Source organism: Mauremys mutica, chromosome 17 (assembly GCF_020497125.1).
Source record: "Mauremys mutica isolate MM-2020 ecotype Southern chromosome 17, ASM2049712v1, whole genome shotgun sequence".
NCBI classification, from domain to species: domain Eukaryota; kingdom Metazoa; phylum Chordata; order Testudines; family Geoemydidae; genus Mauremys; species Mauremys mutica.
The window spans coordinates 17,405,769-17,474,817 of record NC_059088.1 but is presented as its reverse complement, the minus strand read 5'-3'; the positions used below and the strand labels follow the sequence as shown (position 1 = coordinate 17,474,817).

The following is a 69,049-nucleotide window of genomic DNA, read 5'->3' as shown; positions in this document are numbered from 1 at the left end:
TCTCTTCCCAGCTGGGCATCTGGTATCACCTCCCCCAAGCCTTGCCTCTGTCCATTGTCTTCTATCCAGGTAAACAGGGACGCCTGGGCCTCCTCTCCTCTCAGCCATCCTTTGTCCCCTTCTGGCTGGAACCAGCTGGTCAGGTCACCGTGGGCCTCTCTTCGCAGCCCATTGTCTTCCCACTGGCCAGAACCGTCTTTGACTCCCGAGCTGGGCCTCTCGGTCACCAGGTCACCAGTCGCTGGCATATCCATTCTCCAGGCCATTGGCTGGGGTTCCAAGTTCCCTCGCTGGTCCTCTGTAACAACAAACTCCCTCTCCCATCATCTCTTTAAACCGGTAACACCCACAGAAACTGCATCCCACACTGCATGCAAACCATTGAAAAAAACAAGACCCCCTCCCCCCCCCACACACACTTCATCACAACTCTCCTCCCTTCAAGTCTGAACTGAGCGGGGTCACTTAGCCAGTGACTGGGGTAGTTCAGGGCCCCCACCCCGTGATAAAGCAGCGGCTGTAACATTGGCACTCCCCCTCCCATGGACCACGTCCATGTTATAACCCTGGAGGAGCAGGCTCTATCGCCACAGCTTGGCATTAGCCCCTTTCATTTGGTGCAGCCATGTCAGGGGTGAGTGGTCAGTATACACAGTGAAGCGCTGCCCAAACAGATACGGCTGCAGCTTTTTGACAGCCCACACCATGGCCAGACATTCCTTCTCTATGGCTGCATAGTGCTGCTCCTGGGGCAGCAGCTTCTTGCTCAGGTACACAATGGGGTGTCTCTCCTGCCTTAGTGTCAGTTTGCATCAGCACCGCCCCCAGCCCTGTGTCTGAGGCCTCGGTGAACACCAGGAAGGGTTTGTTAAAATCTGGAATTACCAGCACTGGGCTTTGGATGAGTGTCCCCTTTAGTGCACAGTGAGCCCTCTGGCACTGCTCGGTCCAGACCACCTTGTCCAGCTTTGCCTTCCTACAAAGCTCTGTGAGGGGAGCTGCCAGAGAGCTAAAGTGGGGCACAAACCTCCAGTAGTACCCCGCCATCCCAGTGAAAGGCTGGACCTGCTTCTTAGTCTGGGGACCAGGCCAATCCTGGATTGCCTCCACTTTGGCTGCCTCCAGCTTCAGGTGGCCACTCCCCACCTTGTGGTCAAGGTATGACACCTCTGCCATCCCCACCTTCCACTTTCCAGCTTTTATGGTCAGTCCAACATCCTGGAGGCAACCCAGCACGCTCTTCATCTGGGACACATGTTCTTCCCAGGTCTGGCTAAAGACACAGATATCGTCAATATACGCCAGAGCAAAGTCCTCCACCCCCCTTAGTAACTGATCCACCAGGCACTGGAAGGTGGCAGGTGCCCCCTTGAGACCGAAAGGCAGGACCCGGAACTCGAAGAGCCCTATTGCGGTGGTGAACGCAGACTTTGCCCGGCCTTCTGGGTCCAAAGGCACCTGCCAGTAGCCTTTGGTAAGATCCATGGTAGTGAAGTACTGGGCGCCCCCTCCCCCCCCAGCTTGTCTCAGATCTCATCGGTCCTAGGCATGGGGTAGGCATTGGACATGGTGATGGCATTGAGCTTCCGATAGTCCTCACAGAACTGAATCGACCCGTCCTTCTTGGGAACCAGCACCATGGGTGAGGCCCAAGGGCTGGAGGATGGCTGGATCACCCCTAAAGCCAGCATGTCTCTGACCTCTCTCTCCAGGTCCTGGGCTGTTTTCCCAGTGACCTTGAATGGGGCCTGTGACAGGTTGGGTCACAGAAATCCCCTTGGGATTGCCACCTGAGGTACTGAGACTACCGATGAGCCTTTTTTCCCTGGCAGCTTGGGACTTCAGTACCCTGTCTTGTTGAGACAGACACACTAGCCTGCTACAAACACAGACCAGGTCTGAACCACGTCCCCCACAAGCTGCAGACTTAACTGAAAATGGCTTAAGAAGTGCTCCTGTCTGTAGCACCCAGATACTCAGTTCCCAATGACGTCCAAACCCCAAATAAATCTGTTTTACTCTGTATAAGCTTTATACAGAGTAAACTCATAAATTGTTCATCCTCTATAACACTGATAGAGAGCTATCCACAGCTGTTTGCTCCCCCAGGAATTAATTACTTGATCTGGGTTAATTAATAAGCAAAAAGTGATTTTTTTAAAATATAAAAAGTAGGATTTAAGTGGTTCCAAGTAATAACTGACAGAACAAAGTAAATTACCAAGCAAAATGAAACAAAAACACGCAAGTCTAAGCCTAATACAGTAGGAAACTAAATGCAGGTAAATCTCTCCCTCAGCGATGTTCCAATAAGTTTCTTTGACAGACTAGACTCCTTCCTAGTCTGGGTCCATAAATCACTCACACCCCTGTAGTTACTGTCCTTTGTTCCAGTTTCTTTCAGGCATCTCTTTGGGGTGGAGAGGCTATCTTTTGAGCCAGTTGAAGACAAAATGCAGTGGTTTCCAGTGCCTTATATAGACTTTCTCTTGTGAGTGGAAACCCCTTTGTTCTCCTGTGTAAAATTCCCTCAACAAGATGGAGTTTGCAGTCACCTGGGCAAGTCACATGTCCATGCATGACTCAGTACTTTACAGGCCAACACCATTGTTTACATGTTAATTTGAACGTTCCCAGGAAAGCTCAGATGTGGATTGGCATCTCTCAAAGTCCATTGTCAGTTAGTCCTTTCTCAAGAAGCTGACCAAATCCTTCACTGAGGCTACTTAGAATCAAACAAGTACATAGCCAATATTCATAACTTTGAATACAAAAATGATACACACATACAGACAGCATCATCATAACCAGCAAACTACAACCTTCCCATAGACACCACACTTGGCTTCCTCTGTATGAGAACTGGTGCAACCATAGGACTCTGGTTGCAACAATGATCTATTCGGTCACAGTTTAAGAACATAAGAATGGCCATACTCATAGAATCATAGAATATCAGGGTTGGAAGGGACCTCAGGAGATCATCTAGTCCAACCCCCTGCTCAAAGCAGGACCAATTCCCAACTAAATCATCCCAGCCAGGGCTTTGTCAAGCCTGACCTTAAAAACCTCTAAGGAAGGAGAGTCCACCACCTTCCCTAGGTAACCCATTCCAGTGCTTCACCACCCTCCTAGTGAAATAGTTTTTCCTAATATCCAACCTAAGCCTCCCACACTGCAAAGTGAGACCATTACTCCTTGTTCTGTCATCAGGTACCACTGAGAACAGTCTAGATCCATCCTCTTTGGAACCCCCTTTCGGTAGTTGAAAGCAGTTATCAAATCCCCCCTCATTCTTCTCTTCTGCAGACTAAACAATCCCAGTTCCCTCAGCCTCTCCTCATAAGTCATGTGTTCCAGCCCCCTAATCATTTTTGTTGCCCTCCACTGGACTCTTTCCAATTTTTCCACATCCTTCTTGTAGTGTGGGGCCCAAAACTGGACACAGGTCCATCCAGCCCAGTATCCTGTCTACCGACAGTGACCAATGCCAGGTGTTCCAGAGGGAGTGAACCTAACAGGTAATGATCAAGTGATCTCTCTCCTGCCATCCATCTCCACCCTCTGACAAACAGAGGCTAGGGACCCCATTCCTTACCCATCCTGACTAATAGCCATTAATGGACTTAACCTCCATGAATTTATCCAGTTCTCTTTTAAACTCTGTTATAGTCCTAGCCTTCACAACCTCCTCAGGCAAGGAGTTCCACAGGTTGACTGTGCACTGTGTGAAGAAGAACTTCCTTTTATTTGTTTTAAACCTGCTGCCCATTAATTTAATTTGGTGGTCCCTAATTCTTATATTATGGGAACAAGTAAATAACTTTTCCTTATTAACTTTCTCCACATCACTCATGATTTTATATACCTCTATCATATCCCCCCTTAGTCTCCTCTTTTCCAAGCAGAAAAGTCCTAGCCTCTTTAATCTCTCCTCATATGGGACCTGTTCCAAACCCCTAATCATTTTAGTTGCCCTTCTCTGAACCTTTTCTAGTACCAGTATATCTTTTTTGAGATGAGGAGACCACATCTGTACGCAGTATTCAAGATGTGGGCGTGTAGTGGGGTGGTTACCCCCGCTGCTGCCCTGAAGGGCTTAAAACAGCCCAGGAGAGGGCTCTGGCTGGGGCAAGAAGCCTGGGCTGATTGGGGAAAGTAGGCTCAGCTGTGGCCAAGCCCCAATCAGGCCCAGCTGGTCCCTATAAGAGGCGGTGAGCCAGAAGCCCAAGCAGTCTCTCTCTGCCTTTAGAGGGAGAAGGGCCTGGCTGCAGGAAGCTAGAGACAAAGTACCTGAGTGGAGCAGGGCTGGGGACCAGGGGCGGCAGGTTTGTATAATTTTTGGCAGTGCCTAGAATGGGTCTGGGTCCAAGTCCCACCTCCCCCCTCCTCCCCCCACACCTGCCTTGTAAGCTGATCTATATTTTTTTAAATAATGTAAAAATGGACTGGAAACAATAAGCGTTTACAGTTTCCCTCTATTGCACAATATCACTATTGTAAGAATTTTTTTTAACTGAATATCAACTTTATTAATACTCTTTTGAATACAGAAACAACCCAGCACTCTTGGATCAATAACCCTGAAAAGCAAATACTTTCTAAAATTAAAACAAAATGTAGCCCCTTCTTTTGTGATATTCTTCAGGAGGCAGCCAACACTTTTTGTTCTTGTTTGGTGGGGGATGGGGCTGCTCCTTGCCCAGCCTGTGGCAGGAGTGGTGACTGCTGATTGGGGGGGCGGGAAGGGCAGGGTATCATGACACTCCCCAAGCCCCAGGTGCAGGAAGCCCCCCATATCTCCCTTCTGGTGGGTGCTGGGGGCAGGGGAGGGGGTGGAGCTGCCATCACGTGAGCACCTCCTCCCCTGCTGCTGCCCCTCACCGTAGCCTCACTGGGGTTGGGGGATGGGGCTGCCCCTTGCCAAGCATGGGGCAGGAATTGTTACTGCGGGTGGGGGGGCAGGGTGTCATGAGTCCGACACTCACCCAAGCCCCAGCTGCTCAGGTCCAGACTCCAGGAAGCCCCCTCAGAGTCGGAGTTGTCTCCTGGTGGGTGTCAGGGGGAGGGGCATCATATGTGCCCCTCCTCCCTCTGCAGGCTCAGCAGCCTTGTAGCCAGCAGCGGCCAGTGAGGGAGCGCAGCGCAGAGTGGCAGGGCAGCTGCCTGCTGCCTAGGATGCAGGCAGGGACGCTTGGGGGAGGGATGCGGGTGCAGCAGGCAGGGCCAGGGGATGCTTTGGGGGAGGCATGTGGGGGCGGTAGGTGGGGCTGTCGGAGAGACCTGGCCCCAAACATTGGTGGAGCGGGGCCCCTGGGCCCTGAATATTGCTGGAGCATGGGCACCATGGGCCCATATAACTTGCCACCCCTGCTGGGGAAAGGCTGAGGAGCTCCAGCCTGGAAAGCCCCAGGCTGCGGCCTAGCATTGGGCTAACAGGTACTGAGGGTTGCAGAGGGCACCCCAGGGTAGGCCAAGGCAGCAGGTCCAAACCCTCCTTGCCAGCGATGAGTGGCTGATACTGCAGTCTGCCCCAGGACGTGGGGCTAGATGATGACTGGCAGTAGCCTGATACTGAGGCAAGGTGGGGATAGAGGGTGGGGGTTCCCTGGAGAGGGGAGACCCTAAGACTGAGGGGTTACTGCCAGGGTGCAGCACCCCAGGTAAAAAGGCACCGGGTCCAGGGAGGGACACAGGGGCCTGAGGACAGGCAGATCACCAGCCTGCAGAGGGTGCTCCGGAGCTGGAAACGAACTAATTCCCGGAAGTCACCAGCAGGAGGTGCCGCGGGGGTGAGTCTGCGCCACCTTACAGGGTGTACCATGGATTTATATGAAGGCAATAAGATATTCTCCATCTTATTCTCTAACCCTTTTTGGATGATTCCTAACATCCTGTTTGCTTTTTTTGATTGCCGCTGTGCACTGAGTGGACGTCGTCAGAGAACTATCCACGATGACTCCAAGATCTCTTTCCTGATTAGTTGTAGCTAAATTAGCCCCCATCATATTGTATGTATAGTTGAGGTTATTTTTCCCAATGTGCATTACTTTACATTTAGCCACATTAAATTTCATTTGCCATTTTGTTGCCCAATCGCTTAGTTTTGTGAGATCTTTTTGAAGTTCTTCTTTGAAGTTTGTCAATAACATCACAGGGAACACCAGATGGGAGCGCTGGCTCCTGTGTCCACCCGCTGAACAGCCAAGTTAGTGAACCCAAGCTGGTTGGAGAACAGCTGCCGGTATGAATGCAGCACCTTTCTGATCTCCGCCTGCTGGGCAGGGGTTAGCTGGTCTGAGAGGGTCAGCCCCCACCTCATGGAGGAGTCCCACCAGGGGATCTTCTCCCTTCTCCTCCCACTGCCCACACACAGCCAGCACCAACTTCTCCCTTCCCAGTATGGCTTCATCATGTTGACATGGTACACCCGGTGGCTGTGTGCCCGGTTGGACATGTGAAAGTAGAATGGATTAGATTGTAAAGTAGAATGGATTAAAGAAAATGCTGTATGTTCCTTTAAGCAGGAATGAGGAATGTTGAGATAAAGTTGTCAGGAAGAGAAACATTAAGGTATGGAACAATGGGTCCACTTAAGCTAATCGGGGGACATTAGCAGGAGATCGGTAAGAGTGGATAAGGAAATAAGATGTGTGTCTAGCCCCAGGTAAACTTATCAGTTCTGTTCCCTTTGTTATCTTGTTAAGTTCGTGCCCTTTCTATTTGTATAAATAAAGTAGCTTAAGCCTTGCATGGCACTCACACGCTATCTGGGTGTATTGGCAGAGTACTTTGCTAATAAAACTAAGGGTACGTCTACACTACGGGACTATTCCAAATTTGCATAAACCGGTTTTGTAAAACAGATTGTATAAAATCGAGTGCGCACGGCCACACTAAACACATTAAATAGGTGGTGTGCGTCCACGGTCCGAGGCTAGCATCGACTTCTGGAGCGTTGCACTGTGGGTAGCTATTCCATAGCTATCCCATAGTTCCCGCAGCCTCCCCCGCCCCTTGGAATTTCCGGGTTGAGATCCCAGTGCCTGATGGGGCAAAAATCATTGTCGCGGGTGGTGCTGGGTAAATGTCATCAGTCACTCCTTCCTCTGGGAAAGCAACGGCAGACAAGCATTTCGTGGCTTTTTTCCCTGGATTGCCCTGGCAGATGCCATAGCATGGCAATCATGAAGCCTGTTTTGCCTTTTGTGACTGTCACCGTATGTGTACTAGATGCCGCTGACAGAGGCGATTCAGCAGCGCTACACAGCAGCATGCTTTTGCTTTTGCATGACAGCAGAGATGGTTACTAGCCATACTGTACCATCTACCAATCCATAAATTGGTAAAAAGATGATCATGGTTACCAGTCCTTTTGCACTGCACCATCTGTTGCTGTCATAAGTGCCCCTGGCTGCTCTTAGCCAGGGGCGCAAAAGTCAAAATTGGGAATGACTCCCTGAGTCAATCCCTCCTTTTTGATATCTAAAAATAGAATCAGTCCTGTCTAGAATTTGGGCAAGTGTACTAGAGAACCACTGTATCATAGAACCAGAGAGCACAGCTGCTCTGTGTCAGATCCAGCAGAAATTATGAGCTGTATGCTATTCACAGGGGGTGCTCCTGCAACAACCCCACCTGTTGATTCCATTCTTCCCCCAGCCTTCCTGGGCTACCGTAGCATTGTCCTCCCACTTGTGTGATGAAGTAATAAAGAATGCAGGAATAAGACACAGTGACTTGTTAGTGAGAAATGAGTGGAAGGCAGCCTCCAGCTGCTATGATAGTCCAGACAGGACATTAAGAAGTGGGGAGGAGAGGAGCCCAGCATCGCGCTGCTAGTCCAGGGGCAATTGAATCTTTTCTTTACACATGAAGGGTGGGGGCTGATGGAGCTCAGCCCCCTGTTGCTATGATGAGAACGGTTACCAGCCATACTGCACCATCTACCAGGAAAAATTAGGGCCAGGCGCCCTTGATAGACCTAACGGATGCTAGTCGGCATGGTTACCAGTCCTTTTGCACTGCCCCATGTGCTAATAGGCTGATGATGACGATGGGTATCAGTCTTACTGCACCATCAGCCACCCAGGGCGGGGGGGGGGAGGGGGAGCAAGGATGTTGGTGTTGAGTGCTGCAGCATCGCGTCTGTCTGCAGCATTCAGTAAAGATAGGGTGACATGTAAAAGAGTCAAGAGAGGATTGTTTTCCCTTTCACTTCTGGGGGTGGGGGGTGGGGATGCGTAAATTGCCGAGCTATGCCCTGACCCACCGCGGACACTGTTTTTGACCCTAGAAGCATTTGGAGCTCAGCCAAGAATGCAAATGCTTTTCGGATACTGCAGTAACTGTGGGATAGCTTGAGTCCTCCAATCCATGAGTGTCCATTTGATTCTTTGGCTTTCCGTTACGCTTGTCACGCAGCAGTGCGCTGAGTCCCTGCTATGGCGTCTGTCTGGAGATTTTTTTAAAATGATTTTGAATTTCGTCTTCTGTAACGGAGCGCTGATAGAACAGATTTGCCTGCCCTTACTGCGATCACATCCGCATGGTCCATGCTGGAGCTCTTTTTTTTATTTTGATTTCGGACTGCATCGCCACCCGTGCTGATCGGAGCTCCACGCTGGGCACACAGGAAATATTCAAAAGTTCGTGGGGCTTTTCCTGTCTACCTGGCCACTGCATCTGAGTTCAGATTGCTGTCCAGAGCGGTCAGTGGTGCACTGTGGGATACCGCCCGGAGGCCAATACTGTCGATTTGCGGCCACACTAAACCTAATCCGATATGGTAATACCGATACTAGCGCTACTCCTCTCGTTAGGGAGGAGTACAGAAACCGGTTTAAAGAGCCTTTTATATCGATATAAAGGGCCTCTCAGTGTGGACGGGTGTGGCGTTAAATCGATTTTACGCTCCTAAAACCAGTTTAAACGCCTAGTGTAGACCAGGCTAGAGTGGTCTGACAAATTGTGAGTCCTGAGTCTGACTTTGACAGACAGTTCCACTACATAGTTCACCTCGTTTACCTGTCTGATGACCTTGAAGGGGCCATCCCAGGCAGCTTGTTCTTCCTCACTGGGGTGATACGCATCACCTGGTCCCCGACAGCATAGGAGCAGGTATGTGCTGAGCAGTCATACCAGACCTTCTGCTTCCTCTGTTCCCTGGCTAGGTTTCCCCTGGCCAAGCCCATGAGCTTTTCCTGGAAAGTCAGTACATTCTCCATCACTGATTCTCCATCAAGGGAGGCCTTTCCCTCCCACTTATCCCTCATCAAGTCAAGGGGTCCCCTCACTCTCCTCCCATACAGCAACTCGAATGGAGAAAACCCTGTGGATTCCTGGGGCACTTCCTTGTATGCGAACAGGGGGTGGGGTAAATACTTGTCCCAGTCCTGCGGGTGCTGGTCCATAAAGGTTTTCAGCATCATCTTTAGGGTCCCATTGAACCTCTCCACCAGCCCCTTGGACTGAGGGTGATACACCAAGGCCCAGGTGTGTCAGAACCCACACTTCTCCCACAAGCACTAGAGCAGGGGTGACATGAAGTTGGAGCCCCAGTCTGTAAGGACCTCCTTGGGGAAACCCCACTCTGCTGAAAATGGTCATCAGCATGTCTGCCACAGTGTCTGCCTCACTAGAGGACAAGGCCACTGCCTCGGGGTAGCGCATAGCGAAATCTACCACCGCCAGAATGTATTTCTTCCCCGACCAAGTTGCCCTGCTGAGCAGGGCCGCCCAGAGGATTCCGGGGGCCCGGGGTCTTTGGCGGCGGGGGGGGGCCCTTCCGTTCCGGGACCCGCCGCCGAAGTGCCCCGAAGACCCGTGGCGGGGCCCCCCCACCGCCGAATTACCGCCGAAGCCGGACCCGCCACCAAAGTGCAGCTCGGTCTTCGGCAGTAATTCGGCGGCGGGGGGCCCCCGCCGCGGGTCTTCAGGGCACTTCGGTGGCGGGTCCCAGAACGGAAGGGCCCCCCGCCGCCGAATTACCGCCGAAGACCGAGCTGAACTTCAGCGGCGGGTCCTGCTCCGTCTTCGGCGGTAATTCGCCAGTGGGGGGTCCTTCCACCCCGGAGCGGAAGGACCCCCCGCCAGCGAAGACCAGGAGCAGAAGCAGCTCCTGCGCCCGGCCCCGCAAGAGTTTTCCGGCCCCCCCGGAGGGAGTGAAGGACCCCGCTCCAGGGCCCCCGAAAAACTCTGGTGGGGGCCCCTGTGGGGCTTGGGGCCTGGGGCAAATTGCCCCTCTTGCCCCCCCCTCTGGGCGGCCCTGCTGCTGAGGGGCCCCACTATGTCCATCGGCAACTCCTGGAAAGGCTCTCTATGATGGGCAAAGGTCTCAGAGCTGCTATACACTTATCCTGGGCCTTCCCCACCCTCTGGCAGGAGTCACAGGACCTGCAATACTGTTTGACAGCATCAAAGACCCTGGGCCAGTAAAAGTTCTGCAGCAGCTGGATGCCCTGATGCCCCGAAAGGGAGATATCATGGGCCAAGTACAACAGTCTGCAGCGGTAACTCTGGGGAACCACCAACTACCTCCTGGCTTTCCAAGGTTGTTTGCCCCAAACCAGCCCATTCCCAGTACAGGAATCCCTTCTCCCACAGGAATCTCTCCCGGTGGTCCTCCCCTGGGATCCTGCACTGCTGTGGCCCTCAGCTTCTCTAAAGAGAGATCCTCCTGCAGCTCCCTCTGAATTTGGCTGCTGGGTTTGAGGGTACAGCCCTGGTTGATGGTGCCTCAGTTTTCCCACCTTGGGACAGAGGCTCCAGCCCAGCTCTGTCAAGCCCTACCCTTGGTGTTTTGGTCCCCTCCTTCAGGGGAGGTCCTGTGTCCCTTGCTGGCTCGGGCACTGGGGAAGCACCAGGGTGCTCTGAGTGCCATCTGGCCAGTTCTCCAAGTCATTACCCATTAGTACCTCGGTAGGCAGGTGACTGTGCACCCCCAACCTCTTTGGGTCCCTCCTTAGCCTCCCCATTTCAGGTGTATCCTTGCTACAGGCACCTTGATGGGGGGCCCATACACTCCCCTCAGGGTCAAGTATGCATCGGGCACTAGCTCGTCTGGGTCCACCATGCCAGTGTCATCTCTGTGTCCGTGTCCCAGAAGCCCTGGACGCAACTTTCCCCCACCTCAATAGGGATGATGTAGTGATTGTCCCCTGGGGCCTGCCCCACGCTCACCCGGCAGATTGAGTACAGGCGCTCTGCACCCGGAGCCCCACCTTCCCCTGCTGGCCTCGCCTGGTGGTCCCCTCCCCCTGGCACAGCCCTATTGACTGTGGCCCCCTGGACCAGCGGTGCCCCCTCTCAGTGGGCTTCCACCCAGTTGACACCCCGTGGGTTCTGCTTGGATGCCATTTCCTTCATCTTCAGGCATTGCACCACCTTGTGTCCCTTTTGGCCACAGTAATCACATTTCAGGTCTCTCAAGTCTCAGGAGGGGGGTCGGCTGCCCCTGGCATTCACGGGCACCCCTGAGTTGGGCTTCCTGGAGTCCCAACTTTGAGAGGTCTTTGGGTGACTCCCCTTCTGAGTCCCCGAGGTGGGTCTCCCTCTTGCCCCCAATCTGTTTACAAACTCATCCGTCAGTGCCCCTGCACTGCGCAGATCTTCAGGTTTCCAGTCCATTAACCACATCTTAAGGTCTTGAGGGCAGATGTCATACAGCTGCTCCAATCCCACCAGTTTATATACATCCTCTGCAGTAGTGGCCCCTGTGCCCTTCCCCTACTTATGGAGATATTCCCCCAGGAGGTTGGTGACCTCCTTGTAAGTGACACCTGGGGTCTTGCGTACACCCCAGAATCATTTCCTTTACGCCTCAGGGGTCAGTTCAAACGTCACCAGCAAAGCCTGTTTGAACAGGTCATAGTCCCCCGTCTCAATACCATCCATTTGGCTCAATGCCTCTGTCATAACTATAAAGGGAAGGGTAACAACCCTCCTGTATGCAATACTATAAAATCCCACCTGGCCAGAGGCACCAAAATCCTTATACCTGTAAAAGGTTAAGAAGCTCAGGTGACCTGGCTGACACCTGACCCAAAGGACCAATAAGGGGACAAGATACTTTCAAATCTTGGGATGGGGGAGAAGGCTTTTGTTTGTGCTCTTTGTTTTGGTGATGTTTGCTCTTGGGACTAAGAGGGACCAGACAACAATCCATGTTCTCCAAATCTTTCTGCACAAGTCTCTCATATTTCAAACTTGTAAGTAACAGCCAGGCAAGGGCTATTAGTTTATCTTTGTTTTCTCAACTTGTGAATGTTCCCTTTGCTAGAGGGAGGTTTATCCCTGTTTTGTTGTAACTAACTTTGAAACTAAGGCTAGAGGGGGTTCCTTTGGGCTCTTTGAATCTGATTACCCTGTAAAGTATCAGAGGGGTAGCCGTGTTAGTCTGGATCTGTAAAAGCAGCAAAGAGTCCTGTGGCACCTTATAGACTAACAGACGTATTGGAGCATGAGCACTGGAGCATGTGCCACAGGACTCTTTGCTGCTTTTACACTACCCTGTAAAGTTATTTTCCATCCTGATTTTACAGAGATGATTTTTACCTTTTCTTTTTAATAAAATCCTTCTTTTAAGAACCTATCTGATTTTTTCCATCATCCAAAGACCCAGGGGTTTGGGTCTTTGATCACTTTGGTTAGGGTATTATTCTCAAGCCTCCCCAGGAAAGGAGGTGGCAGTGTACCAGGTTTTACCAGCCTCTGCTCCTTCAGCTCCAGCTCCTCTCCACAGCTCCTCCAGGGAGAAAATCTGACTAGGGTCCCCCTGTGCTGACTGTGGAGTCAGGTCTGATAGACTCCCAGCTGCTACACGGACTACCCCCATGGCTACTCCCTGGTTCTCCAGGCACCCCGGGAGCCCCCTTGAGGTCTGGAGCCTGTTCCTCAGACTGGTCATTCTCTACAAGCTGAACAATCAGCTGCTCCTTAGTGAGCCTCCCGACACTCAACCCTCTCTCCCTGCACAGACGTGCCAGGTCCCTCTTACGGAGCTGGTTATAGGCCATTTTCACGCTGGTTCTTTCAATTGCATCCTTTTATCGCTGGCAGCCACTCACTGCAAAGCGCCTGCGCTCACAGCCGACCATCTACAGGGTGCATCTGTCAGCCATCCTCTGCTACCACGTTGTCACAGACTCACAGATCGTGCCCACTCTTGGCCCCGTACGGTCCCTGGGGGGAACCCCCTTCAGCATGACAGCCCTTTTTTGGGGGTCCACTCAGGGATTAAGCCCCTTCGTCTCGTGGAACTGCACCTCTCTGACCCTTTAGCATGCCTCTCTCACTGTGGGCTCCTTCAGGGAGTCCACTCACTCTGGACCCCAGGTGTCAAGTATTAAATCACTGCCTATGTTATCTTGATATCAGTGGTAGGTCAGCAGATGAATTTCTAGATGTTCAGGTTATAGAAAACACATTGGCTGCATCTCTGACAGAGCCTGGGCCTGTGCAGAGCCCAGGCCAATCGCCCAGATAGGGGGCAGCTTCCCCCATGTGACCCACACTCCCCAAGTCTGGGCAGACCCTGGGCTGAACACCCAGAGAAGGGGTATCTGTCCCAGATGTCAGCCACGCTGCCTGAGTATGTGCAGAGCCTGGGCCATTCACCTGGAGAGGGGGTAGCTGCCCCAGATGTGAGCCACGCTGCCTGAGTCTGCATAGAGCCTGGGCCAATCACCAGAAAGGGGGCAGTTGCCCCAACTGTGACCCACAATGTCTGAGTCTGTGCAGAGCCTGGGTTGATTGACCTGAAAGGGGGCAGCTGCAGCGTGGGTCACACTCAGGGCTTGAGTCTGCACACCCACATCTGAGTGATTAAATGCTTGTCAATTGAACCCCGACCAGATGTCTCTTTGTTCATTTAATGGAACTGCAAACTTCTCTGGAAGACATAGTGGAGTACAAGCTTTGCTCAGAGAAAAGTGTAACTCTAATCTCTCCAATACACACTGCAGAGGTCATCTACTCCAACTTGCGCTAGTACAAGCTGCAGAATCTTCAAAAGGCATTTAGAAAGCTATACATTTAATGTTTTTATTATACTTTTTTTCAGCAAGAGTCCAAAAGGACTGAATGTCTTGTAAATGATAGAAGTTAAATTGGGACAGAAGTTCAAATTAGTCCAACCTGGGAAAATCCACCGGCTTTCTCATGAGCAATCCTTGGCTGTTGTCTTAAATTTACTGCAACCGTTATTATTGGCTTTGGAAAGTATCTACCGAGATGGGACGGATAGTGAGGCTGGTGGACTACTTTTGCTATTAAGTTCAGAGAACACAATCACCATTCTCTCTTGTAAGTCTACTGTTGAAACCACTTGGGTCATTATGCAGATGCCTGAATGGCATTGTTACAATAGTAGTAGATCTCTGTCCAGCACTGGAAGCTACACTTGGATCAATCAGAGTGATAGCCATTGAAAACGTCCTGGAAGAGGCAAAGACTTCAGTTCAGAAGTTGACTAATTAGGGCCCTTATATTAACTGCTTAAATGAAGATAAGAAGTGTTTGTTAAGCCAGCTGAAAAAGTAAAGTACACTGACTTGATTCTTACATCTCTACAACTACTACTTTTGGATTCCATAAACCACTACATAGGTTTTACAGATGCCTGTCTCATAAAACACTGATAGTTGACTGGAGTGAGGCACTACCAGCAATGGGGCTGCCCTGTGACCAGTACAGAATAGAGAATTTGAACACAGAGTGGAATATCATTCCATGAACGAATGTAGATTTGATTTCAATTACTTCATCATCACCACTAATGGTTCGACCCAATTTTCATGCTGTTTCCTGGGATGAAAGAAGTAGGAATTCATCTCTTTCTACTCCCAGTCACAGCTACAGTTGAACATTCTTTTTCGTCATTGAATAGAATGTTGTGTTCTGAAAGAAGTTGCCTTCTGCCTGATCATGAGCCTATCATGAAGAACTGGAAGTACCTGACACATGAGAAGCCACCAAAAATGAATGCACTGCATTCAAGAAGTTCATTAAAAGAGTTGTGCAAAATTATAACAAGAAACCAAGAAGGATGTAGAAATAGTGCTTCATAGTAGGCTTGTATAGCCAACTTTCATGTTTTTAAATCATCACACAAATTAGTTAAATCTAATAAAACATTTGTTTTCACTATGGTGCCATACAGCCCACCTTTGCCCTAACAGTCCTCACCCCTCCTAATTTCACACCCCCTAATTTCAATTTCTGTGGAAAACATTGCAGTGAAATATTTTATCTGTGCAATACTTGTTTATATCACATTTTGTCAGCTGCAGTATTAAGCATCAATTATCCTCCTAATGTAAATAGCAGAGCAGGTTTGTTTATTTTGCTAAGCTGCTTCACTGGCTCATTTGTTCATGGGAGAAGCCTGAACCTCTAAAGCAGTGGTCACCAACCGGTTGATCTTGATCAACTGGTCAATCCCAGAGGATCTCCCAGTCAATTGCGATCTCTGGTGGTGCAGCAGGGCTGCTGCTAAGACAGGCTCCCTGCCTGCCCCGGCCCCATGCTGCTCCCAGAAGTGGCCAGCGTGGGCCCGGGGGCGGTGGTGGTGTGTGTGTGTGTGTGTGTGTCTCCCTCCATGCACTGTCCCTGCAGCTGCCATTGGCTGGGAATGGGGAGCTGTATCCAATGGGAGGTGTGGGGCGGTGCTTGCACAGAGCCACATGCCCCCCAGGCTCCTTCTGAGATGGCAGGGGGTCAGGGAGGGATCTGTCTGTGCTGGGTGGAGTGCCCCAGAGCAGTGAAGCTGTGCAGATTTCATATGCCTGCTTGGAGCTCTGGGGAATTCCTCCAGCATGCACCCACCCTGAGCAGTTCCATGGCTCCATGCCTGTCTCTATGTGCTGCAGTTGCCCCCAGATGTTCTGGAAGCAGAGCAGCAGTGGGGGGGTTGGAGGGAGCAAAGTATTATCTGGAGGGTGGAGAAATAGTTCCTGCCCTTATCTGAACCAGCCCCACCACGCCTGGCTAGGCCTTCCTGCACTACACCAACCGCCCCACTGGGCTGGGCTCTCCTGCCCTGCCCAGTTCCACCCCACCCGGCATTGGGGTCAGATGTTACCCTGCCACTGGTTTGGAGAACCTCTCCCTCACCAGCCATGTCTCCAGCTCCTCTAGTCCTGGGGAGGTGGCAGTTTAGCAGCCACCAGTTAGCACAGAACTAGGGTGTTTCCCTCCATCTGAGCCCAAAGAAGAGTGTTTGCCCTGTGGCCAATCCAGCCTGGGCATTCTCTGGCTGTGAAGCCCGGTGGGGCCAGAGGGGTGCTACAGGCCCACCTGAGCATCTCTGCAAGCCTTCACTGGGCCAGGCTGGCATAGTAAACTCTGCCCCACGCACTTGGAGCCAAGGGCCCAGTGCCAGGCAAGCAGGAGACAGAGCCCTGGGCCAGCACGCTCCCTCCAGCAGAACCTAACCCAGGCAAAGGCCCCAGGAAGGAAGGTGCTGGCTGGAGAGCCGCTGGCTCTGAGGCAGCCGACATGTGGCATTAACCCCAGCACCAGCTAAGAGAGCTACCAACGTGCAACCAGTGAGATTGGGAGCCAGGTGGGTGTGTCCTCCCTGCTCACAGCTCTGACCCACGTGTTGGTGAACTCCCCACTGCAGCTGCAAGGGGGAAGTGATCAGGGCTGGAGAGAGCTGGAACCAAAGGGACTCTGATGTTCCTCTGGCAGAGCCCCAGGGGTCCCTTCCCCCAATCTGCCCCACACATGGGTGATACTCCTCTGGCACAGGGAGTCGATGGCATCCCTGGAATAAATGTGGTGCATTCTCCCATGCCACCACAGATCAGTCACAGGGTGCAATGTTCGAAATGGCTGTTGTGCCACTCGGGGGATTTCCCAGCCTCCCTGCTAATACAGCATCCGACACACCTGGGATTTCCCAGCCACTCACCTGAAGTGACATCCAAAACGCCTGCCCTGTCACTGGAGGGATTTCCCAGCTTCCCCAGTAAGGCGACATCCAAAACATTCACTGTGCTGCTGGAGCGATTTCCCATCCTCTGTGCTTACATGATGTCCAAATTGCCAGCTGTGCTGCTGGAACACAGCATCCCAAATGCCTGCTGTGCCACTGGGGGGAGTTCCCAGCCTCCCAGCTAACACAGCGTCCCAAACGCCTGCTGTGCCGGGGGAGGGAGTTCGTCTAGAAACCACCGCTGTGCTGCTGGAGGCATTTTCCAGCCTCCCACTCAACAGGGTGTCCAAAATGTCTGCCCTGCCACTGGAGGAATTTCCCAGCCTCCCCGCTAACAGAGCCTCCTGCTTCTCTGCTTTGAAAATACAACAGAGATGACAACATGGTGGTGGGCCATGCTTAACTTGACAGGCTTGTGTTACGACTTGCATAGTCTGAGCAAGCACCAGCGGAGGGGCTGGTGTGGGATGGATTTGCACAGAGCATGGTTAATTGGCAGGGAGAGGAGGGGAAGCAGCAGAGGGCCATGACCCCTTCTCCCAGTCATCTGCTTTAATCCCAGCCCCTCGATCATTGGGGCATTAATGCCAAGGCCAGAAGGGATCATTGGGACCACCTAGTCCGGCCTCCTACATAGCTCAGGTCACAGAACGGTCCCAACATTAGCCCTAGAGCAGAGCATTTAGAACAGCCCATCCTGATGATAGATAGGATGCTTTAAAGTGGGCCCGAAGGCCCACAAGGTAGGCTAAGCAGGTGATCACACGCTTGATGCATGAACAAGGGGGGCTCAGAAGTTGGGTGAATGAAGTCAGCAAGCAGGAGCTGGGTGGATAAACCCCCCCCCCTTGCACTCAAGCTTGGGAAGTGCTGATAAAAAAGTTCTCAGTACTGATAAGGAAGATGCTTGTCTGCCAGGAACTGCTCAAGGCCATGAATTTTGTAATCAAATGCTTCACCAGGTGCCATTAATTAACCACAGGCAATTAAATGCTTTAACTGTGATGTAAACTTGCTTATATAAATTTGTGCTGTATTGAAGAAAGGGGGGGGCTGATTCTGGTTCTCTGTGGAGAATGGGCTTGTTCTTTGTTGCTTGTGTGCATGCATCAATAAAGAACTTGGTTTCAGACTTTGCTGGGTTGCCTGTCTCTCTTGCGGTCAGACAACGAACCTGAAGAGTCTGGGATAAAGATAACCCCGACACTGACTTACAACCAACAGTAATGGAGGAGCCACCACGGCACTCGGGAAACTGGTCCCTTGCTGTCATGTTAAAAACGGAGATCTTATTTCCAGGCTGAATTAGTTCAGCTTCAACTTCCAGCCCCAGGATGGTGTTGGACCTTTCTCAGCCCTCTGCACAGCCCAGTGCTGTAGAGTTGTTCCCCACGTAGGTACATACAGAGAGGGCTCAAGTCACCCCTGAACATTCTCCTGGTTGAACTAACTGGACACTCCCCTGACAGGCTCCCTCCCGCAGCAGCAGCCAGTGGGGCAGTCTGGCTGGGGCCTTCCCTCACCTAGTAGTGCCCAGAAAGGCAGGCTGGGTGCTGAGACCATGCCCTGCTGTACACAAGGAGATCAGGATGAGCCATGGTGTGCTTGGGAGTCCCTGACACAGACTTTTCCTCCCATTTGCAGGTGCCATGTCCCCGGGCCTGGAGCTCTGCGCATTGCTTTATTGAGACCAACCTGAGAAGTGAAAGGGAAAGTAGGGGGCTTTGGGGACATTGTATCAAAAAGCTAGTCGAGTAGGAAAGGCTCCCTGGAAAGTCCAGTGACGAGATGCCAGCTGCCCTGGCTCAGCACAGGCCCTGCTGGATCCAACTCCCAACACCCCCAGGCAGCCGGCCCAGCACCCCTCAGGTCCTGTCCAAGGCCTCCCTGCTCCAGGCGCTGCCACGAGTATGGGGCTCGACGCTAGCGGCTCTGGGATCGAGTGGGAGGTCGTCACCTTCTCCCTGGTGCTGCCAACGCTGCTGCTGCTGAACATCGTGTGGGCTCCTCGGCGGCGGGCCACGGCCAGCTGCTTGCCAGGCACTTAGGCTTCAGGACAGCTGCAGGGAGGGACAGAGTGAGAACAGGAGTTGCCAAGTCCAGCCCCCCGCTGGGCACAAGTAATGATCACGCTCAGAGCCCTGCATCCACCTATCGCTGAGCATGTAACTGGGGGAAGACCGGCCCACGCTGCTGGGGGTTTCTCTGGCAGGGGAGGTTGATGGTTCTCAGAAGTGGTGGGAAAATTTTCTGTCAAATCACTGGAAATTCAGAGGAAAAGTCACAAACCCCTTGGCAGCAAGGGGCTAGGCAGATGCCTCCCAGCCTCGTGGGCCATCTCAATGTGCCTGGAGGGCAGGTTACTGCAGCACCACCATGGCCCCCTCAGGGGCTCCCCAGGCTGTGCAATGGCTGCTGCCGCTACAGCCCAGAGGGAGAGCTGAGGCACTGAGGTCAGACCCAGTACAGCTATTTGTTCCCTGCGGTGCCCTTCTGCCAGGCTGGCCCCTGGCAGCCTTGTGCCCCAGCGTGCTCCTGCCAGGCAGGGCACCAGGGCAGCTGTTAATCTGGCCAGGCACTTACGTGTGTCTGTTGGGGTAAAGCCACGCCGGGGCTCTCGGTTGCACCCCAGGGGGGTTTGGTCATCATCGGCCTCCTATCGTTCAGAATGCGCGAGATGGTGCTCAGCGCCTCAGCCAGGCCCTGCAAGTGGGTGCCGCTCAGTCCATACAGGGTGGAAGCTGCAGGACAAACATGCTGCATGGATCTTGCCCAGGGGCTGGGAACAGAGCCCAGTCCCATCAGCCCCTGGGATAACAGCCCACTACTGCTGCCTGCTGATGAGAACCAGCAGAGCACTCACCATGCCCTGCAGAAATACTAGGATAACCACCCATTATCATTGCCTCCTGATGGAATTACTCTATTAGTGCATGTGCCAACTTGGGGCTGTGATTCTGTCTCTCTATGGGCTGCCCCAGTGGTGCCCCCATGGAGTAAATCCCTGAGCTCACGGACCAGGGCTGGGCCTTTGGTACTGAGCTCACTCCCATCCTTGGCAACAGTGCCAACCTGGGCCTGATCGCCAGAGATGCTGCCTCTCCCCTGCCCTGGCCCAATGGGCCTGCAGCTGATGAGCCTCTTTGGGACCTGTTTGCTGCTGTCAGGACCTGGCTGGTGACAGAGCAGCCCCTGATGGCATTATTGACCCATGGGCTCCCTGGGAGCCAGTGCCTACCTTGGGTGATTCTCAGCTCCTCCCGCGTGGCATCCAGATCAGCCCGCAGTACTGTGCAGCCCAGGCAGCGGGGCTGTGCCCCCGGGCAGGCCGTGCCACTCTCTGGTGCTCTGTCTGCGCTGCCCTCTCTGTCCCATGGGGAGTCCAAGGACGTCTCCAGGAGTGCCCCAAGCAAGGGGCCGTCCAGCCCCGGGGATTCACAACCGGCGCTCCTGGGCAGGGCGCTGCAGGTTCTGCCACCCTTGGAGCCGGTGCACTCCGTCCGCACGAGGCCAGCAGGTGTCTGCTGCTCAGATGGGGCGCAGGGCACAGGCAGCTGTGTGACCCCATTCTGAGCCTCTGAGATGCTGCTGCCCCCTTGAATGGTGGCTCTGCCCTGAAGCATGCCGTCTGTCCCCACGTGCCCTCCGGGGCCAGCACTGCCCAGCTCGGTCGCCTTCCCAGCTGTTGGGCGTGGCACTGGGGCAGCGTTCTTCTCTGCTTGCCGCAGGTGCCCGGTGCTCTGCCGTGGCTCTAAGCCATTCTCCACTTGCTGTCCCTGCCTGGAGCCCACTCTGTTGCACAGGGGCTGGGGAGCAGCTGTCTCAATCGCCCCCAGGCTTGGTTTCCGCACCAGCGGGGTGCCCGGCGTGGCAGCTGGGAGAATAAATCACCAAGAGTTACTGCTCGAGAGAGACAGGGCCCAGTCTGGGGCAAGGGGCTGGGCATCAGGGAGCTGAGTTCATCCCGGCTGCACCCAGACTCCCTGGGCCCTTGGGCCAGTCACAGAGGGTCACTTGCCTCAGCGCTGTAATGGGGACAAAAGCCTGGCCCTGCCTCACAGGAGAGTCAATGCAGGAGCCCCTGGGACCTTCACACCACACAGGAACTGCCTGGAGAGCTCAAACCCTGGCAAGCAAGTCTATGGCGCTCTTCTCTCTCAGCACCGGGGAGAACTTAAGACATCAGGGTTTCGTTACGGGCGGGGCTGGCAGCTCCCTCTATTGCAAGCTGCCCAACACCTCTCATTATAGGATCCTGTTTTCAGCTGCATGTATTTTTGCCAAACTGCAGGTTTCCAGGCTGGGGTTTTCCTTGCCATCTACCTGCCTCCAGCTGAATCCAGCAGGAATCGTTCAACCCTTTCCAGAAATGAGAGTCAGAAAACAGCCTGCTTCGCCTAGTGACCGAACCAGCTATAATACTCGCATAGGACCTCTGGCACCCCATGCTCAGGAGCAAAGGCCAGAGACTGGGTAGGGGGTGCTGGCCTCAGGGAGGTGCCTTTGGCTTTTTCTATGAAACCCTGCTCACACCTGTCTACTATGAGCCTTTGGAAAGTGTCAAGTTTGCACATGCTCAGTAGAGATATGTTAGAATTCAGCTGCTAAAATCACCAAACATTCCAGTTACCCCAAGCATGCAACCAGCCTGTGCGTGCTCTATCCCCCAGCGCAACTGAGCATGCTCCAGCCTTCCATGCGACCAGCCTGTGCGTGCTCCATCCCCCAGCACAACTGAGCATGCTCCAGCACCTCAAACAACCAGCCTGTGCGTGCTCCGTCCCCCAGCGCAACTGAGCATGCTCCAGCCCCTCGAGCAACCAGCCTGTGCATGCTCCATCCCTCAGAGCGACCAGCCTGCCCATGATCCGTCCCCCAGTACACACTCCAGCTCCGGATGCAGGGGTGAGCAGGACTTTCCTTGCGATAGCTGCTGCTGGTTGCCAGAGGCACTGTGGCTCCAAGCTCCAGAACTGAGCAGGGAGACGTCTCCCCATTCTGCCTATGCTCCAGGGCCTTCAGCCTCAATACGTGACAACTACCGCTGGCTGTCCTGGGGCAGAGGAGCAGGCTGGGTGCTGCAGGCACAGCCAGACAGTGTGCAGGCGACTCAGGGTATCTCCTGCTAGTCCCCCCGGGGCCCACACCAGCTGAGCCCCCAGAAACCAGCCCTGCATTGGAGCCCACCCAGCGCTTCTGAGACAGCCAGATCCAGTGCTGGGGAAAGGAACCCTCACCCAACAAGCCGCCGTTCCAGCCGTTCTCCTGCCCGCTGGCACCCTGGGGCGCCCTCTGTCGCTCGGCCAATGGAGCCCGCTGCGCTGCACCGACATCCCTGGCCCCTTCCTGGGCTGGAACCCGCGCCTGAAACAACAAGTGTCTCTGCTTAGTGCCAGCTAGTCCACGCACTGTCCCCAGCACCACACGGCCCCATACCGTGGAGCCACAGCAGTGCCAGGAGTCACAAAACGTCCCCTGCACCATGGACCAGGCACAGGGCAAGCAGCAGTTCTGGTACCGACACCCCCCACACCACTCTGCTCCCATGGGGCAAGGCCAGGGGATGTGCAGCATCCCATGTGCTCACCTGGGGCTGCCATCCAGGCTTCTGGGGAACAAGCTGGAAATCCTCTGCCAGGGCTACAGCCTCCTGGCCACTCTCCGGGCCACGCTCCTGCACCCAGCTCTGCATTTCCTCAGGCAGGAGGCTCAGGAACTGCTCAAGAACCAGCAGCTCCAACATCTGCTCCTTGGTGCGGGTCTCTGGCTGCAGCCAGCGATGGGAAAGTTCCCACAGGCGGCCATAAACCTCCTGGGGCCCCTCAGCCTCCTGGTAGCGGAAGCCCCTGAAGCGCTGGCGCTGTGTCTCCGTGTCATGGCGGTGCAGGACAGTTCCCTTCACCTTGGCACCGTCACCGGCCTCGCTGGCATCCAGGCTGGCGTGGTGGGTTTTCCCGCAGAGCGGAGGGAGAAGTCGGGCTCCCCCCAGCCTTTTGGGCCCCTGGCAGGTGTCAGTCACGCGTCTGGAGGAGGCGAGATCGGACACATTCTCCCCCACTTCTCCCTCTCCCCGTGAGGCCAGGGGGCCCGGCAGCCCCTCCCGACACCGCTCGCCCCAAGGCTGCTGCCCGATCAGCGGCTGCTGCGGCACCAGCCAGCGCAGGATCTCATCTGCCGTCCAGTACTGCACAGCAGGGGGCGCTTTCCCCGCTCGCTCCGGGGCTCCTGCAGGGGCAGGGCCAGCTGCCTCGGCCTCCTGCCCCTTGACCTGCGCTCGCACCACCTGCTCCAGCAGAGCAGGAAACTGGAGCCCAGCTCCCTCCCGCACCACCGGCTCCGGCTCCTGCAGTGGGGGTGCGGGCTGGGCCAGGGCCCCCACCATCTCCAGCTGCTTCTGGAAGAGCTTCTCCAGGAGCTGGGCCTGGAACTCCCGGTCCTCCCGCCGCATCTCCCGGTCATGCTGGATGAACTCGGCCAGGCTCTGCCTCTCCTCCGCCCTCCAGGCACCAGTGCGCCTTGCCCGCTTCAGCTCCAGCTGGCTGCGCCCATGCTTCTGGCTGGGGCCCCGTGGAGTCTCCAGTGGCCCATCCTCCCGCGTCTTGCGCTTCCTGGCCCGGAGGTGCACGAGCCGGTCCAGCGCTGAGACCAGCTTCCGGGAGGCTGGTTGGGGCTCCGCCGATGCCGACGGGGAAGGGTCTGGAGAGAGAAAGAATGCAGGGTGAGGGCCTACAGCGCACCTGGCCTGGCACACACCCTGTTGCATCCGTACAGCCCACCCCTCCAGCTCCCTCTACTGTACAGCCCCAGGCAGCAGGGCACCTGCTCCCAGTCAGGCTGGGGCACCAATGGAGTTGGTGCATGGAACAAGGGGCACAGTGCTACTCTCAAATGAAGCTGATGGTGCCCACTACAAGGAGAGGGAAACCCAGGATGGCTTTCCCCCTGTGGGTAGGCAGAGGAAGGCCCCAGACACCAGGCATAGTCCAGATGGGCCACCAGGATGGCAGAGCCATGCACACAACCCAGAGCTAGTTTCCAAAATGTGCCAGGCCCTGGCACGCTGAGTGATGATGTCCAGGACAGGAGAAGCACAGCCAGGCTGGATCGGTGCTATCACAAAGGGCCCTGCAGTGCCCAGGCTCCATGGCTTGCACACAAGAGGAGACTGGGACTGGAGAGTAATGGAGTGGCATTGGTGTGCCAGGGTGACAAGCGGCTCTGTTTCACCCATGCCCCATTCAAGGCCTGCCCACAGAGACTCTATGGGAGCAAAAGCACGGATCCCAGGGACTTCTGGGGAAAGGCTTCAGCCCAGAGCCTCTGCCCTCCGCTGGTGAGTCTTGTTAGTGTATAGGTCTGTTCATTAGCCTAGGCTAGAACTTTGGGTTTGACTTCTTGATACTCTTATACTAACGTGTTAACAAGGGACAAAGACGCTGTAATGTGCTTCTGCCTAGTCAGCTGGATGTGTTAGTACACTGGGAACAGATAAGAGCAGTTCCAGTGTTACTCCAGAGCACACTAAGATCGCCTTGAGATAGGGGTTCAGGCAAAGCCAAGCAACCAATTGGGAGGGGCAAAGGGGCAGGGGGTGGGATAAATGCCCATCTCTGATCAGAGCACAACCTCACTCCTTTCCCCTCCCATGGGGTACAAAGGGGTGAAATGAAGACCCCAGACCCAAAATGTAACATGACCCTAAGTTGTAAGGGGTGGGATTGTGGGTGTGAATTGCAGGTCTATTTGGGCCTGCTAAGGAGGAGGTGGGAAATGGGAGTGGGGACACAGGCCAGGCTCTGCAGCCTCAGAGCTGGGAAGGGGGACCTGGGGTGTGAGCACTGGGGAACAGACTCTGCTGGTGTGTAGAGCTATGGATATGATTATTTGGAACTAACCCCAATAAACACTGAATTGCCTCCACTTTGTACTTCTGGTCTTCTGCTTTCTGTCTGCGTGACAAGAACCAGAGGAGAGGGTGAAGGGAAAGCCCTCTAACACACCTCAGGGGTCCTCGGAGACATCCAGACCCCAGCATACTCCTGGCCAGCACAGCCAATACACAAGATCCTGCTCCGTCTTCCCCTTGCTTGTGTGTCCCTTCCCATCCCACACTGGTCATCCCCCCCTCCGCTTTGACTCCAATCATGCTGCACAGTAGAACCCTGACAGACCGAGATGGCCAAGCCAGCTCTGCCAGCCTGTGAAGGATGGGGAAGGAGAGGGGCCTGCTGAGACCAGCCAGGTGATGTCCCTCACCAGAGGTGTGGTGAGCCAGAGGCTGGGGAACAGCTTGATGGCTGATCCACCCACCCAGCTCAGCCACCTGCGACTCCATCCAAATTAACATAACAGTTTCCCCAGCGTTCCTCTTCAGATGGCCTGGGGCTCCCTCTCCCAGCAGCAGGGGACTGGGTCTGTCCCAGAAGAGTCTGTGGCCCCAGTGCTCTGGGGGAGGGCCCCTGTGGACAGCCCCCAAGGGCACCAGGCCAGGCGATGGCAGCGAGGTTACCCTACCCCCTGTACAGAGTGCCCTGGGCTAAGCACCTCCAAGGGAGCAGGGCTCAGCTGCAGCAGACTACAACAGGGGCAGTTTGTGGCCCCACAGAGCCCTGGTCTCAGCTTGCCTGCAGGTGTGGGACCCAGCTAGATCAAGGACATGTGGCCAGCATGGCAGCCATCACCCCCCCCAGGGGAGCAGCCCCAGCTCTGTCCCTACCCTGGGCCATGCTTCCAGCCAGGAGTCCCTGACACAGAACTGCTGCTTGCCAGGATGGCAAGATTCTGGCATGGCTGGGACTCCAGGAGCCAGGACAGGGCCGAGCCCCTGGTGCAGCACCTCCCAGCAACCCCTCGCCAACAACATGGGCTTACCAGGCTCAGGTGGCAGTTCGTCCGCGGATGCCTCCTCCTCCTTCACCTGCACGGCCTGCACCTCGCCCAGCAGGGCCTGAGCCTCAGGGAGCACGTAGCCCAGCTCCTCAGCCCCCTGGCTCTCTGAGGCAGCAGCCTGGGACCCCCAATGGTCAGAGGCTGAGGCCTGGGACTCCCAGTGCTCAAAGGCAGCAGTGGCCTGGGAATCCCATGGCTCAAAGGATGGTGCCCCCCAGCTCTCCGGGGCAGCTGTGCCCTCCTGCCTGTCCACAGCGCCGGGCCCCTCGCCACTCTCTGCCAGGAGGCTAGAGCGGGTGCTGTCGCAGCGCTGCATGATCTGGTCCATCTCCTCGTAGAATGGGCAACGCATGGGTGGCCTCCCGGCCGCATTGTTTTCTTTGGCCTTGCGATATGTCACCTTAAGGCCTTTCATCTTCTCCCGGCACTGGTCCCCGGTGCGGTAGATGCCCAGCTCAGCCAGGCGCTGGGAGATGCCATCGTAGACAACCCTGTTCCTGCCGCGCGAGCTCAGGTCATGTGAGGCGGCCGCCTCCGCCCACAAGGCAATTAGCACCTTGATGTGATCAGCTGGCCAGCTGGCCGCCCGCTCCTGAGGCTTGTCCCGGCGCATTGCAGCAGGAAGGGGCTGGACCGGTGGAAGATTCCTGGGGAAAGGCTGGATGCCAAATAGGACCAGCCCGGTTTGACACAGGGACCTCACAACACGATACACCACAACCCAGCAAAGATGGCCGCAGGTCTATGCTCTCTGCCCCTACTGCAGGTATCACAAACCGCACAGGCTGGCCCCAGGGTCCTCACGGACCAAGGCTAGGGGACACCAGACACAGGGGGTTCCTGGCACAGGGCTGGTGGTTCCAGATCCGCAGAGTGGTATCAGCCCCAGAGACGCTACCATCGGTGCCAGTGCCACGGACACGGGCAGGGCAGAGTGGCAGGAATGAGCGTCCTGTACAGAGCAAGAGAGATGATCAGTGCAGCTGCTGCCCCCCTGCAGGCTCCGCTCACCAACGGCCAGACCAGCCCCTTTGGGTGCAGCCATACGGGCCCCAATGTGTCAGTCAGGCTGAGTGGGCAAGGGAACAGCTCGTACGGAGCCAAGTGCTGAGGGGCAAGGAGCCAAGCTTGGTAGGGTGGCGAGCTTGGTGCAGTGCCCAGCTCCCTGCCCCCCCACAGAGCCAGATCCCTCCTCCACTGTAACCCAGCTCGCTGCCCCCAGCACAGAGAGATCACACCCCCACCCATAACCCAGCTCCCTGCCCCCCAGCACAGACAGATCCATTCCCCCCCCACACCTGTAACCCAGCTCCCTGCCCCCCAGCACAGACAGATCCACCCAGCCCCACCTTAACCCAGCTCCCGGCCCCGCAGCACAGACAGATCCATCCCCACCCATAACCCAGCTCCCAGCCCTGCAGCACAGACAGATCCATCCCCCTGTGATAGACCCATCCCCCCCACCCATAACCCAGCTCCCTGCCCCCCAGCACAGACAGATCCACACCCCCCCACCCATAACCCAGCTCAGACAGATCCACCCCCCCCACCCATAACCCAGCTCCCGGCCCCCCAGCACAGAAATATCGATCCTGCCCACCCATAACCCAGCTCCCTGCCCCCCAGCACAGACAGATCCACCCCCCCCAACCGTAACCCAGCTCCCGGCCCCCCAGCACAGACAGATCCATCCCCACCCATAACCCAGCTCCCTGCCCCCCAGCACAGACAGATCCACCCAGCCCCACCTTAACCCAGCTCCCGGCCGCGCAGCACAGACAGATCCATCCCCACCCATAACCCAGCTCCCAGCCCTGCAGCACAGACAGATCCATCCCCCCGGCACAGACCCATCCCCCCCACCCATAACCCAGCTCCCTGCCCCCCAGCACAGACAGATCCACCCCGCCCCCCCGTAACCCCGCTCCCGGCCCCCCAGCACATTCAGATCCATCCCCACCCATAACCCAGCTCCCTGCCCCCCAGCACAGACAGATCCACCCAGCCCCACCTTAACCCAGCTCCCGGCCCCACAGCACAGACAGATCCATCCCCACCCATAACCCAGCTCCCAGCCCTGCAGCACAGACAGATCCATCCCCCCGGCACAGACCCATCCCCCCCACCCATAACCCAGCTCCCGGCCCCCCCGCACAGACAGATCCATCCCCCCCACCAGCTGCCTGCCCCCAGCACAGCCGAAGGCGCCCATGTTTCCAGTCCCGTGGGGGACTCGCTCTCTCTCCCCAGCCCGTGGCCACCTGCAGGGCCGGTGCTTTCCCCCGAGTTCCCCGCTCTGCTCGACACAAAGGAGCGGAGCTTTTCGCAGCCAGGTGGCGCCGGGCACGGCTACGCGAGCATCCTGCAGGACCGGGCCCCGCGGAGCCATGGCGCCTGGCCTGCCCGGGAGGACGAGGCTGAGCTCCTGCCTTGGCCCGGGCTCACTGTCCCCACCGCGGATCCAGCCTCTCGGGCAGAGCGGGCTGGATGCGGCCCAGGGGACGGGGCGGGGCGCAAACGGCCCTTCCCGCCCGGGAACCAGCCCAGCGGCTCAGGCGGGGGGAGGGGGGGCGAGCGGCCCCTGCAGAGCCGCCCGAGTCCCCTACGGGGCCAGGCCCCTGCACCGGAGCCGCCCGCCCGGCACGTCCAGCTGGGGCAGGGCAGGACCCACCTACCGCGGCCAGAACCCCGCGTGGGCGGGGGCACATCGCCTGCCCCGGAAGCTCTCAGCAAATGCCGCTGCTGCCAGGATAGCGCCCACTGTTGGCTGACCAATCATGAAGGAGAGGGAGCGTCGATTGGCTGATCGGGCAGCCAGTCAGGGTCGACGGGAGTAGCGAACGGTCTGGACATCTGTCAATTGTAGCTGACACCTCGAGTGAGGAACAGGCAGAGATAGGTTGATCTTTTGAAACGTCACCAGGGTTCATCCGTTCAGCTATTGGTGAACAGGCCTGTCAGAGAGGCGACTGTAGGCAGCGATTGGACAGGCTCTCCTGTCACCCCGCGGAAGGGCCGGACTTCTAGTTACCCGCCCCCTCACCTCCCAGCTGCAGCAGCCAATAGGCAGAGCTGGGCCTGTAGCTCTCGTTGCCTTGGGTCGAGGCCTGCGCCCGGAGACCAGGGGATCCGCTCACGTCACCGCCTGGAGCCCTCCAGGTGTCCGCGGGCGGGGCCGGTCTGCGCTGGGGGCAGCGAGCTGGGCACGGGGGTGGGAGGGGCCTGTCTTGGCCGGGGGGCAGGGAGCTGGGTTATGGGTCGGAGGGCAGGGAGTTGGGAGGGGCCTGTCTTGGCCGGGGGGCAGGGAGCTGGGTTATGGGTCGGAGGGCAGGGAGTTGGGAGGGGCCTGTCTTGGCCTGGGGGGCAGGGAGCTGGGTTATGGGTCGGAGGGCAGGGAATTGGGAGGGGCCTGTCTTGGCCGGGGGGCAGGGAGCTGGGTTATGGGTCGGAGGGCAGGGAGTTGGGAGGGGCCTGTCTTGGCCGGGGGGCAGGGAGCTGGGTCATGGGGACAGGAACTTGGGTTATGGGGTAGTGGGCTAGGAGATGGGTTATGGGGTTGGGGTAGGGGGGCAGGGAGCTGGGTCTGGGGGTGAATCGGTAGGGAAGGATAGGGCTTGGCTGGGGGGTCAGAGAGCTGAGTTATGAGTGAGGGGCAGGGAACTGGGTATGAGGGTGGATGGGCAAGGATGGGCCTGCCTTAGCCAGGGGGTAGGGAATTGGGTTATGGGGTAGAGGGCCAGGAGGTGGGTTATGGGGCAGGGAGCCAGGGCAAGGGAGAGGGGGGCAGAGAGCTGGGTTATGGAGCTGGGGGCAGGAAGCTGAGTATTGGACTGGATGGGTGGGGAGGGGCATGTCTTGTCCGGGGGGCAGGAAGCTGGGTTATGGGGTAGTGGGCCAGAAGGTGGCCTATAGGGCAAGGAGCTGGGTTAAGGGTTGGGGGGCAGGTAGCTGGGTAGTGGGCCAGGAGATGGGTTATGGGGCAGGGACCTGGGAGAAGGGGGGGTGGCTATGTGGGGGGCAAGCAGTGTTGGCAAATGTTGGCTGAGCTGTTCTAGCCTTGGCCTCAGTGTCCTGTGCTGACTCCTGGGTGTTTCCCTCCCCTCTCTAGGAGGATGCTGCATTGGGGAGGGGAAGTGCTCCCTTCCCTCGGGTTGGGCTGCTGTCTACTTGTCCCGCAGTTCCAGTCCTGCGTGGCCCAGCAGGGCGTGTGGCTGGTCAGGCTCCCTGAGTGCAGGCTGCATGTCTGTCTGGCTGGGAAACTGTGGGCTGATTGCCATGGGCTGCAGCTGATGTGGAGCTGAGTGCAGGTTTGCAGGCAGGGCAGCGCAGGGCAGACTCAGGGTTTCAGTCACAGGTTTTTCCCCACCCTTGACTGGATTAGGGCAGGTTTGTGGGTTGTAATCAGGGCTGTTAGTTCCTGTCCCTCAGTACGTCAGCCCCTGCAGAGCACCTGTCTGGCTGCCTGGTCCTCTTTTCCCCCCCAAGGTGTATGTGTTACTAGCGAATCCTTCCTTCGTTCTCCCAGTGTCTGTGTTACTAGCACAGACCCTCTTATACCTGCCAGGTGCAAGCTGTTTCCACAGCAACCATCTCTGTGTGGTGCCACCTGCTGAACAATTCCCATCTCAACACCTGTGATGCGTCGGGACCGGCCCCCGGAGCGGGCGGCCAGCTGGCCGGCTGACCATGTCATGGTGCTCATCTCCTACTGGGCAGAGGCGGCTGCTGTGCACGATCTGGGCTCCCATGGCAGGAACAGAGTTGTCTATGATGGCATCTCCCAGCGCCTGTCGAAGCTCGGCATCTACCGCACCGGGGACCAGTGCCGGGAGAAGATGAAAGCTCTGAAGGTGGCTTATCGCAAGGCTAAAGAGAACAACGCAGCTGGGAGGCCGCCCATGCGCTGCCCCTTCTACGACGAGATGGACCAGATCATGCAGCGCTGTGTCAACACCCGCTCCAGCCTCCTTGCAGAGAGCGGTGAGGGGCCTGGCGCCGCGGACAGGCAGGAGGGCACAGCTGCCCTGGAAAGCTGGGAGACACCAGCCTCAGCCTCTGACCATTGGGGGACCCAGGCCACTGAGAGCTGGGGATGTGAGGAGCCGGGCTACGTACTCCCTGAGGTGCAGGACCCACTGGGTGAGGTGCAGGCTGTGCGGGTGCAGGTGAAGGAGGAAGAGGCATCCACGGATGAGCTGCCACATGAGCCTGGTAAGCCCCCTTGTTGGCGAAGGGTCGCTGGGTGCTAGGAGTCCCTCCTGCACTGCATTGGGGTCAGGGGTCATGTGGGCGATCCTGGCCTGTTGCATGGAGAGGTTTTTGTTTCCCTGGCTGATATGTGGGGGTGATCCACACTGGTACAATGGGCTGCATGCCAGGCCAGGTGCGCTGTAGGCCCTCACCCTGCATTCTTTCTCTCTCCAGACCCTTCCCCGTCGGCATCGGCGGAGCCCCAACCGGCCTCCCGGAAGCTGGTCTCGGCGCTGGACCGGCTCGTGCACCTCCGGGCCAGGAAGCGCAAGACGCGGGAGGATGGGCCACTGGAGACTCCACGGGGCCCCAGCCAGAAGCACGGGCGCAGCCAGCTGGAGCTGAAGCGGGCAAGGCGCACTGGTGCCTGGAGGGCGGAGGAGAGGCAGAGCCTGGCCGAGTTCATCCAGCATGACCGGGAGATGCGGCGGGAGGACCGGGAGTTCCAGGCCCAGCTCCTGGAGAAGCTCTTCCAGAAGCAGCTAGAGATGGTGGGGGCCCTGGCCCAGCCCGCACCCCCACTGCAGGAGCCGGAGCCGGTGGTGCAGGAGGGAGCTGGGCTCCAGTTTCCTGCTCTGCTGGAGCAAGTGGTGCGAGCGCAGGCCAAGGGACAGGAGGCCGAGGCAGCTGGCCCTGCCCCTGCAGGAGCCCCGGAGCGAGCGGGGAAAGCGCCCCCTGCTGTGCAGTACTGGACGGCAGATGAGATCCTGCGCTGGCTGGTGCCGCAGCAGCCGCTGATTGGGCAGCAGCCTTGGGGCGAGCGGTGTCGGGAGGGGCTGCCGGGCCCCCTCGCCTCATGGGGAGAGGGAGAAAGGGGGGAGAAAGAGACAGATCTCGCCGCCTCCAGACGCGTGACTGACACCTGCCAGGGGCCCAAAGGGCTGGGGGGAGTCCGACTTCTCCCTCCGCTCTGCGGGAAAACCCAACAGATCCACGCCAGCCTGGATGCCAGCGAGGCCGGTGACGGTGCCAAGGTGAAGGGAACTGTCCTGCACCGCCATGACATGGAGACACAGCGCCAGCGCTTCAGGGGCTTCCGCTACCAGGAGGCTGAGGGGCCCCGGGAGGTTTATGGCCGCCTGTGGGAACTTTCCCATCGCTGGCTGCAGCCAGAGACCCGCACCAAGGAGCAGATGTTGGAGCTGCTGGTTCTTGAGCAGTTCCTGAGCCTCCTGCCTGAGGAAATGCAGAGCTGGGTGCAGGAGCGTGGCCCTGAGAGTGGCCAGGAGGCTGTGGCCCTGGCAGAGGATTTCCAGCTTGTTCCCCAGAAGCCTGGATGGCAGCCCCAGGTGAGCACATGGGATGCTGCACATCCCCTGGCCTTGCCCCATGGGAGCAGAGTGGTGTGGGGGGTGTTGGTACCAGAACTGCTGCTCGCCCTGTGCCTGGTCCGTGGTGCAGGGGACGTTTTGTGACTCCTGGCACTGCTGTGGCTCCACAGTATGGGGCCGTGTGGTGCTGGGGACAGTGCGTGGACTAGCTGGCACTAAGCAGAGACACTGGTTGTTTCAGGCGCGGGTGCCAGCCCAGGAAGGGGCCAGGGATGTCGGTGCGGCGCAGCGGGCGCCGCTGGCCGAGCGGCAGAGGGTGCCCCAGGGTGCCAGCGGGCAGGAGAACGGCTGGAACGGCGGCTTGTTGGGTGAGGGTTCCTTTCCCCAGCACTGGATCTGGCTGTCTCAGAAGCGCTGGGTGGGCTCCAGCGCAGGGCTGGTTTCTGGGGGCTCAGCTGGTGTGGGCCCCGGGGAGACTAGCAGGAGATACCCTGAGTTGTCCCCACATCGGCTGCGTATGCCTGCAGCACAGGACAGCCGGCAGTGGGTGTCGCTGTACTGAGGCTGATGGGTCCAGAGCGTAGGGAGGGTTAGTGACAGTGAGGTGCGCCTCTGACTGATTTGCCCCCCACCCATCCCAGCCAATGGGGCTGAGTGCGCTACGGAGACCTCCAGGGAGGTGCGGGAGGGTCTCTGTACATGTGCCTTACGTGAGGAGGTATCAGGGAGTGCGCTTCCTGGCACCTGCTCTCATTAACCTGTGGAGTATGTCCCAGGGCAACTTTGCTGTGTCATCGGAACCTGAGCCATAGGTTCCTGAGATGACCCTCCTGTGAGGCAGGGCCAGGCTTTTGTCCCCATTACAGCGCTGAGGCAAGTGACCCTCTGTGACTGGCCCAAGGGCCCAGGGGAGTCTGGGTGCAGCCGGGATGAACTCAGCTCCCTGATGCCCAGCCCCTTGCCCCAGACTGGGCCCTGTCTCTCTCGAGCAGTAACTCTTGGTGATTTATTCTCCCAGCTGCCACGCCGGGCACCCCGCTGGTGCGGAAACCAAGCCTGGGGGCGATTGAGACAGCTGCTCCCCAGCCCCTGTGCAACAGAGTGGGCTCCAGGCAGGGACAGCAAGTGGAGAATGGCTTAGAGCCACGGCAGAGCACCGGGCACCTGCGGCAAGCAGAGAAGAACGCTGCCCCAGTGCCACGCCCAACAGCTGGGAAGGCGACCGAGCTGGGCAGTGCTGGCCCCGGAGGGCACGTGGGGACAGACGGCATGCTTCAGGGCAGAGCCACCATTCAAGGGGGCAGCAGCATCTCAGAGGCTCAGAATGGGGTCACACAGCTGCCTGTGCCCTGCGCCCCATGTGAGCAGCAGACATCTGCTGGCCTTGTGCGGACGAAGTGCACCGGCTCCAAGGGTGACTGGACCTGTAGTCCCCAGCGCAGGAGCTCCAGCCGTGCTTCCCCGGGACTGGATGGCCCCTTGATCGGGGATGTCCTGGAGACATCTTTGGACTCCCCATGGGATGGAGAGGGCAGCGCAGACAGAGCGCCAGAGGACAGCACAACCTGCCCTAGGGCACGGCCCCACTGCCTGGGCTGCACAGTGCTGCGGGCTGAGCTGGACGCTGCGCGGGAGGAGCTGAGAATCACCCAAGGTAAGCACTGGCTGCCGGGGGAACCGTGGCTGTGGGGGGCTGTGTGCTCGGCTCGTGGGTCAGATGCTGCCATCAGGGGCTGCTCTGTCATCAGAGCCCTGGCCTGATTGCTGCACCCTTGGGTCTGGTCTCAAGGGGCCGAGCATCTAGGAGTGTCATAAGGAGGTAGGAGAAAACTTCCTCATCTTAGCCTCTAAGGATCGAACAAGAAGCAATGGGCTTAAACTGCAGCAAGGGAGGTTTAGGTTGGACATTAGGAAAAAGTTCCTAACCGTCAGGGTGGTTAAACACTGGAATAAACTGCCTAGGGAGGTTGTGGAATCTCCATCTCTGGAGATAGTTAAGAGTAGGTTAGAGAAATGTCTGTCAGGGATGGTCTAGACAGTATTTGGTCCTGCCATGAGGGCAGGGGACTGGACTTGATGACCTCTCGAGGTCCCTGCCAGTCCTAGAGTCTATGAATCTACGGGCTCCTGGGGCCAGGGGAAGAAAGAGCCTGCACCTCTGGGGGTTTGGCCCATGCTTGCACCAATTGAATCCTGCCCCTCAATGCCAAAGGCCAGGCTCTGGGTCCCTGGGGCAGTCTGTAGAGACAGAAGGGCAGAGCTCCTGAGCCGGTGGCTGGCCGGCCCCTCAGCTGCACCCCACCCCCGAGCCACTGTATGCACTAATGGAGTAACTCCATCAGCAGGCAGTGTTAGCCAGCTGTCCCACCAGTGGCTGGGGAGGGTGCTGTCCTGGTTTCTGTCAGCAGGCGGCAGTGGCAGGCTGTTATCCCAGGGGCTGATGGGGCTGGGCTCTGTTCCCAGCTAGGGCGAGACCCATGCAGCATGTTTGTCCTGCAGCTTCCACACTGTACGGGCTGAGTGGCACCCACTTGCAGGGCCTGGCTGAGGCCCTGGGCACCATCTCGCACATCCTGAATGACAGGAGGCCGACAATGACCAAACCTCCCTGGGGTGCATCCGAGAGCCTGGGCGTGGCCATGGCCCGACAAACACAGGTGAGTGTCCGGCTGGTGCCCTGGCAGGAGTGTGCAGGGCTGCCTTGGGTCGCGCTGCATGGACCCACTAGAGTTCAGCCTGGCAGAGGGCGCCACGGTGTGGAAGTTCCCCATCTGTGGCCCCCCATTGGCTTCCTGCCAGTCATAGCTGAGTCAGTTCCTTGTTCCCCCCGCCCCCCCTGCTCGGAGTCTGGCTCGTCCCGTCCCTCCCCTTCCAGAGTCCCCCTCTGCCTGGTGGCTGCGTGTGCCCATCCCCATGGCACCTGGGCCTGGCTCACCTTGTGAGGGAGGACTGGGCGACGGCAGGCTCAGAGCTCAGCTCTGGGAGAGCCTGCAATGAGCTGAACCTGCAGAGTCACACCCAGAGAGTGTCTTCCCCGCCCCCACACACTCCTTCCCCTGGGTCTGTGCTAACCCTGTCCTGCATCCACCCCTCTTTGCTCCTGGCAGCTTGCGCTGCTGCTGGCAGCTGCTATCAATGCTGGGAAGGCTGGGTGGATTTCCTGGCAAATTGGGACCATTCCTGTTGCTCAGCCTGACCCCAGCATGACCTGGCCAGAGAGAGCCCCCAGGACTCCTGCCCCAGCCCTGCCCAGCTCTCAGTAGAGATGCAGGTTTCCCTGCAGGTCAGGGCTGCAATGGGCTCTGGCCTTGATCGTCAGGTGCTGAGCCCCGGCCCTTCTTGTGGGATCGTCCGAGCTGTGGGTGCTCAGCCCTTTGCATCAGGGCTGGGCCTGGAGGGGATCAGAGACCTGTGGCTGCTGCCAGCTAACAGGGCTCTCCCCTGGCTCGGGGGCTGGCTGTGGGGTGGGAACTGAGGGCACGGGGGGCTGGCCCTGCCTCCCCAGGGGAACATGCTGATGTTGCAGTGACTGTCTGGGGGGTTGTTCCAGGCCCCCTCCTCTCTGCTCTGTCTGTGCAGGGTGTGTATTTCCTTCCCTGGAGCGAGTGCTGCTCTCCGCTCAGAGCTGAGCTCTGAGCCCTCCCAGCCCTGCCCCCTCTGTGCTGGCACTGGCATCCAGGTGCAGACACTCCGGAGTGATGCCACAGGCAGCTGGAGGGCAGGCCAGCTCTGCCTGCTTAACAGCCTCCTCCACTCAGGGCCGTCCTTAGGCATAGGCAGAATAGGCAGCCGCCTAGGGCACCACTAGGTCTGGGGGCACCACTCTGCCCGGAGCCGAGACAGACGGGAAGCAGTGGAGCATGTAAGAGCAGGCTGCTGGGTCCTAGAGAGAGCCGAATGCAGCACAGTCTGAGGGAGGGGATTGGCTGCTGGGGTCTCTGGGAAGGGGAGGGGGTAGGGGTTGGGGAAGGAGCTCACCTGTGAGTGTGACTCTTTCTCCCTGGCTGAGGTGAGGTGAGGCAGGCTTTGCGGCTCTGGAACCAGTATCCTTGTCCCCCATAACAGCCATTCTTCTCCTCCCCTGCCCCATGGAACACCCCCTCCTTTCTCCCTCCTCCCCAGGAGCATCCCTCTCTCTCTCCTCCCTCCCCTCCGTCAGGGCTGGGTTGGGTGAGGTGCTGGGGGATAGGTGGGGGGAGGCTGCCTGCCTACTGAGGAATGAAAGTGAAAGTAACTCACTTCCTCTGCCAGGATTGGAATGTCTCACAGGGCTGGGCTGGGGTTAGCCAGATGTGTGAAAAATCAGGACGGGGGTTGGGGTAGGGTGAGCAGATGTCCCTATTTTATAGGGCCAGTCCCAATTTTGGGGTCTTTTTTTTATATAGGCTCCTTTTACCCCCCACCCCGTCCTGATTTTTCACACTTGCTGTCTGGTCACTCTAGGTGGGGGTAATTGGTGCCTATATAAGACAAAGCCCCAAATATCGGGACTGGCCCTATAAAATCAGGACATCTGGATCTGGTCACCCTAGCTGGGGAGCGCCTCTCCCCCAGGCTGGCAGCTGCCAGTGATCCATCTCATCCCGGGGGAGCTGCACAGGGCAGGATGAGCTGCTGTGGCTCCATGGGTGACCTGTCCCTGAGATCAGATGCTGTGCTAACTTCACCATGGTCCGTAAGGCTGGTGGTGGTGCCCATTGGCGTGTGATTGGACCTGAGGGTTTGCTGCTGCTGTTGCCACTCTGCACCCCAAGAGGTGGATTTTGGGGTCTACTGCAGCTGTTGGACCAGCAGGCTGGGGGGTGAGCCAAGCATGAAAGCAGTACTATGTTGCCATTTAGATTGTCATTTAACAACTTTGTTTGCCAAAAATTCTTGCTAACAATCCTGAATCCAATTTCAATATTTTTTTTAAATTAATATCTTAGCCAAAAACAGAAAATTAAGTTGTTGACAATTATTAGTGACAGGTTTGGTTTGCGGCAGGGAGTGGGCCAGTTTTCATCATAGAAACAAAAAATGTTGACTGACTTTCCTACAGCCTGTTACTCCTGATAAGAGCCCTCCAACAACTGTAATATGCTCATCTCCTTACTAGTGTATAAAGCAGGGGTCGGCAACCTACAGCACACATGCCAAAGGTGGCAGGTGAGCTGATTTTTGATGGTACGCAGCGGCAGGCTGAGCGGCTCAGCCCATCACTGCTCTGGGGTTCCAGCTGCTGCCCTATTGCCAGCTGGGATACCAGCCACCGGCCCCACTCAGCACCTGCTGCTGGCCTGGGGACCCCCAAGGAACCCCAGACTGGCAGAGGGCTGAGCAGGCCAGCTGAACCACTCAACCTGCTGTCAGCCTGGGGTTCCATTCACTCAGCCGGCAGCGGGCTGGGGAGTTGAGTGGCTCAGTCTGCTGCCAGTCTGGGGTGCCGGCAGCACTCAGCCTACTGCTACTCCGGGGTTCTGGCTGCCGGCCCCTTGCCAGTCAGGAGCCCAGCCGCTGGCCCCACTCTGCCTCCTGCCAGCCTGGGTGAGCAGAATCCCAGGCTGGTAGCAGGTTGAGGGGGGTTGGCAGCCGGGATCCTGGGTGGCAGGAGTTGGTGGTCAGAACCCCAGACCAGCGGCAGGCTGAGCAGGGCCTGGGATCCTTGTCTAGGGTTCCAGTCACCAGTCCCGCTCAGCCCGCTGCCAGTCTGGGGTTTCATTTATTCAGTTGGCAGTGGCCTGAGCAGGACCTCAGATAATAACAATAGTTTATTTATATAATATAGACATAGAGAGAGACCTTCTACAAACATTAAAATGTATTACTGGCAAGAGAAACCTTAAATTACAGTGAACTTGGCACACCACTTCTGAAAGGTTGCCGACCCCTGGTATAGACTGACCATATGTTGTACTAAGATTCTCCTGCTTTTTTTTTTTCCTGTGAGTCAGTATAGCTTTTGCCAGCCCAGAAGTTGGGCAGCCAATGTTTTACATTTTCACAGTGTTTTCTCCAACTTTCATAAAGTAAATACATAGTTAAAATGAGTTAAAAAGGCCAGGGACACTTCCTTGTGAAGAATCTGTACAGCAGATCATGCTAGAGCTGTGAAAATGTCAGTTTTTGATGGAACTTTAGAGACAGTGATTTATCATGTATTTTATCATGTGAATGTGCTGCTATTGCCAATGCCTTTCCAAACAAAAATAAGGCACAATAGGACTTCTGTAACATTTCGGTGCTACCTTAATCTAGATGAGATGATTCTGTGCTGACTTCATTTTGGTCACTTTGTGCTTTACCTAGCAGTAAAACTAGGGTTATATTTTCCCACTGTTTGGAAAACCAGCTTATTAAACTGATTTTGCAGCCAAAAAAGCCAGAAAGATTGCTTTTAATTAAAAATAAATCTTTGTTTCAATACCTCTTCATATAAATTTCCAATAAAATTTTGACAAATTAAAAAAATTATATTATTTGTATCATTCTGTCAAATCAGAATTTTTTCTATAGGGCTACTTCTTTAGTGCTAGTGCATCAGCATTACAGTGTGCTTAATTAAGTTAAACTGGTTTTAATAACGTGAATGTGGCAAGTTTTCCAATACTGTATGCTTATATTTGTGTTGCTAAGAGCAGATCAGGCACAGGGGCACCAGTTTAATAATCTCGCCTAGGGCACCATAAATCCTAAGGACGGCCCTGCCTCCACTGCATCTTCCCAGGGAAGAACTGGTGGCCAACACACCCCAGCAGTATGGGCCGGTTTCCTCCCCCCTTTCCCCCCCCATGCGCTCAGTGACTGGTGGATGCAGGGCTCTGAGCGTGATCATTACTTGTGCCCAGCAGGGGGCTGATGGGCTGGGCTTGGCAACTCCTGTTCTCACTCTGTCCCTCCCTGCAGCTGTCCTGAAGCCTAAGTGCCTGGCAAGCAGCTGGCCGTGGCCCGCCGCCGAGGAGCCCACACGATGTTCAGCAGCAGCAGCGTCGGCAGCACTAGGGAGAAGGTGACGACCTCCCACTCGATCCCAGAGCCGCTAGCGTCGAGCCCCATACTCGTGGCAGCGCCTGGAGCAGGGAGGCCTTGGACAGGACCTGAGGGGTGCTGGGCCGGCTGCCTGGGGGTGTTGGGAGTTGGATCCAGCAGGGCCTGTGCTGAGCCAGGGCAGCTGGCGTCTCGTCACTGGACTTTCCAGGGAGCCTTTCCTACTCGACTAGCTTTTTGATACAATGTCCCCAAAGCCCCCTACTTTCCCCTTCACTTCTCAGGTTGGTCTCAATAAAGCAATGCGCAGAGCTCCAGGCCCGGTGTGTGCAGAGCACGGGCAGCTAGAGCCCATTGGTCTGTGCTGACTGTGGCTGTTGCTCTGGAACAGACTATTTAGCTGTATCTCCATTGGCCCAGCAGCAGCCTGTGTTCTCAGGGGGAGTGCTGAGTGCTGAGTTCTTGTTACCATCTGACCCGTAGCACTTAGCCCCACTCTCTTGGCCTGTCACTGTGATGGGGCGGAGGGGTTAGAGGTGAATCCTAGCTCCTAGCACTACAGGGCATGTGGGACAGTGCTGGCTCTGGCCCTTAGCGAGGCATGCACCAGCCTGACCTTTGTTCCAGTGGATCCACCTTCCTGGAAAATAGAGCCTGGTGTGCTAGCTGCCTCCTTGCCTGTCAGTGCCCAGTACCCTCACTGCAGACTCTGCAGTCTTCAGCCTTCTCCAGCCAGAGGAACCCATCGCTTTCCTGGCTCTAGCCACCCCTGCTACGGGGGGAGGAGAGAATGGGTGTGTGCTGCTCTCCTCAGGGAACCCAGAACCGTCAGCCCCTCCGCCTCAGCAAGGAGGGAGCTTTGCTGGAGCTTCAAGTACGTGGCAGCTCCCTGCCATCCCATCGATGACCTCTCGAGGTCCCTTCCAGTCCTAGAGTCTATCCCGGTCTGTCCGCCTCACCAGCAAATGCCTTGAGACTCTGCCAGTCTAAACCTTGCCTTGCACCCCAGTCCCCCAGAGATGTGTCTGCAGTGCCCAGTCCCTCTTACTGGGCACTCACAGAAACTGTTTGCTCCCTCCAAAGAGCCAGAGCCTGCACCTGCTTGTATGCTCAGCTGAGGTCTCACCCTTGAATGCACAGTACTGAGATGGTTTTGTAATGAAACAAGAAGTTGATAAATAAAGAACACAGATTGAAGTGATACTAGGCAGGAATAAGAGACAGAAAAGGATTACAAACAAAATAAAAAGACTCTGCTTTCTCGTGCCTAAAACTTAATTTTAGCAAACTGGATCTTTGCCTAAACCAGTTTCTAGCTCCCAGCACCTGCTGCCCTTCAGGCCCAGAGGGTTCTGTTCCGAATGTGCCCTAAGTGGTAGATAGCTGAGGGGCTCTCTTCCTCCCTTTTTATAGTCCAATGAACCTTTGAAATGTTTTCCAGTGATGTGTGACCCTACATAAAGATTTTCTCCCCTGCTGTGCATGCAGACACCATGCTGTCCCCTACTCCTCTTCTCCAGTTGGCTCAATTGCTTAGATGCAAATGTATTGCCATTGTCTCTGGTGTTACCCTGCTTAGTTTGCAGTGGAGCACAGGTAAACAGGCCAAACATTTCTTGTCTAAGGCCATCTTATGTATCCACTGCCTCCAAAACAGATTTTAAGAACATATTTCCAGCACCCACACATATGGAACTTGTTCTACACAACCTGCCATACATCACGCAAAGATACTTGTGACCAGTGTGTCACCAGTTTTTATCTGATACCTACAGGACATAGTTTAGCTAAATATTCTGGCAGTGGGGTGTTGTGCACCCTTTGCCAGTTGGAATAAAGGGTCTCTTAGGGTCACACCTCCCCTCTCTTACTGTGCTGCAGGAGCATCTGCTGAATGGCTGAACTGGAGGTTGTGGGTCAGAACCCTTGTTCCAGGACAGGGCATCTGCTGCTACGTTTTCTCTCCCTTTAATGTGCACAACTTCCATGGCATATGCTTGGGATGTTGTGCTCCACCCAGCAGTTTGGAGCTGGCGCCTTTGGTTTTGTGTAACCACACCAGTAGAGAATAGTCAGTTAGAACCTGGAATTTTGTGTTAAGAGATAGGGCCTGAGTTGGTTAATTTCCCATAAAATAACATCTTTCTTTTATGTGAGAGAGTAACTGATGTCCCCTGAACAGTTTCTTGCTCAAGAATACAAGGGGATGCTTTGTTGCTTTCTGCCAGCTTGCACTGATACTGCACTTAAACCACTGACTGGTTCAACTGTGTAGAGTTCAAATGTTTTGTTAAAATCTGGACTGGCCAGAACAGGTTGTTCAGACAAGACTTTCTTTAGCAAAATCCTCCTGACAGTCCTTGTCTATACAGCTTTGGTTTTGTCGTCTTGCACAAGCCCGCCGTGGTAAACACAATGTCACTCAACCCATGCACAAAATCATCAGTAACAGTTAATGAAGCCCATGAAAGGCTGGACCTGCTTTTTGGTCTAGGGCACAGGCCAGTTAACAGTAACTTCCACTTCCAAGGTAGCAGGAGAGAGTTGGCTACCCTCGTCCCTATGTCCGAAATAAGGAACCCTTGCTGTTCCTATTTTACATGTACATGCCTTTACCATAAGGCCTGCATCTCTGAGTTTTGAAAATTCAGTCCCCAAGTGTTTGTTGTGAAGTGCAGGGGTTGCTGATGTTGCTAGATCAGTGATATAAGCTCCTGCAAAGTCTTGTAATCTGCTTAACACATAGTTGATTGACAAGTGGTCCCTGCAGTAAGTAATTAACTCAAAAAGCAACATTTTAAACTCATGAAGTCCCATGTCTGTAATAAAGGCAGATTTCTTCTGTGCCTCATTGTCTAAAGCAGGGGCAGGTAAACTTTTTGGCCTGAGGTCTGCATCAGGTTTTGTAAATTATATGGAGGGCTGGTTAGGGGAGGGGGTCGTGGCCTGGCCCCCATCTCCTATCTGCCCCCCCGGGACCCCCACCCCATCCAACCACCCCTTCTTCCTGACTGCCCCCCCCAGACCCCTGCCCCCATTCTACCCCCTGTTCCCCCCCAACCGCACCAACCCCTATCCACACCTCTGCCCCCGACCTCCACCCCGAACTCCCCTGCCCTCTATCCAATCCCCCCTGCTCCATGGCCCCTGACTGCGCTGCCTGGAGCACCAGGGGCCACACCACCGCCGCCACCACACAGCTCAGAGCACCGAGTCAGGCCGGGCTCTGCAGCTGCGCTGCCCCAGGAGCTCACAGCCCCGCCGGTGCCACCCAGAGCATTGCGCCAGCGGCGGAGCAAGTGAGCTGAGGCTGCTGGAGATGGGGGACAGCGGGGGAGGGGGATGAGCCTCCCAGGCCAGGAGCTTGGGGGCCTAGCAGGACGGTCCCATGGGCCAGATGTGGCCCGCGGGCCGTAGTTTGCCCACCTCTGGTCTAAAGGAATCTGCCAGTAACCTTTCACCAGGTTAGTCCTACTTGGGTATTTTGCTTTGCCTAAAACATCTCGGCTTGGGGCATCAGGAACTGTGGCAGCATTAAGTTTTCTATAATCAACACAGAACCTTGCAGACTTGTCTTTCTTAGGGATCAACACAACAGTAGATGCTCAGGAGCCATCAGACTCTTTACTTCTCCCCGTTTCCAGTGTACCCTGTATCTCAGTACGAATTTGCTCCTGTGATTTACAAGGGGTTCTGTGCGCCCTGCTCGGTGCAGTTGGGATCCTGCAGTATCAAGCCTATGAACCATCTTATGAGTCCTCCCTGGCATATTAGGAAATACCTGCTTGTGGCTTTGCAGCACAGCCATGATCTCTGCCCTCTCAGTCTGTGTTAGCTCTCAGTGCTCCCAAGTAATGAGTCATCCAGACGTTCAGCCACCAGATACTGAGGTGTGTGAGGTCCCAACCTCCCCTTCAGCACAACAAATCCCAGTCACAAGGTTTTCTCGATTGTGCTAGGCTTTGATTTAGTCACGTGCAGTGTCTATGGGGCAACTTCACTGTGGGATTTTTTACACTACATGTGGCTTCATCCTCCCTTTCCACAAACCTGGTGCAATCCCATCCATGAGCTTTGCGTGTTGTGCCTTTTTCCAGGGAATTGCCCTAGCACTAAATACCCCAATCCTGAGGAGTCTTCACAAGCATTCTGGTCATACCAGGCCTGCTGTGGGGGCTGGCTACCAGTGAGGTGAGTTTGAACCACTTCCATGATGTTCCTGAACTCCTTCCTGAATTTTTGTACATAGTCCCTGGTTCCCCACTCCCCGGAGTCCTGGATGAGATCCAAGATCCCTCCCCTTTCTCCCATACAGGAGATCAAATGGGGGTGAACCCTGTAGATTCCTGGAGAACATACCAACAGGCAAATAACAGATAGGGTAGCACTTCATCCCAGTTGCTCTCCCTCTTGTTTGCATATATTTCCTGACATTCCCTTGTGGCTGGGTCTGGGGATCAGCTCCCTTTCATCCAGTCTAGTGCCCTCTCACTCTTCAGGACCTAGGGTGCTTTCTCTATGTGACTTGGCCATGTGGCCAAGTCACTGCATAGCTTTCCCCTTGGAGGGTGTAAGCTGGCGCGTCGGGGCTCAACCCTCCTGCTGGGCCGGAGGGGAGCCACACCGACTCGCTCCTTGTCCCCTCTACGTGGGAAGTCCAGACCCTCTGGAGCAGGGGGGCTGGATAACAGCAAAAAGTCTCAATATGAGTCCAGTCCCTCTGGAGCCGGGGGGCTGGATAACGGCAATCAGTCTCAATATGAGTCCAGGTCCAGACCCTCAGGCCGGGGCCGCACAAGGCACACAGTCACTAGGTATACGCCCGGCCCTCAGTTAGGGCGGGCAGCCGGACAGCAGTCCTTGGGCTCAGACCTCTGGAGCAGGGGCTGAGCCGCAGCAAAGTCAATATAGGCTCAGGCCTCTGGAGCAGGGGCTGAGCCGCAGCAAAGTCAATATAGGCTCAGACCTCTGGAGCAGGGGCTGAGCACCAGCAAAGTCAATATAGGCTCAGGCCTCTGGAGCAGGGGCTGAGCACCAGCAAAGTCAATATAGGCTCAGGCCTCTGGAGCAGGGGCTGAGCAACTGCAAAGTCAGTATAAGCTCAGGCCTCTGGAGCAGGGGCTGAGCAACAGCAGAGTCAATATAGGTTCAGGCCTCTGGAGCAGGGGCTGAGCAACAGCAGAGTCAATATGAGCTCAGGCCTCTGGAGCAGGGGCTGAGCAACAGCAGAGTCAATATGAGCTCAGGCCTCTGGAGCAGGGGCTGAGCAACAGCAGAGTCAATATGAGCTCAGGCCTCTGGAGCAGGGGCTGAGCAACAGCAGAGTCAATATGAGCTCAGGCCTCTGGAGCAGGGGCTGAGCAACAGCAGAGTCAATATGAGCTCAGGCCTCTGGAGCAGGGGCTGAGCAACAGCAGAGTCAATATAAGCTCAGGCCTCTGGATCAGGGGCTGAGCAACAGCAGAGTCAATATAAGCTCAGGCCTCTGGATCAGGGGCTGAGCAACAGCAGAGTCAATATAAGCTCAGGCCTCTGGAGCAGGGGCTGAGCAACAGCAGAGTCAATATGAGCTCAGGCCTCTGGATCAGGGGCTGAGCAACAGCAGAGTCAATATAAGCTCAGGCCTCTGGATCAGGGGCTGAGCAACAGCAGAGTCAATATGAGCTCAGGCCTCTGGAGCAGGGGCTGAGCAACAGCAGAGTCAATATAAGCTCAGGCCTCTGGAGCAGGGGCTGAGCAACAGCAGAGACAATATGAGCTCAGGCCTCTGGATCAGGGGCTGAGCAACAGCAGAGACAATATGAGCTCAGGCCTCTGGATCAGGGGCTGAGCAACAGCAGAGTCAATATAAGCTCAGGCCTCTGGAGCAGGGGCTGAGCAACAGCAAAGGTAATTGCAGGCTTCCGTGCCTGAGCGCTGAGGTGAGGGGGAAACTGCCACCCGCGAGTGGGGTGGCAGGGGGAACACAGGCCCGCCCACTCCACTGTGTTCCAGCCCGGGGCCCTATTAGTGGCTCACGGCCGCTGGTCAGTGGGGTCCTGACCGCAACACACTGACATGGGCACCTCAATGTCCGTAGCCTGACAAGGGTCGGCTATCCCCGGGCTACACTCCATATCCCCCTCGGGGCCTACCTGCTCACTTGTACCAGGTCCGGGCCAGTCAAAGGTCCTCGGCTCCTCCGGGTCCGGGCTTGGTGGGAGGTCTGGTAGCACCTCCGGAAAGTCCGGCCAGACCTGCTCCGGCGGCTCCTCCGGGTAGCAGGGCCGGGGAAGCCCCGGCGGCCCCTCTTCTGGGGGGGCGCAGGGGCGGTCCGGCGGCTCGTCCCAGTACCGGTCACGGGGCAGCTCTGGCGGCTCCTCCTCGTAGTGGGCGCGGGGAAGCGGAGGCCAGTCTGGGCCGCTGTCTTGGTTCTTAGAAGGCTCCCGGGCAGGAGCTCCCGCCAGCACGTCTGCTCTCGGCGGCTGCTGGCCCCTGATTGAGCTCTGGCGTCTTCCTTTTATACTTCCTGTCCCGCCCCTTGACTTCCGGGGGGCGGGGACAGGAAGTGGTGTCTCAGCCCACTTGGGCGTCTGGCAAGGAGCTCCCTCTGCTGGGCCGGAGGGGAGCCACACCGACTCGCTACAGAGGGGCTTTGGTACCCCAGAGACAAGCTGTCTGGATGCTGTCCCAAGCAATCATCATGCCAATTCCAAGTAAGTGCAGTGGGGGATTGGGGAACCTGTCCCCACCTCTGGGTTCCAGCCCAGATGCCCTATAATCAGCCAAGGTCTACATCGGGTGGGCAAACTTTTTGGCCTGAGGGCAGCATCGGGTTTCGTAAATTGTATGGAGGGCTGGTTAGGGGAGGGGGTCATGGCCCGGCCCCCACCTCCTATCTTCCCCCCCAGGACTCCTGCTCCATCCAAACACCCCTGCTCCTTGTCCCCTGACCGCCCCTGGACCTCCGCCGCCCCATCCAACCCCTCCTCTCATTCCTGACAGCCCCCCCAGGACCCCTACCCCATCCAACCACCCCTTCTCCCTGTCCTCTGACTGCCCCCTGCTGCCCCATCCAACCCCCCTCCTTCCTGACTGCCCCCTCAGAACCCCTGCCCCCATTCAACCCCCTGTTTCCCCCCCAACCGCCCTGACCCCTATTCACACCCCTGCCCCCAACCACCACCCCAAACTCCCCTGCCCTCTATCCACCCACCCTCCTGCTCCCTGCCCCCTTACCACGCTGCCTGGAGCACTGGTGGCTGGTGGTGCTACAGACGCACTGCCCGGCTGGAGCCAGGCCACGCCACTGCTGCCACCATGCAGCTCAGATCACCGGGTCAGGCTGGGCTCTGCAGCTACGCTGCCCCAGGAGCTCACAGCCCCTCCTCCCAGAGCATTGCGCCGGTGGCCGAGCGAGCTGAGGCTGCGGGGGAAGGGAGACAGCAGGGGAGGGTCGGGGGGGAGCATCCTGGGCCAGGATCTCGGGGCCCGGGCAGGATGGTCCCACGGGCCAGATGTGGCCTGTGGGCCGTAGTTTGCCCACCTCTGGTCTACATGATCTCATTTCTGACCCTGGGCTTCTCCCTACTCTTCTTTCTTCCCTGCAACTCCTCTGGGTGGCCCCTTCTTTCAGGGCTAGGGTCTCAGAGGGGTTCCTCCTTCCCACCTCCCTGTGCTCAGACAGTGACTGCAGCCTCCTTCTGCTGCCAGCTTCCTGGCTTCATACACCCTCAGCCTGCCCCTGCCCAGCTGGGCGTCATTATCAGTTAGCCTTGATCAGTCCTGGGCCCTCCCCAGCTGTGGCCCTTCTGAGTCACCTCAACCTCTTCAGGGCCGGGCTGGGGTGAACATCCCATCACACCAGGCCATGAAATGTGACCCAGGAGCTGACAAAATATTCTGAGAAAAACCTACTTGGCTGAAAATAGTGATGGAAAGGGCTTTGGCCACAGTCTCAAGCCTTTGTGTTAGAGAAGAGGTGGGCAAACTATGGCCCGCAGGACACATCCGGCCCGCAGAACCGTCCTGCCCGGCCCCCAAGCGCCTCCCCTGCTGTTTCCCCTCCCCCGCAGCCTCAGCTTGCTCGCTCCACCGCCGGAGCAATGCTCCGGGCCATGGGGCTGTGAGCTCCTGGGGCAGGGCAGCTGCAGAGCCCGGCCTGGCCCAGTGCTCTGAGCTGCATGGTGGTGGCGGCGGGTGGTGCAGTTGTAGTGTTGCCAGCCACTGCTGCTCCAGGCAGCACGGTAAGGGGGCACGGAGCAAGGGGGGTTGGATAGAGGGCAGGGGAGTTCTGGGTGGTGGTCAGGGGTGGGGGTGTGGATGGGGGGGAGAAAGGGGGTTGAATGGGGGCAGGGGTCCCGGGCGGAGGGCAGCCAGTAAGGAGGGGTGGTTGGATGGGGTGGGGTCCCGGGTGGGCCATCTGGAATGAGAGGAGGGGTTAGATGGGGCGGCAGGGGTCAGGGGGTGGTCAGGGGACACGGAGTGGGGGTGTGTAGATGGGGCCAGGGGTCCCGTGGAGGCCTTCAGGGAACGGGGGGGTTAGATGGGGCAGGAGTCCCAGGGGGGCAGATAGGGGGTGGGGGCCGGGCCACGACCCCCTCCCCTAATCAGCCCTCCATATAATTTATGAAACCCGATGTGGCCCGCCCCTGTGTTAGAGCAACAGGTGCTGGAGAGTGTGCACCATAACGCACTACCACCAAACTAGAGTTATTCCTCTCTGGATTGGCCAAAGCAAAGAACCCATGCTCCCCATTGCCACCCAAAATCCTGCTTCCTTGATGGCAGGTAAGGGCTGTAGGGAAGCGTTGGGGGACCCCGTAGGCCTCTTCCACTCCTGAAGAAAGTCACAAGGCTTACGCTCATCTCCCACCTCTTTCTGAACAGCCGGCCAGTACAAATCCCTTTTCAGCCTTCCACAACTTCTCTGTGTCTGCAGGTGCCCTGCCAAAGGACAGCTAGGGGCTAACATTAGCTTCCCGACCAGGCATAACAGGCACCACCAGCTGCTTGTGAGGCTTCCAAAGTGCCCTGTTTTTCCCTGCGGGAGCCTCCTTGGACAATCTTCCCTCTGTTATGTAAAGCCTCCGCTCAAATGCAATTGTAAGGGCTTGGCTACACTTGAAAGTTGCAGCGCTGGGAGTTACAGCGCTGGTCATGCAGCTGTGCAGGAACAGCGCTGGTGTGTGGCCACATTTGCAGCGCTGTTGGGAGTGCTGCATTATGGGCAGCTATCCCAGCATTCAACAAGTGCTTTTCAAAAGAGGGGGGTGGAGGGTGGTGTACTGTGACAGGGAGCGGGGAAGAGAGAGAGAGTGGATTTTTGGAGCGAACACTGTGTGTTAGCTTCCTGGATTGAAAAATCACAAAATGTTCGCGAACCCTTAGTCTTAATTGCAAACAGCCTGCATCCAATGCTGTTTCTCTGTCAAGCAAACATTCACTCCCTGCCTCTCATTTGATCGTTCACAGCCAGGTACAGATAGCTCCTGTTTGCTGTGATCAGTGTTTGTTTTTTTAGATAAGCAGTTCAACGGAGCTCCGATCGGAGTTCACAACAAAACAAAGAGAGGCTGCATAACAAAACAAAGAGAGTAATTTAGTTAAAAGCATTCTGGGATATCTCCTTATTCCCTGGAGGCCAATAAAAGCACTGGTGTGTGTCCACACTTGATGAGCAGCGCTGGATCACCAGCGCTGCAATCGCTACACCCCAACCTGACCAGGTGTACAGCCAGCGCTGCAGCCAGGGAGTTGCAGCGCTGGATGTGCCTTGCAGGTGTGGACGGTTACTAATTGCAGCGCTGGAAAGCCTCTACCAGCGCTGCAACTTGCAAGTGTAGCCAAGCCCTAAGATCTGTAACTTGTATCATTAAGTTCTGCAACCTTTTTGCAGACTTTGTAACTTCAGTTATTGTTAGCATAGCCTTTTAAGTTTTGTAACCTTTGCAAGCTCTGTGGCCTTTTCAGGTTGCCACTTGTATGAACTTCCAAGCTTTGTAATATCCCATCCCTCAGAGAGAGTGTGGACGAGGGAGTGTGAACAAGGGAGTGTATGTGGGACTGGGCGGAGAGGAACTGCAAGGAGAGAGGAGCCCGGAGCCAGGTGTGTCTGATATAATCTGCCCTGAGAAGAGAGTCATGAAGTACTGAAAAGAAATGAAGAACCTGGTATGCATGAAAGGAATTGGTCTGGGAATGCTTCTCGGTGACGGACACAGAAAGGAAACTCAGTGTACGTGACAGGAGCCGCCCAGTTCCAAAAGTAAGAGGAAGAAGGCATGTACACAAGCCCCTGCTTCTTGACCCCCTCAGCAGCCTGGATTCGTGACTGCAGACAGACACATCAGATCTACCATGCTTCGGCTTCTTGGCCTCCATGCTGTCTCCGATAACTCTCTGCCTGTGTAAGTGTGTGGGTGCATGAGGGTATGAACGCAGTGAATGTATGCGTGTATAAATAAGCTCCATCTCTTTTCTATCTGACCTAACAGCGGCATTGTAATAAAACTAATACAAGTGTAATCCTGGGTTGGTTTTTAGGGGAACCTAGGTAACACCCTCCTCCTCAAAAAACCTTGCCCTGTTTCTCTAACCAGGGAACCCTGGAGATGATGCCCCTTGTGCTTTGTGAGGCTGGGTCAGCTCTGCTGCAAATTCCTCTAATTCACCCTGTCAGCTGCCAGCTGAGCTGCCTCCTGCACTGGGAGTAGCCCCCCTCCATCTTTATCCCTGGAGAGACTTTCCCTCGGCTCAGCCTGTGCCTTTGCCAGTTCTCTGCCTCCACAATTCCCTCTGGGCATCATAGAGCAATATTCCTTATGGCTGTAGGTTGCTACATTACCAGCCTTAGCCATAGCGAATAGGTGGTTACCTGTGAGCACTCTGGCTGGAATGCAGCCCAAGGCACCAATTTCCAAAAGGCCTTCTAGCCCTTCCCGCTGCAGGTGCATGTTAGCCAAAGGCAGAGTGGTTTTAAATTTCTCCCGGGCCAGGAGTTCCACATTTCCCCAGGTACCATGTCCATCTACCTGACCATGCCCTCTCTGAGTAGAAATCTGGGCACCAGCATCCCTCCGCCCCAGGCATTCTATGTTACTCACTTTGGCAACCTTAAGAAAGTCGGTAGGAACCTCCAATGGGTCACGTACATAATTCATCAGGAACCTCTCCCACACTTCTGTGGGTCCTGGGTTTACAGTAGCTGTGTTAACCTGGGCTGGATGGCGTGTGGGTTAGGATTCCCTTTACTCATGGCAGTTGTCCCTCCAGGGTTCAGTGGAATTACATATGAAACACCTTCTTGAACTGTCCTATGTCTCAGAAGAGAGTCTGCAAATGTGATTAGCAGGAGGGATTTGTTCTGGGGAGGTGAGTGCCTGGGTTCCAAACCACCCTCCCCTTTTCCGGGGTAAAACAGGGTCCCTTCTTTACACTCAGCATCTGTCCTTCTCTTTTTCATTGGACTCTCTGGCTTGCACATAGGAAATAGCCAGATCTGCTGCCTCCTGTTCAGAACCGAGGGATTTATCCCAAACAGCTTCTCTGCACTCCTCAGAACACATGTGCAGGAAATGTTCCTGGGCAAAGAGATCAAATAACTGGTCGTAATTCTCTGCTCCTTTGCCCATTTTGTCATCAAGTCACATATCTTGTATACCTATTCTCTGTGGCTCACTTTATCCCACATTCTGAGGTTTCTGAACCTTAACCTCAGGGATCATTTGAAATCTTTGCAATAAGGTCTTTTAAAATTCAGCATATTTCAAAGCCCGTTCAATTTCCATTTAATCAAATACATGTGTAACCCTTCTGCCCCTCTGAGTTGGCAGCAACAAGGGTCAGGTTCAGTATCTAGGGGTTCCGTTTCAATAATGCGATGCAAAACTGGCTCGACTTCCCACCCAGTGACCTGGGACAATTACAAACCACCCCCCCCGGGCGCCTCTAAGAACATAAGAATGGCCGTACCGGGTCAGACCAAAAGTCCATCTAGCCCAGTATCTGTCTACCGACAGTGGCCAATGCCAGGTGCCCCAGAGGGAGTGAACCTAACAGGCAATGATCAAGTGATCTCTCTCCTGCCATCCATCTCCATCCTCTGACGAACAGAGGCTAGGGACACCATTCTTACCCATCCTAGCTAATAGCCATTTATGGACTTAGCCACCATGAATTTATCCAGTCCCCTTTTAAACATTGTTATAGTCCTAGCCTTCACAACCTCCTCAGGTAAGGAGTTTCACAAGTTGACTGTGCGCTGCATGAAGAAGAACTTCCTTTTATTTGTTTTAAACCTGTTGCCTATTAATTTCATTTGGTGACCCCTAGTTCTTGTATTATGGGAGATTCCACTACCTCCCTAGGTAACCCATTCCAGTTCTTCACCACCCTACTAGTGAAAAAGTTTTTCCTAATGTCCAACCTAAACCTCCCCCTCTGCAACTTGAGACCATTACTCCTTGTTCTGTCATCTTCTACCACTGAGAACAGTCTAGATCCATCCTCTTTGGAACCCCCTTTCAGGTAGTTGAAAGCAGCTATCAAATCCCCCCTCATTCTTCTCTTCTGCAGACTAAACAATCCCAGTTCCCTCAGCCTCTCCTCATAAGTCATGTGCTCCAGCCCCCTAATCATTTTTGTTGCCCTCCGCTGGACTCTCTCCAATTTATCCACATCCTTCTTGTAGTGTGGGGCCCAAAACTGGACACAGTACTCCAAATGAGGCCTCACCAGTGCTGAGTAGAGGGGAATGATCACATCCCTCAATCTGCTGGAAATGCCCCTACTTATACAACCCAAAATGCCATTAGCCTTCTTGGCAACAAGGGCACACTGTTGACTCATATTCAGCTTTTCGTCCACCGTAACCCCTAGGTCCTTTTCTGCAGAACTGCTGCCCAGCCATTCGGTCCCTAGTCTGTAACAGTGCATGGGATTCTTCCGTCCTAAGTGCAGGACTCTGCACTTGTCCTTGTTGAACCTCATCATATTTCTTTTGGCCCAATCCTCTAATTTGTCTAGGTCCCTCTGTATCCTACCCCTACCCTCCAGCGTATCAACCACTCCTCCCAGTTTAGTGTCATCTGCAAACTTGCTAAGGGTGCAGTCCACACCATCCTCCAGATCGTTAATGAAGATATTGAATAAAACCGGCCCCAGCACCGACCCTTGGGGAACTCCACTTGATACCGGCTGCCAACTAGACATGGAACCATTGATCACTACCCGTTGAGTCCGACCATCTAGCCAGTTTTCTATCCACCTTACCGTCCATTCATCCAGCCCAGACTTCTTTAACTTGCTGGCAAGAATACTGTGGGAGACTGTATCAAAAGCTTTGCTAAAGTCCAGAAATAGCACATCCACTGCTTTCCCCTCATCCACAGAGCCGGTTATCTCGTCATAGAAGGCAATTAGGTTAGTCAGGCATGACTTGTCCTTGGTGAATCCATGCTGACTGTTCCTGATCACTTTCCCCTCCTTTAAGTGGTTCAGGATTGATTCCTTGAGGACCTGTTCCATGATTTTTCCAGGGACTGAGGTGAGACTGACTGGCCTGTAGTTCCCTGGATCTTCCTTCTTCCCTTTTTTAAAGATGGGCACTACATTAGCTTTTTTCCAGTCGTCCGGGACCTCCCCCGATCGCCATGATTTTTCAAAGATAATGGCCAATGGCTCTGCAATCTCATCGGCCAACTCCTTTAGCACCCTCGGATGCAGTGCATCTGGCCCCATGGACTTGTGCTCATCCAGCTTTCCTAAATAGTCCCGAACTACTTCTTTCTCCACAGAGAGCTGGTCACCTCCTCCCCATACCGTGCTGCAGAGTGCAGCTGTCTGGGAGCTGACCTTGTCTGTGAAGACAGAGGCAAAAAAAGCATTGAGTACACTAGCTTTCTCCACATCCTCCTGTCACTAGGTTCCCACCCTCATTCAGCAAGGGGCCCACACTTTCCTTGACTTTCTTCCTGTTGCTAACATACCTAAAGAAACCCTTCTTGTTACTCCTAACATCTCCGGCTAGCTGCAACTCCAAGTGTGATTTGGCCTTCCTAATTTCACTCCTGCATGCCTGAGCAATACTTTTATACTCCTCCCTGGTTATTTGTCCAATCTTCCACTTCTTGTAAGCTGTTTTTTTTGTGTTTAAGACGAGCAAGGATTTCACTGTTAAGCCAAGCTGGTCGCCTGCCATATTTACTTTTCTTCCTACACATCGGGATGGTTTGTTCCTGCAACCTCAATAAGGTTTCTTTAAAATACAGCCAGCTTTCCTCGACTCCTTTCCCCGTCATGTTATTCTCCCAGGGGACCTTGCCCATCAGTTCCCTGAGGGAGTCAAAGTCTGCTTTTCTGAAGTCCAGGGTCTCTGTTCTACTGCTTTCCTTTTTTCCTTGTGTCAGGATCCTGAACTCGACCATCTCATGGTCACTGCCTCCCAGGTTCCCATCCACTATTGCTCACAAACAGGGAAGAAATAGTAGAGGAGCAACAGGTCAAGAAGAGCTTTTCCCCTAGTTGGTTCCTCCAGCACTTGCACCAGGAAATTGTCCCCTACACTTTCCAGAAACTTCCTGGATTGTCTGTGCACCGCTGTATTGCTCTCCCAGCAGATATCGGGGTGATTAAAGTCACCCATTAGAACCAGGGCCTGTGATCTAGCAACTTCTGTTAGTTGCTGGAAGAAAGCCTCGTCCACCTCATCCCCCTGGTCTGGTGGTCTGTAGCAGATTCCCACCACGACATTACCCTTGTTGTTCATACTTCTAAATTTAATCCAGAGACTCTCAGGTTTTTCTGCAGTTTCATACCGGAGCTCTGAGCAGTCATACTGCTCTCTTACATACAACGCAACTCCCCCACCTTTTCTGCCCTGCCTGTCCTTCCTGAACAGTTTATATGCATCCATGACAGTACTCCAATCATGTGAGTTATCCCACCAAGTCTCTGTTATTCCAATTACATCATAATTCCCTGACTGTGCCAGGACTTCTAGTTCTCCCTGCTTGTTCCCCAGGCTTCTTGCATTTGTGTATAGGCACTTAAGATAACTCGCTGATTGTCCCGCTTTCTCGGTCTGAGACAGGGGTCCTCCCCTCTTGCAGTCTCCTGCTTGTGCTTCCTCCCGGTATCCCACTTCCCCACTTACCTCGGGGCTTTGGTCTCCTTCCCCGGTGAACCTAGTTTAAAGCCCTCCTCACTAGGTTAGCCAGCCTGCTTGCAAAGATGCTCTTCCCTCTCTTCATGAGGTGGAGCCTGTCTCTGCCTAGCAATCCTTCTTCTTGGAACACCATCCCATTGTCAAAGAATCCAAACCCTTCTCTCCGACACCATCTGCGTAGCCATTCGTTGAACTGTCCTTTAACCAGTTCTCAATCCATTAAAGGACCTTCCCTTTTATCCCATGACAGCTTAATTTACGTAAGAGCCTTTGGTGAGGGACCTTGTCAAAGGCTTTCTGGAAATCTAAGTACACTATGTCCACCGGATCCCCCTTGTCCACATGTTTGTTGACCCCTTCAAAGAACTCTAATAGATTAGTAAGACACGATTTCCCTTTACAGAAACCATGTTGACTATTGCTCAAGAGTTTATGTTCTTCTATGTGTCTGACAATTTTATTCTTTACTATTGTTTCAACTAATTTGGCCGGTACCGACGTTAGACTTACCGGTCTGTAATTGCCGGGATCACCCCTAGAGCCCTTTTTAAATATTGGCGTTACATTAGCTAACTTCCAGTCATTGGGTACCGAAGCCGATTTAAAGAACAGGTTACAAACCTTAGTTAATAGTTCCGCAACTTCACATTTGAGTTCTTTCAGAACTCTTGGGTGAATGCCATCTGGTCCCGGTGACTTGTTAATGTTGAGTTTATCAATTAATTCCAAAACCTCCTCTAGTGACACTTCAATCTGTGACAGTTCCTCAGATTTGTCACCTACAAAAGCCAGCTCAGGTTTGGGAATCTCCCTAACATCCTCAGCCGTGAAGACTGAAGCAAAGAATCCATTTAGTTTCTCCGCAATGACTTTATCGTCTTTAAGCGCTCCTTTTGTATTTTGATCATCAAGGGGCCCCACTGGTTGTTTAGCAGGCTTCCTGCTTCTGATGTACTTAAAAAGCATTTTGTTATTACCTTTGGAGTTTTTGGCTAGCTGTTCTTCAAACTCCTCTTTGGCTTTTCTTATTACACTCTTGCACTTAAGTTGGCAGTGTTTGTGCTCCTTTCTATTTGCCTCACTAGGATTTGACTTCCACTTTTTAAAGGAAGTCTTTTTATCTCTCACTGCTTCTTTTACATGGTTGTTAAGCCACGGTGGCTCTTTTTTAGTTCTTTTACTGTTTTTCTTAATTTGGGGTATACATTGAAGTTGGGCCTCTATTATGGTGTCTTTAAAAAGGGCCCATGCAACTTGCAGGGATTTCACTTTAGTCACTGTACCTTTTAACTTTTGTCTAACTAACCCCCTCATTTTTGTATAGTTCCCCCTTTTGAAATTAAATGCCACAGTGTTGGGCAGTTGAGGTGTTCTTCCCACCACAGGGATGTTGAATGCTTTTGTATTATGGTCACTATTTCCAAGCGGTCCTGCTATAGTTACCTCTTGGACCAGCTCCTGCGCTCCACTCAGGATTAAATCTAGAGTTGCCTCTCCCCTTGTGGGTTCCCGTACCAGCTGCTCCATGAAGCAGTCATTTAAAGTATCGAGAAATTTTATCTCTGCATTTCGTCCTGAAGTGAAGTGTTCCCAGTCAATATGGGGATAATTGAAATCCCCCACTATTATTGGGTTCTTAATTTTGATAGCCTCTCTAATTTCCAATAGCATTTCATCATCACTATTACTGTCCTGGTCAGGTGGTCGATAATAGATCCCTAATGTTATATTTTTACTAGAGCATGAAATTTCTATCCATAGAGACTCTATGGAACATGTGGATTCGCTTAAGATTTTTACTTCATTTGAATCTACACTTTCTTTCACATATAGTGCCACTCCTCCCCCTGCACGACCTGTTCTGTCCTTCCGATATATTTTGTACCCCGGAATGATTGTGTCCCATTGATTGCTCTCAGTCCACCAGGTTTCAGTGATGCCTATTATATCTATATCCTCCTTTATCACAAGGCACTCTAGTTCACCCATCTTATTATTTAGACTTCTGGCATTTGTGTACAAGCACTTTAAAAACTTGTCCCTGTTTATTAGCCTGCCTTTTTCTGATGTGCCAGATTCTTTTTTATGTGACTGTTTATCATCTGATCCGGCCCTTACATTATACTTTTCAGTCCTCTGCTCCTGACTATAACCTGGAGATTCTCTATCATCAGACTCTCCCCTAAGAGAAGTCTGTGTCCGATCCACACGCTCCTCTGCAGCAGTCGGCTTTCCCCCATCTCCTAGTTTAAAAACTGCTCTACAATGTTTTTAATGTTTAGTGCCAGCAGTCTGGTTCCACTTTGGTTTAGGTGGAGCCCATCTCTCCTGTATAGGCTCCTCCCATCCCAGAAGTTTCCCCAGTTCCTAATGAACGTGAACCCCTCCTCTCTACACCACCGTCTCATCCACGCATTGAGACTCTGAAGCTCTGCCTGCCTACCTGGCCCTGCGCGTGGAACTGGGAGCATTTCTGAAAATGCCACCATAGAGGTCCTAGATTTCAGTCTCTTCCCTAGCAGCCTAAATTTGGCTTCCAGGACATCTCTCCTACCCTTACCTATGTCATTGGTACCTACATGTACCACGACCACCGGCTCCTCCCCAGCACTACACATAAGTCTATCTAGATGCCTCGAGAGATCCGCAACCTTCGCACCAGGCAGGCAAGTCACCATACGGTTCTCCCGGTCATCACAGACCCAGCTATCTACATTTCTAATCATCGAATCTCCCATTACTAACACCTACCTTTTCCTAGAAACTGGAGTTCCCTCCCCCGGAGAGGCAACCTCAGTGCGAGAGGCAACCCCAGCACCATCCGGAAGGAGGGTCCCAACTACGGGAAGGTTTCCCTCTGCTCCCATTGACTGCTCTGCTTCCCTGGGCCTTTCTTCCTCCTCAACAGCACAGGAGCTGTCTGAGCGGAGGTGGGACAATTCTACAGTGTCCCGGAAAGCCTCATCAACATACCTCTCTGCCTCTCTTAGCTCCTCCAGTTCCCCCACCCTGGCCTCCAAAGTCCGTACATGGTCTCTGAGGGCCAGGAGCTCCTTGCACCGACTGCACACATACGCCACCCGCCCACAGGGCAGGTAATCATACATGCAACACTCAGTGCAATAAACTGGATAGCCCCCACTCTGCTGCTGGGCTTCTGCCTGCATTGTCTCCTAGTTAGTGGAAGGGTGGTTTACAGAAAGGAGTTTTGGAATGTGGTTCGGTTTACAGGTTTTAGGGGGGGGGCACAGGGAAGGGGTTACGGCTGGCGAGGGACTCCCACTCCCTTCCCAACTCCCTTGCGAAACTCCCTGTTAGCAGTCCCTGGTTGCAAAGCTCCCTGGTTGCTTGTGCACGGCTTTATAAAGCCCTGGCCTGAGTGAATGCCCCGCCCACTGATTAAGGCTCAGCCAATTACCAGAGGCTTCGAGCTTTCAAACCTGCCTCCAACTGCCAGCCAGAGCACACAGTCCCTCAAACAACCAAACAAACAGACTGACAAAAACAAGCTCAGCACACAGCAAGTAACCCCCAAACACAAACAAACACACACTACAGACAGTCTAGGAGGCAATACTTCCCCTCTCGCAAGCACGGAGTCTGAGTGTAGCAAAATCCTTTTAATAAAGGAGGGAAACAATGCAGCATTACATTGAGGAAACACCACAAACAGGATTCATAACACAAACCATGAGCAAAAGACCTACCTCCAAGTAAGTTTGGCAATGTCCTTTTCCCCTCAGGATCTTAAGTCCAAATCACCCCAAAGTCCAACAACCCAAAAGTCTCTGTCCCTGGTCAGTGCCGTTCCCCAGAGTTCAAAAGTTCATTTGCAGAGTTTTACATCCCCCCGAGCCTGGGTGGAATTGGGCGGGGGCACACAAGGGGCACCTTGCGTGGGCCGAGGCCAACTGCCCCGCCGCTCCGTGGAGGTCTGCTGCAGGCTTTCACTGTGAACGGCTCTGCTTCTCCAGACACTCCGCTCCTCCAGCCATCCCCGCAAACTGCTCCACTCCACTCGCTGTTCCACGGGCTCCAATGGTCCCACAAGCTGCTCTGCTCCACCAGCTACTCCACTCCACCAGCCATCCCATGAACCACACCAGCTGTCCCCACAAACTGCTCTGCTCCACTCACCACGCCAACCATCCTGCTTGCTTCGCCTCCTTTAAGAGCCTGGTACACTAATTGCACCTTTTTCTTTCTCTCCACTATTGAATAGCAGAGCTAGTTTTGATTCTATTAAGAGTTTAGCTAGAGGCTGTTGAGCTGAATCCACTTTGGGCCAATGGTGTACCAGCACTGGGGCTCCCCTACTACAAGCTAAAATCACTAAGAGCTGAAACTGCTAAAATTACTGAGCTGAGATGAATTACTCAGCGCTGTGTTAACTAGTGGAGGAGCCTGAAGACGTCTCCGGGCGGAGTTCCTCTGGGCGGCGTCCGCTGGCTCCCTTGACGCCTTCGAGGAGCAGTGGGCGCTGTCCGGGGTTCTCTGCTCGGTGTCCCCGTCAGGCTCCCTTCTTATGACCCTTTGACCGCACTCCTGTCCCTGTTCTTTTATTAGTTGTCCCCCGCAATTAGTGGGTTTCTGAGGCCCTGTGGAAGCTCTCCTTAGGCTGGGGGGGGTTCTGTTAGCATGGGTTTCCCAGAAACCCAATAGAACTTAGCAATATATCTTCAGGCTCCTCCACTAGTTAACACAGCGCTGAGTAATTCATCGCAGCTCAGTAATTTTAGCAGTTTCAGCTCTTAGTGATTTCAGCTTGTAGTAGGGCAGTCCCAGTGCTGGTACACCATTGGCCCAAAGTGGATTCAGCTCAACAGCCTCTAGCTAAACTCTTAATAGAATCAAAACTAGCTCTGCTATTCAACAGTGGAGAGAAAGAAAAAGGTGCAATTAGTGTACCAGGCTCTTAAAGAAGGCAAAGCAAGTACACACACCTATCTCCACCCACTCTCAATTCACTGGTTTTTGGAACCCGTGTCCCTTGTCTAGCGAGTGCTACATAGTTGATGGTGAGACCCTCTGTCATAAAACAGTCTCCTAGTCCTTCATTCACATAATCAGGGTAACAACACTTTATTCCTCCTACCTCAATAACCGAGAAATTGGGGATCCCACAGCTGTCAAAGTGACCATTTGAGGCTGCCGTGGGCTCATGCTAGGCAGAGTGGGTGTGCCTATGCAAACAAGATCAGCCCCCTAAGTTCTTTTCCACACTCACTATAATTCACCACCAGATGTCAGGGTAGAGCTCATCCTGACTCTGCTTACACATATAATGCTCTACCGGAGAGATTTGCAACTAGAGTGGGAACCTTCTTATCTTCTAGAATGTCATGCAATGTACAGAGTCTTTCAAAAGTAGGAAGGTATTCCCCCCTGCCATCCAATTGGCGGTGTATGGAGCACAGCTTGTGGCCCTCAGGGAGGACTGATTACTGCTTGAGGATTTTCTGTTTTTAGTTCTCATAGCTTGAGCTCTTGTTGGCATTGCTTCTCTTTCTCCTCCATGATTCATTGGTGGGCAGCTATTTCCACTTTCAGCATTTAGTGGTCTGCTACTGCTGCTTGTTTTTCTGTCTTCTGCTCTCTCTGGATCTCATTTCAGCTACAGTGTAGACACTCACTACAGTGACAGGAGGAGTTCTCCACTGGCGTAGTTAATCCATCTCCCGAAGAGGCAGTAGCTGGGTCAACTGAATAATTCTTCCATTGTCCTAGTTCTGGGTTGGCATGGCGACATCGCCCAGGGATGTGGATTTTTCACCCCCCTAGAGACATAGCGATTGCCAACATACATTTCTAGTACATATCAGCCCTCAGAGTATTGCTAGTCACCTAGGCAAGAATCTCTCATAACCTGCATATATGTATAAACCTCTTTTTCCCTCCCAGCCTAGTTAAAATAACTCCAAGTTTTCAAGCAAGGGTCACTTTTCCTATGCAAAGTGGCCATTGTACACTGACTGGATCAAGAAGAGATGGGTGGGGAAGCTGCAAATTAATCTAGAAATGTGGCTGTAAGATCAAAGGTCAACCTGGATAAGCTGTTCCCCCAAGAAATCCAAGCCACAGGTTTTCACCCCAAATTACAAACTACATGGTGTTCCTTGTAAATCAAATAAACTGAGAATAATCTTTCACCCCAAATTAGAATCTGCACATTTGTTTGCCTTGCGATTCAGATCCACATCCTTCTGTATGTGGAAGATTTTTCTTGTTCTATTAGTGTATGTCTACACTACAAAATTAGGTCGAATTTATAGAAGTCTTTTTTTAGAAATCGTTTTTATACAGTCAATTGCATGTGTTCCCACACAAAATGCTCTAAGTGCATTAAGTCAGCGAACTGTGTCCACAGTACCGAAGCTAGCGTCGACTTCCAAAGTGTTGCACTGTGGGTAGCAGTGGGTAGCTATCCTACAGTTCCCGCAATCTCTGCTGCCCATTGGAATTCTGGGTTGAGATCCCAATGCCTGATGGGGCAAAAACATTGTCGCGGGTGGTTCTGGGTACATGTCGTCAGGCGCCCCTCTCCCTCCCTCCTTCCGTGAAAGCAACAGCAGACATTCGTTTCAAGCCTTTTTTTCTGGGTTACCTGTGCAGACGCCATACCACGGCAAACATGGAGCCCACTCAGCTTACCATCACTGTACGTCTCCTGGGTGCTGGCAGACATTGGACTGCATTGCTACACAGCAGCAGCTCATTGCCTTTTGGCAGCAGATGGTGCATTACGACTGGTATCTGTCATCGTCGTACTCCTGGGTGCTCTTTTAGCCGACCTCGGTGAGGTTGGTCGGGGCACCTGGGCAGACATGGGAGTGACTCAGCCAGGTCATTCCCATCTTCTGATGAGCAGCCAGGAGATGACGATGGCTAGCAATCGTAATGCAGCATCTTCTGCCGAGCACCCAGGAGATGACAATGGCTAGCAGTCATACTGCACCGTCTTCTGCCGAGCACCCAGGAGATGACGATGGCTAGCAGTCGTACTGCACCATCTGCTGCCAGCCTAAGATGTAAAAGATAGATGGAGTGGATCAAAACAAGAAATGGACCCGATTTGTTTTGTATTCATTTGCTTCCCCCCTTCCTCCCTCCGTGAAATCAACGGCCTGCTAAACCCAGGGTTTTGAGTTCAGTCCTTGAGGGGGCAATTCTGTGTGACAGTTGTTTGTGTTTCTCCTTGATGCAAAGCCACTCACTTTGTTAATTTTAATTCCCTGTAAGCCATGTCATCAGTCGCCCCTCCCTCTGTCAGAGCAATGGCAGACAATCGTCTCGCGCCTTTTTTCAGCGCAGACGCCATAGCACTGGGAACATGGAGCCTGCTAAGATCACCGCGGCAATTCTGAGCACTGTAAACACCACGCACATTATCCTGCAGTATATGCAGAACCAGAACCTGCCAAAGCAAAACCAGGAGAGGAGGCGACGGCAGTGCGGTAACGAGAGTGATGAGGACATAGACTTCTCAGAAAGTACGGGCCCTGGCAATGTGCACATCATGGTGTTAATGGGGCAGGTTCATGCCTTGGAACGCAGATTCTGGGCCCAGGAAACAAGCACAGACTGGTGGGACCGCATAGTGTTGCAGGTCTGGGACGATTCCCAGAGGCTGCGAAACTTCCGCATGCGTAAGGGCACTTTCATGGAACTTTGTGACTTGCTTTCCCCTGCCCTGAAGCACCAGAATACCAAGATGAGAGCAGCCCTCAGGTGTTGAAATGTGAGTGGCGATAGCCCCGTGGAAGCTTGCAACACCAGACAGCTACTGGTCAGTCGGGCATCAATTTCAAAAGCTGCAGGAAGGGACTTTCTTCCCAGACCAGAAAATAACCATTGGGGATGTTGAAATGCCTATAGTTATCCTTGGGGACCCAGCTTACCCCTTAATACCATGGCTCATGAAGCCGTACACAGGCAGCCTGGACGGTAATCAGGAGCTGTTCAACTATAGGCTGAGCAAGTGCAGAATGGTGGTAGAATGTGCATTTGGACATTTAAAAGTGCACTGGAGCAGTTTACTGACTCTGATAGACCTCAGCGAAACCAATATTCCTATTGTTATTACTGCTTGCTGTGTGAACCACAATATTTGTGAGAGTAAGGGGGAGATGTTTATGGCAGGGTGGGAGGTTGAGGCAAATTGCCTGGCCGCTATGCAGCCAGACACCAGGGCGGTTAGAAGAGTACAGGAGGGCGCGGTGTGCAACAGAGAAGCTTTGAAAACCAGTTTCTTGACTGGCCAGGCTATGGTGTGAAACTTCTGTTTGTTTCTCCTTGATGACCCCATCCCCCGGTTCACTCTACTTCCCTGTAAGCTAACCACCCTCCCGTCCCCCCTTCGATCACCACTTGCAGATGCAATAAAGCCATTGTTGCTTCACATTCATGCATTCTTTATTAATTCATCACACAAATAGAGTGTTAACTGCCAAGATAGCCTGGGAGGGGTGGGAGAGGAGGGAAGGACAAGGTCACACTGCACTTTAAAACTTAAAATCTTTAAAACTTATTGAATGCCAGCCTTCTATTGCTTGGGCAATCCTCTGGGGTGGAGTGGCTGGGTGGCTGGAGACCCCCCCACCATGTTCTTGGGCGTCTGGGTGAGGAGGCTATGGAAGTTGGGGAGGAGGGCGGTTGGTTACACAGGGGCTGTAGCGGTGGTCTGTGCTTCTGCTGCCTTTTCTGCAGCTCAACCATACGCTGGAGCATATGAGTTTGATGCTCCAGCAGCCTGAGCATTGACTCCTGCCTTCTGTCAGCAAGCTGACGCCACCTATCATCTTCAGCCCGCCACTTACTCTCTTCAGCCCGCCACCTCTCCTCACATTCATATTGTGCTTTCCTGCACTCTGACATTGTCTGCCTCCACGCATTCTGCTGTGCTCTGTCAGTGTGGGAGGACAGCAGGAGCTCAGAGAACATTTCCTCCCGAGTGCATTTTTTTTGCCTTCTAATCTTCGCTAGCCTCTGGGAAGGAGAAACATATGCAGCTGGTGGAGGAAAAAAAAGGGAGAGTGGTAGTTCAAAAGACACATTTTATAGAACAATGGCTACGCTCTTTCACAGTAAACCTTGCTGTTAACATTACATAGCACATGTGCTTTCGTTACAAGGTCGCATTTTGATGGCTTCAGCCCTCCCCTGACCACGTGGCTAACAGCAGGGAACATTTCTGTTCAGCCACAGGCAAACAGCCCAGCAGGAACAGGCACCTCTGAATGTCCACTTAATAAAACCATTCTATTTCAACCAGGTGACCATGAATGATATCACTCTCCTGAGGATAACACAGAGAGATAAGAACGGATGTTGTTTGAATGCCAGCAAACACCGGGACCATACGCTGCCATGCTTTGTTCTGCAATGATTCCCAACTACATGCTGCTGGCTTGGTGTTGTAAAGTGTCCTACCATGGAGGATGGAATAAGGCTGCCTGTTGTGTATTTGGTTGTCATGGGTTTTGTTACTATGGCAACTGAGTTAGACTATTAAGGGATAGCTCAGCCGGTTTTAACCGGCTGAGTGAGCTCTCTGTTTCTGTAAATAAAATGGAGGTTTTGGTTAGCTGTCTGCTCTCTGGCCTCAAGTGATTGCTTCCTACACCGGCTGCCCCTAGGATATAACACTGGCGACGAGGGTGGGATCCTGGTGCTGCTCCAGTAACAGAAGGAAGTAGAAGTCAAGGTAAAGACCAAACAAAGAAAAAAAGCTGCTTGTTTGCACTGACTGTGAAAGTGAAACTAAATATCATGGCTACTCTGACCAGGCCCCTGGAGCCTTTTGATGAGAATACAGAGCAGTGGCATGTGTATACTGAGCGTTTTGAGCTTTTTGGTATTGCAAATGACATTACAGAAGCGAAGAAGGTGCCAATATTCTTAACTGTTGTAGGGGCTAAAACCTACTCTCTGCTACGCAGCTTACTACACCCTGTTAAGCCTGAGACTAAATCTTACAGTGACATTGTGGAAATCCTGGGGTCTCATTTCTCCCCAAAACCACTGGTAATTGTTGAAAGATATAGGTTCCACAAAAGAGACCAAAAGGAAGATGAAACAGTTGTACAATTTGTAGCCATTTTAAAAAAGCTAGCAGAACACTGTGAATTTAAAGAGATGTTAAATGATGCCCTGCGTGACAGGTTAGTGTGTGGCCTCTGCAGTGAAACTATACGGAAGCGCCTACTGACAGAGGCTCAGCTTACATTACAGAAGGCTGTTGATATTGCTGTCTCCATGGAACTGGCTACAAGGGAGGCACAATACATCGGTGCATCCCCTAGGGTGCAAAAAGTGTCACAAGAACTGACCCACAAAACGGTGCAGAGTCAAGAATTTACCGCTGTGGTAAGCTGGGTCACCAGGCATCAGAATGCTGGTGTAAGGACCTGGTGTGTCGACACTGTGGCAAAAAGGGACACATTGAGTATGCCTGTAAACAAAAGAAAAAGAGGCCTGTGGTCTGGCCGACAAAAAGAGGAACCTTGCATACCCTAGAGCAGACCTAGGATGATCAAGGTGACACCTCCTCACAAGAGGAAGTGCCACTGCATGTTTTGTCTTTGGCAGCGGGCTCACATGAATACTGGGTAACCCCCTTATTGGAGGGCAAACCTATACGCATGGAACTAGACACCGGTGCAGCTGTCTCGCTGGTTCCTGAGACTGTGTATAAGGAAAAGCTACAGCATCTTCCGCTTAAGGCAACAAAAACTGTTCTGAAGACGTATACAGGTGAAGCTGTGCCCATGTTGGGCACTATTGATGTTAAGGTGGAGCTCAATGGACAGGCGGCTAAACTGCCACTGTTTGTGGTGAGAGGTGACTACCCAGCCTTAATGGGTAGGTCTTGGCTTGGGAAGATTCAGCTGAACTGGGCAGAAGTGCACCGGATGACTAAAGAAGAAACCAGGCTAACCCCTATACTAAGGAAACATGCTGCTGTTTTTGGAGATGATTTGGGAAGTATGAAGGGAATCACTGTGACATTGAACATTAAACCTGGCAGTCCACCAAAATATCTGAAAGCCCGAACTGTGCCATATGCCATCAGGCCAAAAGTTGAAGCAGACCTGGAGCACCTGGTCACCAATGGAGTCCTAATACCAGTTACCCATAGCTCATGGGCCACTCCTATCGTTCCAATAGTGAAGAAAGATGGCTCTCTCCGGATTTGCGGTGATTTTAAAGTCACTGTCAACCCAGTGTTGTGTGCAGAGCAATACCCGCTTCCCCGCATCGATGACCTCTTCGCAGGCCTGGCTGGGGGACAAAAGTTCAGTAAGATTGATCTGAGTCAAGCATATTTACAGATGCACGTCGATGAAAAGTCCCAAGAGCTGTTGACTATTGTGACTCATAAGGGGCTTTATCGATACTGTCGCCTACCCTTCGGAATCACATCGGCTCCCGCCCTGTTCCAGAGGGCTATGGACCAGATCTTGTGTGGCTTGTCAGGAGTTCAGTGCTATCTGGATGATATCCTGGTCACTGGAAGAAATGAAGAGGATCACTTAAAGAATTTAGAGGCTACCCTACAAAGACTGGAAGAGTATGGCCTACGAGTTCGCAAAGACAAGTGTGAATTCTTCAAGCCCTCTGTTGAATATTTGGGACACATCATCGATTCTGCAGGTCTTCATAAGGCCCCTGCAAAAGTTAAAGCTATTGTGGAGGCTCCCCCACCTCGAAATGTAAGCCAGCTACGCTCATTTCTAGGACTACTGAACTATTATGGAAAGTTCATCTCACAGTTAGCCACACTGCTACTCAGATAAAGAAGGCAACCCGCGTTGACCCAGTATTGTCCCAAGTTATGGACCTGGTGATGCATGGAAAATCTCGACAAACCTCTCCGGTCTCACCCGACCTTGTTCCCTACATGTCCAGGCGGACGGAGTTATCGGTCCAATCTGGTTGTTTGTTGTGGGGGAGGCGTGTCATTATTCCACCACCCCTGAGATCACAGATGTTAGAACAGCTACATTCCGGTCACTGTGGAATAGTGCGCATGAAGGAAATTGCACGAAGCTATTTTTGGTGGCCTAGATTGGACAGTGCTATTGAATAGAAGGCAAAAGCTTGTATGTCATGTCAGAGTGTAAGAAATGCACCCCAGTGGGCACCCCTACACCCATGGGACTGGCCTGAAAACCCGTGGCAACGTATTCACGTTGACTTTGCTGGCCCCCTTGAAGGAAGCATGTTCTTGGTGGCAGTAGATGCCCATTGGCCAGAAGTCTCTATAATGCAGTCCACTACTGCAGAGAGTACTATCCAAAAACTACGAGGACTCTTTAGTCGTTTTGGTCTGCCAGAACAACTTGTGAGCGACAACGGACCGCAGTTCGTCTCTCAGGAGTTTCAAAATTTTATGAAGGCAAATGGGATACACCACATCACGTCAGCACCATATCATCCGTCCACCAACGGATTAGCTGAAAGATTTGTGCAGACAATGAAAAACGCTTTGAAATCAGCAAAGGGACAACACTCCATTCAAAAGCGTCTGGATACCTTCTTACTTTCCTATAGAAACACACCTCATGCTACAACCCAGGCTTCCCCAGCCTTTCTAATGATGGGACGACAGCTGCGCACTTGCTTTGATCTGCTGAAACCTTCTGAACCCAGACAAACTGTGCAACATCAGCAGCAATATCAAGTAATCAGACGGGCACCCAGAGCAAAAGACCGAACCTTTAGCCCAGGGCAGCCAGTTTTGGCTCGGAATTATACTTCCAGAGCTAAATGGGTCCCGGCCACAGTCATCACTCAAACAGGACCTGTTTCCTATACAGTCCGGACTGCAGAGAATCTTACCTGGCGGCGACATGTAGATCAGCTGTTGCCAGGTCATGCCAGTCTTCAGGACCCATCTGCAGTTGAGGGGTCTGACTTCACCCCTCCTGGTGAGACACCGAATCATGAGTCACCTGTTCCTGACTGTTCTCCTCCATTACTGCCGGCAGCTGAGATACCCCTTTGCCCAGCACGAGCTGATACCACCTCCTCACCTATTCGTGCTGCGGACCCTGAGCCCCTAGTACTTTCGGGTGCAACAACACCAGAAGTTCGCCGTAATCCACCTAGAGACAGAAGGCCTCCTCATCGGCTGGATCTTTAGTTAGGGCGAACCCACGGTTATGGGGCAAAATAATCCCCAGGGTTTAGCCGGGAATGGAGGCAGTCTACCCTCCTTCTCTAGTTTAGTGTGTGTTTTATTTAGGGGATGTTCTTATTAGGGGGGGGAGAATATGTTGTGTATTTGGTTGTCATGGGTTTTGTTACTATGGCAACTGAGTTAGACTATTAAGGGATAGCTCAGCCGGTTTCAATCGGCTGAGTGAGCTCTCTGTTTCTGTAAATAAAATGGAGGTTTTGGTTAGCTGTCTGCTCTCTGGCCTCAAGTGATTGCTTCCTACACCGGCTGCCCCTAGGACATAACACTGCCCTCCCCAGAAACCTTTTGCAAAGGCTTTGAGAGTACATCCAGGAGAGCTTTATGGAGATGTCCCTGGAGGATTTCCACTCCATCCCCAGACACGTTAACAGACTTTTCCAGTAGCTGTACTGGCCGCGAATGCCAGGGCAAATTAATGATTAAACATGCTTGCTTTTAAACCATGTCTAATATTTACAAAGGTACACTCACCAGAGGTCCCTTCTCTGCCTGGCGGGTCTGGGAGGGAGCCTTGGGTGGGTTCAGGGGTTACTGGCTTCAGGTCCAGGGCGAGAAATAGATCCTGGCTGTTGGGGAAACCAGTTTCTTCGCTTACTTGCTGTGAGCTATCTTCAACCTCCTCCTCCTCATCTTTCTCGTCCCCAAAACCTGCTTCCGTGTTGCATCCTACTCCATTGATGGAGTCAAAGCACAGGGTTGGGGTACTGGTGGCTGCACCCTCTAGAATGGCATGCAGCTAATTATAGAAGCGGCATATTTGGGGCTCTGACCGGAGCGGCTGTTTGCCTCTCTGTTTTTTTGGTAGGCTTGCCTTAGGTCCTTAATTTTCACGTGGCACTGCTGCGGGTCCCTGTTATAGCCTCTGTCCTTCATGCCCTTGGAGACTTTTTCAAATGTTTTGGCATTTCCTTTACTGGAACGGAGTTCAGCTAGCACGGATTTGTCTCCCCATACAGCGATCAGATCCAGTTCCTCCTGTATGGTCCATGCTGGAGCTCTTTTGTGATTCTGGGACTCCATGGTCACCTCTGCTGATGAGCTCTGCATGGTCACCTGTGCTGATCAGCTCGCCACGCTGGCCAAACAGGAAATGAAATTCAAAAGTTCGCAGGGCTTTTCCTATTTACCTGGCCAGTGCATCTGAGTTGAGAGTGCTGTCCAGAGCGGTCACAATGGAGCACTCTGGGATAGTTCCCGGAGGCCAATACTGTCCAATTGAGTCCACACTACCCCAAATTCGACCTGGCAAGGCCAATTTCAGCGCTAATCCCCTCGTTGGAGGTGGAGTAAAGAAATCAATTTAAAGAGCCCTTTAAATCGAAAAAAAGGGCTTTGTCGTGTGGACGGGTCCAGGGTTAAATCAAGGTAACACTGATAAATTCGACTTA

The 69,049-nt window shown here is 54.1% G+C and overlaps 2 protein-coding genes across 6 annotated transcripts; one reads left to right on the top strand and one right to left on the bottom strand.

The window, feature by feature from the left end:
• Nucleotides 1-14,923: 14,923 nt before the first annotated feature.
• Nucleotides 14,924-28,614, bottom strand: LOC123352076. 4 transcript variants are annotated; one of them, XM_044991798.1, is made up of 8 exons: nucleotides 28,504-28,614; nucleotides 25,811-26,780; nucleotides 24,835-24,888; nucleotides 22,527-23,635; nucleotides 22,177-22,303; nucleotides 20,178-20,813; nucleotides 19,523-19,680; nucleotides 14,924-18,999 (listed from the first exon to the last, which is right to left on the bottom strand). In XM_044991798.1, the coding sequence occupies exons 2-8, from the start codon at nucleotides 26,439-26,441 to the stop codon at nucleotides 18,991-18,993; spliced, it is 2,724 nt and encodes a 907-aa protein (XP_044847733.1). In that variant the 5' UTR covers nucleotides 26,442-26,780; nucleotides 28,504-28,614; the 3' UTR covers nucleotides 14,924-18,990. The 4 variants fall into 4 exon arrangements, with proteins under 4 accessions (XP_044847733.1, XP_044847735.1, XP_044847734.1 ...); XM_044991800.1 differs by having other exon boundaries at nucleotides 28,500-28,548; XM_044991799.1 differs by lacking the exon at nucleotides 28,504-28,614 and adding an exon at nucleotides 28,090-28,475.
• Nucleotides 28,615-28,847: 233 nt separating this feature from the next.
• Nucleotides 28,848-39,626, top strand: LOC123352077. Of its 2 annotated transcripts, none has more exons than XM_044991802.1 (7): nucleotides 28,848-28,987; nucleotides 30,393-31,039; nucleotides 31,253-32,367; nucleotides 32,591-32,717; nucleotides 33,368-34,003; nucleotides 34,849-35,006; nucleotides 39,235-39,626. In XM_044991802.1, the coding sequence occupies exons 2-7, from the start codon at nucleotides 30,466-30,468 to the stop codon at nucleotides 39,241-39,243; spliced, it is 2,619 nt and encodes an 872-aa protein (XP_044847737.1). In that variant the 5' UTR covers nucleotides 28,848-28,987; nucleotides 30,393-30,465; the 3' UTR covers nucleotides 39,244-39,626. The 2 variants fall into 2 exon arrangements, with proteins under 2 accessions (XP_044847737.1, XP_044847738.1); XM_044991803.1 differs by lacking the exon at nucleotides 28,848-28,987 and adding an exon at nucleotides 29,856-30,135.
• Nucleotides 39,627-69,049: the final 29,423 nt, after the last annotated feature.

Bases quoted from the DNA above. Each gene is read 5' to 3' on its own strand.
- LOC123352076 (XM_044991798.1), bottom strand. From the start codon at position 26,441: ATGCGCCGGGACAAGCCTCAGGAGCGGGCGGCCAGCTGGCCAGCTGAT. The intron at 24,889-25,810 runs GTAAGCCCATGT...CTTGTCACGCAG, and splicing joins CGAACTGCCACCTGAGCCTG to ACAGAAAGCAGAAGACCAGA. The intron at 20,814-22,176 runs GTGAGGGTTCCT...TTATTCTCCCAG, and splicing joins CTGGAACGGCGGCTTGTTGG to CTGCCACGCCGGGCACCCCG.
- LOC123352077 (XM_044991802.1), top strand. From the start codon at position 30,466: ATGCGTCGGGACCGGCCCCCGGAGCGGGCGGCCAGCTGGCCGGCTGAC. The intron at 32,368-32,590 runs GTGAGCACATGG...TGGTTGTTTCAG, and splicing joins AGCCTGGATGGCAGCCCCAG to GCGCGGGTGCCAGCCCAGGA. The intron at 32,718-33,367 runs GTGAGGGTTCCT...TTATTCTCCCAG, and splicing joins CTGGAACGGCGGCTTGTTGG to CTGCCACGCCGGGCACCCCG.